This window comes from Netta rufina (genome assembly GCF_964035555.1).
Source record: "Netta rufina genome assembly, chromosome: 14".
Classification (NCBI taxonomy): Eukaryota; Metazoa; Chordata; class Aves; order Anseriformes; family Anatidae; genus Netta; species Netta rufina.
In genome coordinates this window covers 17,003,681-17,074,864 of record NC_140137.1, presented here as the reverse complement: position 1 = coordinate 17,074,864, position 71,184 = coordinate 17,003,681, and the positions used below count along the sequence as shown (strand labels likewise).

The window sequence follows — 71,184 nt, the reverse complement described above, 5'->3', positions numbered from 1 at the left end:
GCTGCCTGGTTCGTGGGCAGGCCTTGGGGCTAGCGATGATGCAGTGATGGTCTTTGTGTTTGGTACGTGGTCTGGCTTTGCTTGGATTGCTTCAGGGAGAACACCAGGCCTATGAATCTCAAAAGTATTTGCAGTAGGTAGAGGTGCAGATTCCTACCATGTACAAAGCTCTGAAAATCTCGCTGTTGGCTTTAGGTTTCTACAGCAGCTGGTGGGTGTTAGAAGTCATTCTACAGGCCCTTGGACTCCAGAGACAATCCTCCCTGTTAGGATTATCCTTTCAACCTTGTTTGTTCCTTTTTCACCCTCTACCACGACGCATCCCCTCTGGCAGTTCTCTCTCCCACACTACTCCTGCTCCATCCAGGCCCGTGTCCCTGCTCTGTCTCCCCTATAATTTCCTTGGGATCCCACATCCTGGGAAGCTGTCCCGGGGAGCCTTCCCATGAGCTCTGTTCTTAGAAGCCCTTTGTGCTTTGGTGTCTCCAGCTGATGCTTTGTGTTGGTGGAAACTCTGGACACAACCTAACTACCTGCTCCACCTTGGTTTCTCACCCTGATGCCCTCTGGAGGGGTGAACCCAGATCGAAGACAGAAGTTGAGCTGCTTTAGTTGATCAGCAGCATCTCTTGCTTCATTTTGGGAGCCTTTTCCCCCAGGGGTCCCTCTGCCCTCAGAGGCAGGGGGGAGATGTTTTTGCTCCCCTCCCAGGGGTGCACAGATGGAGGAAGCGAGAGGCGAGCAGCTGGGAGATGAGGAAACGAGGAGTGCTGAGGCGATGGGAATGTCCCACTCATCTGCCATCCTCTAAAGAGGGTTTTTCTTTTTTTTTTTGCAATGCTATGGGAGGTGGAAGTGAAAGGCAGAAGGAAGTTGCTGGGGGTGTGGAGGAACACAGCAGCTCTGGGGAAGTGCTGGATGAAGGCTACGGAGCTCCCCCAAGCCTGCCTGGGTGCTGCAGGGGGAGGTGGAGGCATGCCCCAGCCCTGGGGGCTATTTCTGCATGTGCCAGGGCAGGGATGCTCCTGGCAGCACCCTGGGCATCATTACCTGTGCTGCAGAGAAGCAGCAAGCAGTGTTTGGGATTGTCTTTTTCTTGGCAAAAACCCTTGGGGTATTTGGCACGTGGATGTACTGCATCAGCAATGTTGCTTTCTCTCAATTAGAGTATTTCCTCCCAAAACACAGAGCAGATGGGTTCATGTGGCCATTCAAAGCAGAGCTGTCCTCCACAGGAGCTCTTTTCAGGGCTGGGGAATCTCAGAAAAAAAATAAAAATAAAAAATGAGAGCAAGTATGAGCCTTCTCAAGGAGATTTAAGTCTAAAAGGGGGGAAAAAAATGAGTGTTTTCTTATTGAACATTTCTGGGAATGTGCAGACTCCCTTGTTTACTTTTTTTTTTTAATAATAATAACTTGTGCACTTTCAGTGGCTCCAGTTCAACAAAATAATTAAATGTATGCTGAAGTCCAGTAAGGAAAAGTACAGCTTTCAAGTGTGTGCTTTGTGTCCAAGGCCAGGCAGAGCGGGGCAGCAGCTCGAGCGCCGCTGAGGAGCTGCAGCCAGATGTGCTGCAGGATGACCCCTGAGGGCAGGGGGAAGCCACCCACACGCTGTTAGGGATGTGCTCCCTGCTCTGCTGCTGTATGGAAGTGCTCCCTGCTACACGGGGCTTGCTGAGAGCTATCACACCTGCTGGCTGCTGCCTCAGAGGGAGAGCAAAGGAAAAGGCTGGAGAAGGGTGGGCTCGAAGGAGCCATCGGGATCCCAGGCAGCCAGCTGCAGCTCAGGCAACACGTGTGGTTTTCCTTTGGAGTGTTTTTCGGTGACACGGTTAAGAGACATTGCAGAAATCTGTGAAATCCCTTGAAGAAAAATATCTGAGGGTAATTTCCTTCCAACCGCTAATGATGCCTCGGTGTTTTGTAATGTTTTTGAGTAAGTGCTTTGCAGAAGTTCAGCACTGTTCCCCAGAAAGGTCACCCGGTGTGAACACGGATTGGTAGCAGGTATCCAGTGAGCCTGCATGGCACAGGGACTTCCCCTGTGAAGGCAGCCCGGCCCCCCAAAGGATCCATTCCTTCCTCCTGGGAAGGAACGTGGCCGTTCAAGACACTGGAAGAGTTCTTACAGAGTTCACAAGTGAGCCCAGGCACGTCTCTTTCCTGGGGTGCTTACCCTTGATGTGCCTGTGGTTTTTCACAGGTTGGCTTCCTCCTAGGCTTCGAGTTTGCAGCCTGTCTCCTCTCTCTCTGTTCAGTTGGTTCTTTCCAGTGGGACTTTGCCCGACTTCTGTTTTTTCCATATACCACTTGTGCATCAAGCTCTGCTATTTGTGACAAATGCAAAGCTGGTTATATTTTGACCATTGCTTTTGGAGGAGAATCAAGATTGCTGGTTTGGAAAATAATTGTGCAGAACCTGGAGGCCCTCTGAGGGTGCTTGTTGAATTTGTGGTTTTGTGGAGGCATGGGGATGAACTCTGATTTCAGGACTTGCGTTGGTGATTCTGTGTAGCTCTTCTCACATTCTGCCTTTGGCTTAAAGGGGATAAGTGACCTATTTCAGTGACCATTAGGTGGAAAACTGTACACCCTGCAAGGATTGCAGCAGTATTCACATCCATACATCACTCCTAGAGCTGCTGGCCTCCACAAGGAGCCTGAGGATGGCTCTGCAGAGGGGTGAAGTGATGGTCACAGCAGTCCTGACCTTATAATGCAGGCTCATTTTATAACACGAGTCTGAGGATGCATCCAGCTGCTGTAAGCAGTAGGCTTCCTACTTTAAATACCCAACACTATGTGTATGCTCCTAGCAGTGCTGTCAGTAACATTCATTGCTTTGGGCACTAGTCGGGCTCACACAGTGGTGTGCTGTCCAGCTTGGGGCATCTGGGCACCCTGAGGCTATCCGAGACATCCCACCAACTTTGGTCCTACAACTGGACAGGGAACCTCAGCCTTCTCATCCTGCAGACCCCAGACTGCTTGGATAAATCACTTACAGATGGGTCCCTGACAGTGGTGCATCCATCCTCGCACTCAGAGGGACCCGATTTTGCAATTTTGGTTCCCGTGGATGACAGTGACACACCCCATTAATCACCCACACGGATGTGAACAGGCACCAGCGAGTAACGAAACGAGCACAAGTGGCTGGTTCCTTTCCTTAGCTTGTAACTAAAGAGCAGGAAGAAGTGGGATAAACAAAGCAAAGCCACAGAGCAGTCACGCAAGGCAAAGGGAACCGAGGAGCATCAGCAGAAAGTGCTCTGGGACAACACCAGCTGCGAGCACTTGAGGGTCAGGAAACGCTGCTCCTCACCCAGCTCACGGTGCGACCGGGTACGGCCGGAAACAGGCTGGGGGCGAGGCGCTGCTATGCCTTTCATTTGCTCAGCATATTTTTCTCTTTTTATGTAAAACCAGCAAATGGGGAACTTAGCTCCTTTTCTCGTAAGATATTTTGACTGCAGAGTTATTTGTTTTCTCGTTCTGGGCTGTTTTTACCTTCTGTTTTTGCTGTTGCCCTGAAATGTGGGGAAACGGTGATGAAACGGTGTGTGTCCCAAGCTTTTCTGACATCCCTGTGAAGCTACTGAGGCCTGAGTTGAGTTACAAAAGAGACTGAGCTGGGTTAACTTGGGGTCTCTGCAGCGAGGGGCTGTGTCAGAGCACCCAGGACCCCCAGGACTGGCAGCATTGCATCAGGGGCTTGCATGCAGGGTCTGGCAGGCTGCTGCATTGACATATACAGGAATGAACCCTTTCTTTAGGGGGTAAAAAAAAAAAAGTGTCTTCAGAGAGTCTCACAGAAGAGACAGGGCTAGATGAGGATCTCCACCCCACCTGTGTAGGGGTGACCCTGGGGTGATATTGCAGGACATTCTCGCTCACCCCCAGCAAGAAGCTGCTATAGCCTTGTCTCAGACCCGCTCACCTCGGGCAAGGCGTCAAAGCAGTGCCTGGCCAGGATGCTGTGTGCCCACTGTGTAAAGCCTTGCAGAAAGCAAGGTGATGCTGAGATGTCTGGGGGCTTTTTTTACTGAACAGAGCAGTCCAGATCATACTGGAGCCTTTAAAAAAAGCTAGAAAGAAACTGGCCATTGGTAGCCCTGAAGTGAGGTGGTGGCTGCCAGGGGAGAAATAGCAGGCCTTTGGTTCAGCAGGGGTGAAGACTTCAGAAAGCTGTGGGAGGACATGCCCAGGAAATCAAAGGGTTGCCTTAATTTGGACTCTTCCTACCGCCTTTTGTTCTTTGATGCTTTGTTTTAATATGATGCTTAGGTCCTTTTAATGAGAATTGGAGGAAACTGAGGCTGGGCATACCCAGGGAAAGCACAAAGTGCTGGGATGTGCAGGGCTGATGGGCAGGGAGGGATGCTGAGTGTGGGGATGTGTGTTTCTGCCCTGCACAACTTGGGGATGCTGCAGGGCACGGGGGAGCCAGGGAAATGCGATGAGTAACACTTGGAGTAGGTGGTCCCAGGCCTGCTGCCCAAATGTTCCTCCCAACCTACTATATCTGGACACCACAACCGAGTGACTTCACTCTCCTGGTTGAAAACAGACCCCCTAAAGCTTCAGCCCCGGCTGCTGATGCTCGCCCAGCAGCGACCCTCGCCTCCCGCGGCACGGGGGCTGCCCACAAGCTGGGGGCTGCAGAGCTGCGTCACTCCCCACCTAATTGTAACCAGATTCCCCTAGAAATGTCTGCTGAAATATTTATAAATACCATAGCCAGCAGCTGCTAATGCCAAACAGGAAATTTTAAGCTGAACAAACTTTTCCACGTTTCTAAGTGGGAAAAGTAAACTGTAGCTAAGATCTCTTTTTTTTCTAATCATAAAAAAAAGTCTAAATAGCAACAGGCTTCCACTGCACCATATCCCCAAAACAGTTCATGATTCTTGAAGTGTTCGTCCCTTCCAGGCAGCCCATTTTCTGTACACAATATGTCTGCACGGTGATATGGAAGGTGGCTATCTTAATTAAAATATATATATATGGAAAAAAAGCTGTTATGCCTTGATGTAAGCAGTTGTGCTATATGATGTGACAGGCTGAATAATGTTAGAATCTTTAAGTTAGGGCTCTTTGGGGCCAGAAAGTGGCTTTTGGAATGCTTTCAGTAATGGTATGTGTGTTGAACCTGCTCTCATGTTAGCTATCCATTGTGGGACTGGCATTTTCAAGCCCTTAACGTACTTTTGAGGGAAAACAATGTGGATCTTGAATGGAAAGCAATGAGTCAGGGATGAAGCCTGTGTAAGCAGCAGGCACCTGAGGGAAATGAACCCGTTGGGGTGTATATCTGGCTCTTCATGTTTGGGGCTTTTTTTCCCCTCAAACTTTTTATTTTCTAGGACTTTCTTGTTTCTGCTCATTCATTATTTGGTATTGAGACGATATTTTGGAGCTCTATGAAATGGAGAAAAAAATCTAACACCAAATTTTTGTGGAATTGTTTTAAACAGCTGCCATTTATGAAGTCACTAAATTCCATCTTCAGGCAAAAGGCATTATTAAGCTTTTAAAAACTGATTTATGTCACTTCATAGTCAAAGGTGTTGCTGTAGAGACGAAATGATTCCAGTGTCCTTTCTGTATATTTTGAAATCATACTCCTTAAATCAAGCATCTTCAAAATGAAGAGAACTACAGAGCTATAAACTGGAGTATTTATTGAAATAACTTCCTCCATCCCTGCTACAGCCTTCATATTTAGCTATTTCTAAGAGCTTCAGCAGTGAACTCTTATTATGGTGAAATAATGGAAAGAGAAGAGTTCTCTAAAATTTTGTTCTGACGCTGAGACTTCATTACTTTTAAACTCTCTTGGTAGCAAATCCTCATCCACTTCTATGATTTGAGTTAATTTTCTTTTGAATGAGTCAATGGTGGGCAGTGAGCTTGGCTGGAGGAGTGCACAGGCTGAGTTGCACTTCATTGTCTGGGTGGTTTTCAGTGAGCAGCGTGCCTGTTAAGAGGCCAAAAGATTGTAAAAGGAAATGAACTTTTAAGGATTCCTGTAAATTCCAGCAACGAACAGCAGTGGGATCTCAGGAAGGCTTTATTACAGTATAAAATATGGAGCTCAGCAGCAAATTTATTCATAGAGTGCACTGGAGTAGAAAAGCTATCTGGTTCAGTCCTGGGAGGAAAGCAGAGCACCCAGGTGGGCAATGCTGGGTGCACGAGGGAAGACATGCCTGTGTGGTTGCTTTTTCTTTACTTTTATGCTGTCACTGCAGATACTATACAGAAAACAACAAATTTTCAGCAGCTGGAAAGATACTGTAGGAGCCAGGCCCAAAGGTGGGGATGGTTGGACAGTATCTACAGAAATGTTCTCAGCATACCAGAGAAAAATATTTTGTGTCCGTCTCCTACTTAGCGTTTGGGCCCTAAGTGTCACCAGGTGAGGCCTGTGAAAGTGGTTAAGGCATTTCAGTGCTGCTGAGTGAGTCTTTGTGCTCTTTTCTCCCTTCAATAGAGACCCGCTGGTGTTATGCTAGGGTGCTCAGCCGGCTGCTGCTCCCCGCGTACCTCTCCTCCAGAGCTGTGGCTCTCCAGAAGCCTTAGCAATGGTTTTACCCAGTGGTAGGTCAAAACCTTGACATGGATCTTGCAGGCATGTGTAGATGAGGTGACTGAATGTCTGTTTCCCTGCTTTCGTGCATCAGTGCTGCCGGAACAGCCTCGTCCCTTCGTAGCACACTGTCCTGTCACCCGTGTTTGTGTGCGGATGTCATCGGGGGCAGCTCCTTCCCAGACCACAGGGATTCAGCAACACGCACATATAAAACGAAGCAATTCAGCTGAGGTCAGGCAGCAGGGCTGTGTCACGGAGGAGGTCCCTTTACTAGTTTTGAAAGTCCATCAATGAAATCCCTTTTCTGCATAATTTATGAGGAAAAATCTGGCTGCCTACATTAAGCTCTAGCAGCTTTACTTTTCCCAGAATGTGATGCTGTCTGGTTTGGGGCTGCAGACCGCTTTTAAGTCTCTGCCCATCAGCTTGAACGGGCATTGCCTGCTCATTCCCCATCTTTCTATTTATTTTAATGGAAATATCAGAATAATACTGTCATACTTTATTCTCTCAATCTTGCCATGATTACTAGGGAATGACAGGGATACAGTGAGGCTGAGAGCCCCTTCAGGTTATTTTGGGGGGGAAAAAATAACACATGGAAGTAGGTAACCACATCCCCAAAACCAAAGCTGACTTGCTCCAGACCATGACGAATACTGACTCATTAATACGTTGCCCCACACTGTCTGCTGCCAAACACAAGCTGGTTCAGTGTAAGGGATCACCATGACAGCTTGGAGAGCAAGACACAAAAAAAGGAATGAGCTACGGATCTAATATTACAGCTGTCCACTGCAGCTTGGGTTGTTTAAGGTAAAGGCAAACTGAAATGGCCATACGAGTAGGAAGAAAGCAGCTGGCCACAGCCCCGTGTGCCAGGTCCCTGCTGAGGTGGCATTGCTCCACCATGCCTTGGGCGCTGGACTTACAGCACTGGAGGAGCTGTCCTGGAATTTTTATGACGTTTAGGAGAGAATTAGATCTGCTTTAAGAATTTTTCCAGTGAAACCTTTCTTTGCTGAGAAATGTGGATTTGATGAAACCATAACTTTGTGAAAAGTCAAACGAGACAAGCGTTCTCATTGTGCCTAACAGCCCACCCATGGTACGAGGAATGGAGACCATCACAGCACAACTCCCACTGGAGTCTGAGCAACAGCTGCTGGTATTTCAGGCTGGATTTAGGCTTGAGGAGCTCACCCACACCTCAGGTGCAGATTAGTGATACATTTTGTCCTTCCAGCGAGAGATGCAGGAGGTGTCCCAGCTCTCTGCATGTGTTTGGGAAGCTCCAAGAACAGAACATTGGGGAGTATCAGTGTCTGTTGCTCACGAGGGATGGCAGCTGGTTAGAGAGGCATGGAGAAGAGGAATTACCAGCTCCTGGTTTGGGGGCTGCTCTGCAAAGGATGTTTTTTTCTACTCTGTGTTAGGGACTTTAGCTGAGTCAGTCTGTCCTGCTGCAAGTGGGATAGTGTCTTGAAATAGATTTTACCTTATAGGAGCCTTGACTAATTAATTAGACTCTCAGAATTGGGTCCATCAGAAAGAATAAGGCTCTGCTGCAGTTGCTCCTACTCACATCAGGACAGGAGGCTTGGAAACAAAAGCACAATGAGATTATTGTGGCCATCAGCCCAAGTTAGCAGCCTGAACACCCACATCCTGGTAATTCTGGGCTTGTCATCAATTATATGAATTGTGGTGTACGTACCTTGCTGGGCTGACACAGCCTTTTGGTTAATGCCTTTTGGTGACCTGTATGCGCCATAACAAAACAAAAAATATAAATATATAATACATAATATGTATTTATTAGTTCTGCTGTTACAAAAGAGATCCGCCCACCAGGTATCTATTCATAGATATGAATATGCTCCATGTACTTGAGTTATCTGCTCTTAGCCCACTCCTTCATGGAGAGAAATCTGTACCTCCTGTTTCCCTTGTTATTTTTGACCAGGACAGGAACTCGAGGATATGCGAGTGTGAGCTAGCCAACAGCACACCTGCCCACAGCCCCTCCAGTGACAGCAGTGGCCCTGCTTGCCTAGTGGCAGCTTCTGGCTTCCTCCCTCCCTCCCCATCCCAACCTCATTGAGCTCTGCTGCAGGCCTTAGCCTTGTGCTTGGCATGATGTTGAAGCTCAGCCACAAATGCCTTGGCTAACGTCAGCTATGCCTCTCCATTCGAGTAAACTGCCTATATCAATTTACATGTACTTTAACACACCTAATATAAGTACCTAAATAAATACATAATATGGTATTTTAGCATCAGTGTTACAACTACAGCAGATCCATTCAGATAATAAGTGTATGTTCAAGTCAGCGTGGCCTTTCAAACCGTGGCACAGGGTCCATTTGTGAATGATTACCTGTCTTTTTGCAACTGTGTACTTATGGGATGCAGACGTCTGTAAAGTTTTAGTCTCCCATGGCTGTAAGCACTGCTTGCTTAATACTGGCAAAGCCTCTGGAATTTGTTCTGTGCCTCATCTGCTGGATTTTAATGAGGGTTTTTTCTCCATCACTCTCCATTTTGCACATACAGATGCCTTGCATTTTATGAGTTTTATGTAGAAAATAAACCACCACTGTAAGGTAGTAGTATAATTCTGTCTACTCTAGACTCCATCCACATTTTTCTGGTTCTGGTAATCTGTTTCTGGAGATTAGACAGCCATGTTTCTGGCAGTCAAATATATCACAAGTGTCACACAATTACTGTAGGTACAGAGCTGCTGTCACTTGAAGCAAGCCTGTGATTTCATTTGCAAGAAGGTGCCTATAATTGGAACCACCTGCACTCTCTAAAGCCAGGAGCTTTTTGGCTTCAACACGGTTTTGCTGAGAACTCTAATGCAATTACTTATGTGAACTAATCTGTAAAGGATGTTTTTCTGTTGTCTGTGTTAATTGTTTCCAGCTCATGGCATGGAAAAGTTATTGTCCCTGCGAGGCCACAGGGAAAAGGGAAAGGAGGAATGTCAAAGCAAATGGAAGGTTTGGATGAATGTAGGAGGCACTTGGGTTTTTTCCTCTTACTCCTGCGTTTATGAAGTCATGGGAGCAAAGGTTAAAAAAAAATAAATAAAATAACTTAAGTCAAACCAAGTACAGCAGACTTTTGTCAGCCACAGGGCAGCTGCTAACTCTTCCGTTGCTGCAAAGCTTTTGTAAAATGGGTCATTGGGATCCCCAGGGATCTCTTGCTGCTTGGGAGCAGATCCTCAGTCTCCCTGGTGTGTCTGGTACAGACAATTGGCTGCGCTAATGGAGTTGGTGGCAATCCCCTTCCCAGAGATCCTGCAGACAGACTTGCTGCCACAGGGTGGCTGCTCTGGGATCCTGGGACGTCCCCACGCCATTTGGCTGCCCTCAGCAGCCACCAGCAACTTTCAGCCCAAATATTCAAACGTTGGGAGCCACGTGGAGTATCTTTGAACCTACTTCAGGCTGGCTTGTCCAGCCATGTAGTAGTGTGGGGAGGTTGGAGTGCAGCTGAGCTACTGGTGTTTGAGCCTCTGACTACAGAAAGAAGGCCAAGTCCTCAGCTTTGCTGAGCATCCACGGCACTGACTGCTCACACTCACTTTTTCCTTAAGCTTCAACATGGGAAATATCTGTGGATGCACTCATGGCACTTGAGCAAAAAGGTTCTGTACATGGAGCCTGATGCTTGGAGAACTCCCTGTTCTTGAGGAGTGTTGGAAGCCGTGCCCGAATTCCTTGTGTCTCTGAAGATTTCAACCAATTTCAACCGTGCATGTCAACACTGGGATCTGAAAGCAGCTGCACTGGAGAAATGTTCCCAGATAAAAATGACTCATTAGCAGGGCCTGGGTTGAAGCCATGATTATTTTGAATAGAGTGCCACTTGTCCCACCTCCAGCAGCTGGTCTGTTCCAGAGAGGCTACACGGGATGGATGACCTTTGTTCATTAACACATGGGCATCCCTCCCCAGTAGTAGCTTTCACATGCTGAAATTACTCACTTGACATCCAAATATTAATGGAAAATGTCTTTTTAATACTGAAAGCTATTCCATTCTCGTATTGATGTCCAAACCATAGCCTTTTGGATGTGCTTCTGACATGCTGCTGCTTTCTCCAAAGGAACTATCTCCTGCAAATTGTACACAGTTAATAGGAAAGGAATGCCTATCTCAAGCACTTAGATCATGAAGTTGCTTCATACAAAACTGCAAATTTTAACACCAAATAAACTAGAATTTCCTCTTGCTTCTTGGTATAGAAGAGCTTTGAGCAGATGTAAAGCTAGGGAATGAGGAGGCAGGGAGTGCACAGCCCAATTGATCGTAATGATTTCTGGCTTATTCCAGAGAGGCAATCTGAGAGTGAGATTGTATCTGTCTGTTCTTTCCGGGCATCGAGGCTTCTCCCATAGAAGCAGAGCAGGGAAGGTAGCTGTCACAGAGCCTTGCTTGTCAGAGTATTTTGCACGTTTTTGTGTGGTTTTCCTGGGAGGGTCTCTCCCACTGCCTGTTCCGCTTTTCTGTTCCATTTTGAAAACTTGTTGTGCCAACGCGCAGTGCCACAAGAAATGCCAGCTTGCTAGATCAAACGTAAGCATGTTTATTTGCCTGTTTGCATAAGGCTTCTTCGGGCATGTCAAGTATTTTAGCTGTGGAAAGAGCACAGTCACTTTAATATGGCCAGACTGTATGCAGACAGTCTAGAGATTTCAGAAATCATTTCCTTAAATTTATTGCTGTTTCAAGCTTTCATTTTGTCTGTAACATTGTGTGTCCTAGGTTTTCATTTGCAGCCTACTCACCATCTGCAAAGCAGTTTAAAATGTGCTACTGCGTTGTGATTTGTTTCCTCAATAACCAATGCTTCATAGGAAGTAGAAGAAATGCCTCTCCTTTGCCCTATAAAATCAGGGCTGATCCTCACTGGGCTTTGACCCAAGACCTCTCCTTCCTAGGCCGTCTTGCTCTTTTTGTGGGGGTGTTGGTGGCATCCAAACAGGTCACCTTCAAGAAGGAAGAGATCAACCTGGCCCCAGGCTGGGCTGTGATGAGCTCAGATTGTCTCACCTGGCCTTGCAGAGATGGTGGCCCCAGGGCTGGCTTTAAGGGTGGGAAATGGCTGGAGATTTCCTTTCCTGTTAACTTTCCAGAGGGTCCTGAACAGAGCACAGCATCTTGTATGGGTCCATCAGCAGCATCTTTCTTTCCACTCCTGTTGCCTTTGCTCCCTGTGGATCTTCATGCTGGGGCAGCTCTCCACAGCCTCCTGGAAAGAGTCCTAGGCTCTCCTATTGCAAAAGCCCATCTATCTCTTGCTGGCCCTTAGGGGCTGGAGACTGACGTATCTGGATGCTGAACACATGGATGGTAAAGCAGTGAGGTCATCAGAGTGACGTCAGACAAAAGCTTTCAAATGTGGTGTAATTGCAAAGATGTGGCTAATGGTTTGCATATGAACTTGATGTTTTTCTAGTTAATTTTGAATTAAAATAAAAAAGTGCTTCTGTGTTGAGATGAGGAGCAGTTACTCATGGTCAAACCCAAAGGGTTTGTACAATTGTTAGGATTCTTGACTATTGCTCTACCATGTGCTGTTTGAGGCCATACTATTTTTTTCTTTGCCTAGTTGTAGTCAAAAATACCTAAGCTTGGTCCTAAGGTCTTGAAGAAAGCATTTATCTCTGATCTTACTCAGAGACCTACTTAAAAATTAATCTAAATAAAGAAATGTCATGTTGATAGGATTTAAAAAGAAATATCTGATACCCCAGAGCTCTTGGTTGAATTCCTGGGGGCTGCACAAGGCAACTAGAGAATTAACAAGGAATTTAGACGCTGGCCTACAGGATGGATTTCTCTTTCGAAGGTCTATTAGCTTCTTCATTGGTTTGGCAAGCTACCTTCCAGACCTTTCTTACGCAGCAATAGTCTGCTCCAGCTGAAATAGGAGCCAATGCCTTCTGTAGGAGCTGAATGAAACTCAAAACAAGCTAATTTCTACATACCTGTGCTGGTCCAAATTCTGCTGAAATTAAGAGAGCTCCTGTTTCAGTATTTTGTCTCCAGAATTCTGCAGTTTCCTCTCCTGCCTTGCAGGAGGAATTACAGCTGTTGAAATACCACGGGGACCAAGATCCTCCAGCTTTCCCTCCTAGTAAAATGATCCCACCTTTTATGTGACATTTGAATTGTCCAACCTTTTCCTCTGATGCGAAAAACATGCTGACAGTAATGAAATCTGCTTAGTTTCTGCAGGAGTTATTGCTCTAGCCTGGTGCCACTGTAAATTCTGGCATGCTTTTACTGGGAAGACGTCTGGAGTTCAGTTTATAGAAGAAAATTAACAATAAGCATGGAAGGCTGATAAGAAAAGATCTGCTTGCTTTTGGGCCAAGCAATTAAAAAAGCAGAAAAATTCTAAGTGAAAGGAAATTTCCCTAGTTATCTAGATTTTAATTTTGTTGCAATAAATGAAGTTAATTAAATGGAATTTTGAAAAGTTGAAAATTACATTAGGGGAAGGAAGCAGCTGTAGCTCAGAGTTCTAGAGGTAACATTACATCAGTTTTTGGTTTAGTTTGTTTTAGTTAGGAGGGAAAACAGACCACAGAGACCATAAAATCTGTGCTCTCATCTTTCATGGTGAGGACAATTTAATTTCTAATACCAAGAAATGAGATGTAGAGCAAGGACACTGGGATGCGTTGGGAAGATGATCGTGGAAGGTAGCAGCAAGCCATTGTGTCCCATTTCTGTTGTGTGAAGCCGGCACTTTATGACCATCTCTGACCTTAATGCTAAGCTTCTGGCTGTGGACAACGTGAGAATTAAACACCTCCTAAGATTATTCTTGGCCAGCCACACCAAGTAATGTAGTGTGATGCAGTCAATGAAGCTTGGACAGGTCCTAATGGGAGGTGGCCATCTGAACCCAACTTTCCTGTCTCCAAAAGGAAAAATGTACATTAAGCAAGCGAAGTTCTTATTTTTTTTTTAATCTTTTTCCTCTTCAGAATGTGATTCTCTTATGCTGTCTCCAGGTGTCACTGGTCACCATCATGGTAGTATCCTGTCTTGCATAGGATCTGTGAGTCTTTGGGGTCATTGGCCCTACTAAGGCCCTGGGGAGGGGAGGGACGTGGCTGCTAAAAGCCTTGGTATGGTGTGGTTTAGGTTCTGGCTGCGAGACACCAGAAAGCCTGGTTTCTGGCAGAAAGTGTTGTTTATAGGGGGGCAGTCTGGGGACATGGACTTGGCTGCTTGTCCTCAGGTCCATCCTGTATATATCCGTCTTTATTTTAATTAGATAACTGTTGGCTCTGGGAATGTTTCCTTCTAGTAATTACAGCTTTTGTTTGTTCCTCTGTCTCAGACATGTGGTGTGAGGGAGTTTTCATTGCTTCTTAAAGCTTCTCTATCATTACTGCATTTCTTCTCTCTGCCAGTGTCTTCAGCAATCTCCTCTTAAAACACATCGGATGCTCCTAAATTCCCTGAAATGGACTTGTGGGGTATTTTGGTCAGGCAGATGAGGGTAGATCTGGAAGACTTCCCATGTCTGCTTGCTTTCCTGGTTGTTCTTGAAGAGCTCTTTTGGCCTTAATTTGCTTAAACCCTTTTAGCCGATAAGGCTGCTTGCTTCTCTTCAAACACTCTGAAGATCTCTAGCTACAGAAAGTACTGGCTAATGATGGTTAATGGCTTCCTGATGCATGGCTCTGCAAAGGCGCTGGTGTAGCCACTGCTCTCCTTGCTGCTCACCCAGGTGGCAGGTAATGGCTGTCACCGAGTGCTGCAGAACTGATGCTCGTCAGCAAACACCAACACGGAGGAAAATGCAAATCCATGCTGCAACAAAGTCAGGAGGTGAAGCTTTGTACTTGGCAGTCTGTGGTTGCCACCACATGCAGGAATCTGGGTTTATGGCATTAAAGGACAGAGGTAACAGGAGGACAGCGTTCCTCACATTAGTGCTGTTCATGAGACAAGATTCAGAGGAGAAAGGAGCTAGAATTGACTGTGTGTATATAGATGACTTGTACAGAAATCTCATCTATTCATAGGTTGTTTCCTGGAGAGCATCTGGTCCAGTTCCCCCTGGAGCCAGAGGAGAGAGTTACGGGAATTTCAGTGAGAGTTCAACTTGGCCATAGGGAATATTTTTCCCTCTGTAGCTCTTTTTTTTTTTTTTTTTTTAAACAAAAAATATTTCCACCACGGCTGCGGTGCATTAATCAGCAGCAGTGTGATGAGGCAGCTGTGTAACTTTTAGAGCATTGTAGCTCCTGCTAATGATGAAATGCTGTGCTGAGCCCTCATCTCAGGCCCTGAGAAAACAGGGGTAAAACAGATGTCGGTGAGGTGCTCTGTGGAGGCTGCTGCAAAAGCTCTGCTGTTGGAGAGGGACCCAGAGCCTGTGGATGGCACCAGGGAGAAGGAGCAAGAGTCTGGAACAAGTGACAAGGGCAGCTTGGGAAAGGATGGGGTCATAGTCAAGGCCATGGAGCTGCCCTTTGCCTGAGAGAAGGAAAAGTAAAAACCTAACAGCAAAAGGCTTTAGTGTCCTATGGAAGAAGGGCAGGGAACTGGCACGGGGCTGTGGCATTGGCGTGCGGGTTCCCAGAGGGCAGGAGAGGCCCTGGGGGCACTGTCAGCCCCTGCATGCACAAAGGCACACGGCTGGGGAGGCCAGTGTGGCTCAGCCCTGCACAATGGCAAAGGGGACGGCTCCCTTCCAAGTTCAGCAGTTAAAGGAAATGATCATATCAAGAAAGGAAACCCCCTTAACATCAATACGAGAATTAATCTGCACATAATTCAGAGCGCTGGTGATTTAGCTCGCAGGCATTGTTTCCCCGCTCGCTCTGGGCCTCGCTGCCTCTGGAAAAGAAGTGGGAGATGTTTGTGGAAGCTGCAGGAGGATTTTGAGGTTGGAATTTTATCATATAATTACTAAAGATTTCAGTTGTCAGCACGATGTTTAATAATAACCGGGTGGAGAGGTGCACGTGGATGGCTGCTTCCTTGGTGGGAGCCGGGGGTTAGACCAAGCTGAAGGCAGCACAGCACGATTGAAAACTACTCCACAATGAAATTGCTCATATAAAAATAAATATCAATAGCTGATTCATGGCGCTTTCAGAGCGTGTTTAAAGTGTGATGCGATCAGCTGTGTGCAAAAAAGCAACCGATGGAATCTATTTTAAAAAAGGGGGAATAGTTTTCCCAGGCATACAAGAACACCACCTAAACCAAGGCTTACCAGAGCAACAGGCATCATAATGTGTGCAGAAATGTATGAGAGGGTATGTGAAGCAAAAATAGGGTAGCTCAGTGTGTTATAGGATCAGGATTATAATGTTGGAACGAAGTATTTGTGGTGGCCTTAGATGTTTGGTTTTGCTCGCAGGAACATCTTTTCAGTGAAAATAAATGGAGAGAAATATATATAAGTCACAATAATAAGTCATATCTCCATATATATAAAAATATATAGAGATGTGACTTAAAAACTGAATTGGGTTGGATTTTCTATCTGATCTTTCAGAACAAGATGGTCTCTGCTTATGCAGTGCATGGACAAAAAGGAAAATGCAACTTTTGGGAAGGGCTTGTGGGGGGAGCAGCACTGGTCTGCAGCAGCACAGGGGGAGAGGAAAGGACTGGTGGGAGGTGTCTCTGAAAACAAAGTTCAGACACAGCAGAAGGGGATAAAAATGAAAAGTTAAAATGTGAATGGAAAGAAGAGGCTGGAAATGCAGGGGTAAATTGGGAGTGATGTACAGAAAGTGTCCACCCCACCTCTCAGGAGGCGTAGCAGGAGAGGCCGTGGGGCATGGCCGTGGGAGCAGGGGGTGGCTGCAGTCCAGCGGGCACGCGGGATGAACCTGCTTCAACAAAGGAACAAACTTTCAACACAGCCACACTCATTCCAAGCCTCAAAAATGCACTGGGTATCCTTGAAATTGCTGAAGTCAGTAGGATCTGTGTCCAAACTGTAGGAGGTTTTCTCACGGCTATCACCATGGTGTTGTGGTTCAAACAACAACACCAAAACCACCCCAAGAACGGAGCCTCTCCGCTTCCATTGCATACTCATAGGGAAAGTTCTTGCTCCTCATGGTGGTTTCATTCCCAAGGTTTTAGCATCTTTGATCTGAAAGAGTAAGTCATAAAACAAACAAACAAAAAAATAAAAGTAATAATAAAACCCTTATGCCCACGTTTTTGCTATTAAACTCTAAATTAATGCTCTGCACAAGACCTGAGTGCTGGCTAACCAGTTGGTTCCAGCTGAGGTGCCTTAGGGCGTGCTGGAGACCAGTGCTCCTGCCCTGGGCTAACAGCGTGAATCTGAGACTTTCCCAGAGGTAGGCAAAAAAATGGTTATGCAGCACGGACAGAGCTGCCTCTGCCCTTTCCATGGACCCAGAGAAGCAGTGGCTGCTCTGGGCACTGCTGGGCTGTGTCCTGCTGTTACGTGACCCGATGGGTTTTGTTTGTGGTGTTGGCTGGGGTCTGCTGCAGGTGTGTGCTGGCATGAACTGCCTACCAGGCAGCTCTGTATCCTCTCCCTGTTGTTCTTGCTGCTCTCTTGGGGCTTTGGGAGGCAATCTAACCTCTAATCTAATTGTTGTTGGACCTTATTTATACTCAGAGTCGTGCTAGAGAGAAATTAAAATCTCCCAGCAGAGCTGCTGCAATTCAGAACTACTTCCTTGGCAGGTTCCTCCTGCCCCCGGGCCCTATGCCAGCTGAAGATGCTGTTAGAAGAGCGAGGAGGAAATTATTCAGCCTCAAATAGCTGCTCTGATAAAGTCCAGTTGGGCTGTGCAGCCCCGGATCTGCCCACAGAGGGGCTGATGGCACGGGCAGGTACCTGCCTGTCCTTCCAGGTGTGTGTTGGGGAGTTTCCAGAACAAAATGGTTCAACCCGGAGACAGGGACCCCACTTTGTCAAACGCTTTTATACGCGTGTATTGATTTGATTTCATTCTCGGGGGAGATCCTCAAATTCAGAAGGAACTATTCCTACTCCAAAATGTTGCTGTGGGGGACGGGAGGTGCCCCCTGCCTGGCTGTAAACTGTGAATTCAAAGCGTGTTGTGCAGAGGGCAGAAGAGGAGCGCGATGCCCGGGGGTGGAGGCGCAGGAGCGCATCCCCTCCGCTGCGCCTCCACGTTGGGTTGGCGACGGAGGGGACCCTGCTTCGCCCCCTCGGCCCTGCCCCTTGTGCCGGGGGTCCCGGGGCTTTGCGGGGGTGCTGGGGCGTTGCTGGTTTCGGTCGTCCCAGCCCTGGCCGCGAGGTCCCTCTGGCGGCCCCTCCGCAGCCACAGCCTCGAGCAGCGCCCTCGCCGCCGGGCTGCAGGCGGGGGGACCAGGCAGGCGGACCCGCAGCACACCCGGGTAAAACACCGGGGGGCTCCGCCGGGCCCCTTCCTTTCTTTCCAGAAGGAAAGGAAGCCAGCCGCTAGGGAGAGCGGTTCGCTTTGTGTTTCCGAGAAGTAATTGCTGCTAGCGAAGCAAACTATTTCGTGGCAGAGGTCACAGGGGAAGTGGTGACCTTTTCTCCGCACTTGCAAGAGGATGGGGAATGCAGCACCTCTCTCCTCGCCTTTGGGCTTCAAGCCTTGAGTGTGGAAGCGTGGAGCCTCCCCTCGCCTTGTTTATGGTGCCTGCCACGTCCCCACCCTGCACCCAAGGGTTTGGCAGCTTTGGGGAGGGAAGGCGGCCGCGGGCGGCTGGGTGGGAATGCCGCGGGACAATGCGAGCCCGGGGTATCCAAGGGCTCGAGCTGGGCCAAGGTCAGCTATTGTTCCAGGGAATATAAATAGCCCTGCTGGTAACAACGCAAACCCAAGCCGTGCGATGAAAGCTTCGCTTCGCGTTTCGCGCCGAGGTGGGGAAAGTGCAAGAAGTCACCGGGCGGCACCGGGGGAAAGGAGGCTCTCCGGGAGCCACCCCACCCGCACACCGGGCTTACAGGAACCTGGCTGCAGAGCTGTGCCCAGGCTCGGGGTTTGCACCAACAAAGGCTTTTCTTTCTTCCTTTCTTGCAAATAAAAATGGGTAAATCTGCTCAGAGGAGAAACGTAAAATAAGTGTTTTCCCCTTCCCTAAACAAATGTTACGTTTGTACCTGGGTGTATGTGGCAAAGTCAAAATAGGCATTACATTATAGTAGTGGGAGATGGAAAACTTCTGCTTACATAATGCTCCTGAAAAATCAGGTTTAGAAAAATAAATCTGAGGCTTGCCTGACAAATTTTCGGATGCAAGAACTAGGTAGAGATTTTTTTTTTCTTTTATTTTTCAATAATATAGTCAAAACCCCTCCTAGGGGGGAGGAAAAAAAGTAGTCTTCCTTTGGGTGAAAGCATTAGTTTTGATTCTTCAGGGAGGGCCTGGCTGAGTTGGGGTCAGGCTATTGTCTTGTGCAGCACAAGTTGAAGGGCAGCCTGGGTGGCTAAAAGTGAAAACAGTTATTGTTCAGCGACTGCTGGTGCTGGCTTGCAGCATATTTGACGTGGCCTGTGGTTGCAGCCTCATCGTGCCTGACCTTGGCTGCAAGGGTTAGCAGCTCACTAAACAAGCAGCCGTGCTGTTCGACTCCTGACAGGCTGTCCACATCACTGCTCTGGGGTGGCTTTGGGGTGCTGGAGGGCTGGGATGGCTCTTTGTGGTAGTGAGGCTTTCCTTTCGATGGAGGGACAGAGAGCAAGCTAATATGGGGAGACTTGTAAGCTGTTGTCTCCTCTGCAGCCAGAGGACATCAGCATCTCAGGAGTGCTGTAGAGAGAAAGTGGAGTCCAACAGGTAGGATGCTGCCTGGGCCATGGGAAAGCTGGGCTGCATTGCAGGCTCACCGTGGGACCTATGCTAAGATATCTGGGGTCTCTGGCACGTGTCCTGAAATATATTTCATTGAAACTGGATGAAAAAAAATAGTTGTGAATTCAGTCCCTCCTCCAACCTCTATTTCTCCATTGAGAGTTTCACTTCAATAAGCTGAAAGTAATTATCACTGTACAACTCATCCATGCTTTGTAAATTATGTGCTTCGAAGCAAAAAGACACCACAGGTTAATTTTCAATTAGCTAAAGAGAAGGAGTGTGTGTGCAGATCCTCAACTGACTGAGAAAAGGTGATTTGGGAGAAGCTGCATAAAAGGAATGTCTGTTCTTGTGACGGTGTGAAGCAGTTTCAGACCTCAGAGCCATTACCTACGTTCATTGTGCTGTTTTCTTCTGTTAAAGCATTTATTTCTAGAAATGGAATGAAAGTCTAAGCTGCATCCCAGGCCCTTTTTGTGAGCCAGGAATCGTCACAGGTATTTAATTGCTTGTGTCTGTTTAACCGGATTGCGGAGAGATGAGACAGTCCGTGCCAATTAACAACGACGCTGCTGAGCTCGTGTGTAAGCAAAGGGATAACTGTGTGCTTAGGCATCGAAACTCTGATTATGAGAAAAGCACTCTGAAAGCTTTGATTGTATTAATTACAGCATTGCTTCACATTATAGCTTCGGTGCATGTGCTCGTTTATGTCTTGTCTTCCTCTGTCTTGCAAGCCCCGAAGAGATATAATTACAGCACATCTTTCCTCTTTGAGTTTCCTGCTGGGTTATTTTCTGCTTGAAATCAATGCCTGCCAGTGTGCCTGTGAAATTTCCTGAGGAAGTCGTTTAAATGGTGCTGTAAAAACTGTGACTGTTTTAGTAAGTGGGAGCAATCCAGCGTTGTTTCCAGAAACCTGCAGTATGGAGGGCTGGGGAGCTCGTGCCCATCAGCTCCTGCTGTCCCCTCCCCGCTGGTGGCACTGCTCTGCCAACACCTCTGTGGAAATGAAGAGAAGTGGGGGAAAAAGGGGCATGAATACTGAGCAGTGTGGACGCAGGGCATCAGGAAGGATTGTCCTCTTCAGCATTGAATAAGAAAGTCTGAAATGGGGGACATGGTGTTATTGCTTCCAGCTGCTGTACAGGTGGCCTCATCTCTTCGTTCACATTATGGGAAATAGCAGAATAACCCCCTTCTTATCTCTTCCAACTTCTCATCATCTTACATTACAATGCACGTGAGAGGCTCTGTTTGAAATCCCAATCTTTGCTGCCAGCTGGACAGTGAACAGAGGCCAGCTGGTGAGAGCTCCCCAGTGCTAGCTCCCATAGCCGTGAAGCTGGTCAAGATCTACTTCTTACTGCCCTGTCACCCCTCTGGCCCTCATGTGCCCAGAAACATTCCTGTGGAAGATGCGTCTCTTCCAAAGTCTGACGATTACACTGTTATTTGCAGGCATTTCCAGATCTGGTTCCATTTGGGCAATTTCTTGCAATTCCTTTTCTATGCACTCACACCACTCTGATAAGAGCATCTCAGTATTTTTGTAGCCTGGCAGGTTTTCCACAGCCTCCCAAACAATGGAGCAATTTTCTGTATCCCAGCGAAGATGTATTGACAGGCAACTTGTAGCTATTCCTACTCCTTTCTCACTCGGAGAGATGGGCAATTTCTTTGCTATTTCTGCGCAAGATATGTCTTCAGAGAGAATGTGCTGTCCACGCTGTTAGAAAGGTTTTGCTATAGAGAAGCAGTGTTGGCATAAAGATTTCAGGAACTAGATATAGAGGGATTTATTTAGGTGAATCACTGCTGTTGTTGAAGAAGACAGACGTGTTGGGTGCAAGCATTTGCTCCCAGCTGTAATGCTACGAAAGGAGCTGTGAGACCTGAGGTGGATGCTGGTAGCAAAGGGCCAGCTTCCTGGGCTCTTGCTTCTAAAATTCTGGCTGTGTCTTACATCAGATCGCCATCAGATGGAGCAGTTTTGGAAGTAAAGACCAGAGTTGTTCCTCTTCCACTCAGGCAGCGTCCTGCAGCATCGGGCTCTGGGTGTCAGTGAATCTTCAGTCATTTGGGGCACATGCAGAAGTTTTAAGGGCTCCATGGCATCCCAGTGCTTCCTAGGTGAGGGAGCAGGGAAGTTGGGGCTTCCAGGGTTGTGGTTTCGGTCTGAAATGCCAGGAGCAGATGGGCTCTGGGCTGTCTCTGGCACAGCAGGAGACTTGACCAAGTCTGCTACTCCTTGCTTCACACACAGACCTGTCCTGTATGTGGAGGAGGAAAAAAAAATAAAAAATAAAAGACTGAAAGCTCCTTTGCCTCTGGGAGAGAGGAAAGTATTTATTTTTTGTTGTTTTTCTTCAGTTCCAGAAAGGCACAGGGTGAATGACTGCACGCTGTCTCCATTAGCATCTCGTGTGCTCCAGAGCAATACACCTGCTGATTCCCCTGAATAATATGGCTTAAATGAGGTATATTAAACGTGCATTTCCTTGTCGTGAATTTCCAGGAGCTCAATAATGCTGTTTTGGCAGGTTAATTCAGCACTCCTCGCAGTCATGTCTTTAAAGGTTCATTAAAACCCTTCAATGAACTCTTACTTTTTTTTCTATGTAAAAGACTGAAATGAAGATTTTTGTGAGTAAAAGGACGTGAAATCCGTCTCACCATGCTGTGGGCCCTGGGGGGAGGGGGGATGTGGTCTGTCTGTCCCTGCCCATGGTCACCGGGCAGCCCAGCCCTGACCCCTGCCTTGCTGCTGCTTTGCTTTGGAAATGGAAGCCAAGCTTGGCCCAAAGCTCAGGGCCTGGCTGTGTGGGAGAGTTTGTACGCTACAAAAGAGGCTGTTTTGTTTGGGAGGCTTTTGGTTGGGTGCCTCCCCTCACCCCCCAGCAATTCCCTTTAGGTTTCGCAGATGCTACGAAGCCAACACCGTCCGTGCCAACAAATTGTGATTCTAATCCCGCTTCCTGAGCTTTGCGATCCTCCCCGTTTGGCTGGGGGAGTGATTTGTGTCAGCTGGCCCTGGCCTGGCCTCCAAACCACCACAGGCCTTGCCCAAGGCCTGGGCCCTTGTGGCCTGCTCCCAGCTGGGATCCTGCCCTCCCTTGGGGCCTCCTGCCTTAGAAATCACCCCAAAGTGGTGATTTCTTTACCCCACTCAGACCCACTGCCACCATCTGCTGTGGGATGAAGGCTCCTGAGGCACTGACAGTAGTGCCGGGAAGAGCCTGGCTCAGCATGCAGGGAAAATCCGTGAAAGTCCCTGCACACGACAACTGGTTAATTTTTGAACAGCCTTGTAGCTATTTTAGTTGCAGTCTCTTTTAAGGAGATCAACACTGAGGGCAAATTCCTTCCCAGATAAATCATGCTCATTCCACATGCACAAGAAAGTGGGGAATTTTGTTTTTCAAGTGGCTGCTTCACGTGTTTCTCTGGCGGGCAGCTCACACGTCACGCCAGCGCTGTTAACTGTGTGAACGGTGCTTGTCAGCGTGTTTTCACACTGGGGTTTTGGCCTCATCTGATGCCTATAGGATAATTAACTCCCCCTGACATATTACTTTAAAATACCAGATGGTTCAAAACCAAAAAACTTTTAGACAAAGTGTCAGCCCCAACATTTTAATCGTCTGCTTTTCTGTTTTATGTGGGGGGGCTGTTTTTGTTGTTGATTTCTATTTTTTTTTTTTTCCTTCTTTAAGAGGAAGGAAGGGTGAGAATAGACACAGGGCACAAGCTGCTTTTCCTTCACCTTGACAGGCACAGTGTGCATCCTAAAAGCGAGGCAGCTGCGGCCTTTGCGCTGCAGCTGCCCTGCAGCAGGGCCCGTGGCCAACAGCAACATCATCGGCACAGTCACCTCCCTTCCGTAGGAACCAGCTGTTTCTGTTGTCACTTTTGGCTTGAGTTTTGCCATTGTTCACCTGATGTTGACATGGCACTGCGGTGTCTCTGGAAGAGCCTGGTGGACGTGCCTGGAGGGCCACGGGTGTAGTGTGCCATGTATTGAGCTGGGACTCCAAGCATCACCTTCTCGTGCTTGGTGATGACAGTTGAGGAAATGTGGTGGCCTTTGTGGTCTTCTTAGAATGGAGGAGTTGAAATCTGGCTAACAGACCTTATGGAGGTAGTTGTGGTTGAACATGGAGGTTTCTTTTTCTCCCATTTTTTGTAGACTGTGCGCACAGAAAATGGTGAATGCCCAACTGCACACACACCTGAAGCTCTGCACCCTGCTCCAGGAATACCCCATGTGAACACCCCAAATATTTGTCCATTTTATCTAATATGATTTCTCTGCCACTTCATGCCTGAGCCAGAAAGTGTGTCTTAGTTCTGAAAAAAAATGCAAGGGTTAAACTCAATACATTTCTGAAGGATTCAAAATTGCAGTTTAGGGGGCAGGGGAGTGCTCTCCCCTGTGTCTCAGGGACCCTCCTGCCTTGCAGCACTCTTTCTCATTCCATGAACAAGCACCATCTGAAGTTTTCTAGTCCTTGCTGTGGATAACAGGGTCCCTTAAGAGGAAATGCTGGAGAACCATTCCTGTGATTTTTCAGTAGCTCTTGACCTTAAGGCCGGAATCACTTCTGTAGTTTGTTCCTGTCTTCAGGAGAAGTGAATGAAAGGGCTCACTCAGCCAGCCCCAGTGATCCTACAGCCCCTGCCCCGAATTCTGCCTCTTGAGTCTCTCCTTCATTAGGTTCATCGATGCTATCTGGAAATGAGCTTGAAATGAGCTCTTCTTAGCTCACATGAAAGCACTATGATTTCCTGATATGTGCTGTGCATGTTAAACATCTCCAGCATATTCTTCTTTGGGCAGCATCTGCTTTTCCCAATTTTAGTCCCGATGCAGCCCTGGTATTGTTTTACGAGAATCTGAAGGCCATGTGTGTTTGTCTCTTCCATGGATAATGTAGTTTCTGTTCAGAATAATCACGTGATTTTTGTTTTGATCCTTTTCCCATGTGCTTGGGGTCATCTTTGCTGCAAGCTGCAGATCACGTACAGGGCAGTGAATATTTATTTGCTGGACTGATGAGAAAGGTGTTGACTGCAGTCGCAATGTGTTATTGCTGTGCATTAGTGGAGTTTACAACAGTTTTCTTTGCAAATGCTTATTGGATTTGCTTCCTCCAAAGTGATAAGAACTTTAGAAATAAATATAGGGCTTCTGTCTTATTTAGGCAATTCTGAAAATTGTATTTTCACATACTAATAGCTAGTTCTTTTCTTCTCTTTTTTATCCTTTTTTTTTTTCTTTTCTTTCCTTTTTTTCTTTTTTTTTTTTTTTTTTGTTCTTTTTGAGTTTGTCTGGAAGTTTCTCTTTACTCGCATTTCAAATACCAGCACGAATTTGAGACCCTGCTTGGGACTGGCAATACTGCTCCTTTCCCATACAAATTTTGTCAAAGATAAGGCTTTACAATATGTTCTTCACCACTGTGCGTAGATGGGGAGGCACAGACTAAATCTTTGTGAACTACCACGAACACTGGAGTGGGCTGGTTACAGGGAGCTGGGTTTGGGGAAATGATGCTTCATCCTTCCCCCAGCCCATCAGTGAGCCAGTGGGAGGATGCGCTGCACGAAAAGTCCCCAGCAACAGGTCACACATGACCAGACATTTAACTGGTGTCAGCTGATCTCTTTCAAGTCAGAAATGCTATCGGGATATCAAATATACTCTACACTTGACTAATATCTTCTTTGTCAGAGTTTTTGATAGAAATCACCACTGTGGTGACGTTTTCCTCAACAAATTGCTGCATAAGGTGTGTAGGAGGCAACTCCGAGGGTGATGCTTTCAACAAGTGTTTCTGAAAGCCTTCTAAACCCCATCTACTGCTAGTGATGTTTTTAAAGCTCTTAAAAAATATATAAAATCAAACCCTTGAACCCCAGTTCTCCTTGTTATCTGAACTCTTCTCCACCCTTGAAAATCTTCCTTGGTCTTTGAGCCAAATGCTCCAGCGGAGTATTCATCTGCTTGAGATTTAGTTCAAAGGGGGTGGAAAGAATTCCTGGTATTGCAAAACAGGCAGTGCTGGAGCCCAATGGCTGTCCTGCCTGCTCGAGAGGGCCGGGGCGTACGCTGCACATGACTGGCCTGACTCCAAGGATGGCAAATTGGTGACTCAAGGCATTGGTTAGTCACTGCTGGATGGGTAATCCAATAAGATGTCTTGGAGGATTTCACTAGATATGATGTTCTCCAAACATGGCAAGGAAAGAGTAGCTAAAACGACTGAGAATTCAATGCAAGCCTTAATTTAAGCATGCCTTAATCTTCGTGGCAATGTATTACCATGACAACTTCCTCCTTATTTCAAGAACAATCGCTTTCAACCATTAAACTATCAACTATGCACTCAGTGTAGCAAAATAATTCATAAACCAATGAACTAAGTGCCAGGAAAAGACGTGATCAAGCAGTCTTATGATACTCAGGAGAAATACCATACTTCTCCAATGTGCTTTTGAGTTTATTTTTTTGTTAAAAATAGATGGAGATGAACATAAACTGAACAACACAGTGAAGGCTTGAGATAGCTGGATACAATAGCTGAGAGACAATAAATGCTGGAGGTGTTGAAATTGTAGCATCAAAGGAAAAACATTCCAAGATCTTGCAGGGTTTGGTAATAAGATACTCTTTCTCTTGTGGATTGCTGAGCTCTTGAAGGTTAAACTCAAGCATTATTCTAGGTTTTAGGAAACTGCTACTCTATATATTTCAGTGACTTGCACCTATATGAGATGTCTGTCCCATTGCTTTCACAGCAGGAAGATGCTAGGACACTGCTTGGCGATTTGCATTTGCAAATTCTACCTTGAAACAGAAAGCAGCTTCACCCCGATCTGTGTGCACCACACGTGCAGAGGTCCAGATACCAACATCTGGGTGAGCTCTGTGTATCCAGAACAAGCCATACTCGCGGTTTCCTCATATTTGCAAATTTGGGCTTTGCTGGAGCAGAATAAAGCAGTAATGTCTGTGGCCCCTTAAAGCAGGACCTACAAGGGGCAAAGTGGTTTGCAGCTGGCTTCCCAGAAACGCACACTTTTTATATGAACATTGGCAGCCTGTGCCCAGAAAGCTTGGGACCGCTGAGTTAGGGCACGTAGGTTACTGTAATTCTGTGATTGCCGTTTGTTAGTGTGTGTACTTTTTTATTTTTTTTTATGCTTAATTGAGGGTAAATATAATTTCTGAGGGACTTCACAAACACTTCCTTTGTAGTCCTCACTTGAGCTTACTGCGTGATTTTTTCAGGGTGCGTTTTTCCTCCTCTGTGCCAGGTTTTCTCATTCCTGGGAGCCCGGTTGGGCAGGAGGATCTGCCTGCAGGACCCCAAAGGAAAGAGGTCCCGGGGCAGCACGCCCCAGGCCCTGCTGGCCACCAGCTTCCCGGCCGGGGCAGGCGGCCCAGCCCCACCGCCGCGGCCGTGCATTCCTGCCTGTGATCCAGAGCAGGACCGAGCACCAGATGTCTGACCTCCTCACCCTCCTGGCAGCGCTGAGCGGCCTTTCCTGTAAACTTCTGTGGCGTCTTATTTTCCTTTCTTTTCCCAGCCTCCAACTGCTGGTTATTATCATTATTAGGCATAAATGGCCTCTTTCACACTCAGCAAGGCGAGTGCTCCCATGAATGAGGCCTAACTACCATGAAAGGGCTCGCATGAGGTTCAGAGAGTGTCATGCAACTCGACTAATAAGAAAAGGGAACATTATGAACCCATCTCACTTTGCAGGCTCGGGAATATTTCCACAGGCCTAGACGAAAAGCGTATGTCAGACTTGTGCAAAGGAAAAAGAGGACGGGTTGAGATCTTTCCTTAGGGGAAGGAAGCTGGTCGAAGCACAGCAATTTCAAAAATCGAGCAGCGGGAAAGGATTAAGATCGCGGTTCAACTCATGTTATTCTTCTGCAGCAGTGAGTGCAACTGCCTAAAAAGAAATCTGACAGAGGGCGCTTATCTCCAGCACCTGGTGAGAAAAAAAAAAAAAAAAAGGAAAGAAAAAAACAATAAACTTGACATGGAAAAGATAGGTATTCCCCTTACGCTGTAGTTTTAACTTATCACATCTGCACATCTATGCACTAAAGGCAATCTGGATGCAAATGTTGCTTCTATTTGCATTGAGGGTTGAAAACAGCTGAATACGGGTTACAGTTACGGGCATGCGGATATCAAAAAGCCTCTAACCACATCCTGTTACAATTAATGGGCTGTGTTCACACCGCTTCATGCTGGGATGCCCTCAACTATGACAAACTAAGCGGGGCCGAGCAGGATTGCCGGGAGGGAAGGAGAGCGCCAAAGGATCCTCCTGCCTTGCGCTGACCCCAGCACAGCCACAGGACGCAGGCTGTGGGTATTTCTGGAAAATACACGAACTGAAACTGAAATACAGCCCTCTGATTTTTATTTTTTTCTTATTCTTAATAAGAGGGGGAATTTTTGCCTTTTCCCTTAACCACGTTTTGGTGCACAGCTCCTGCGTCTCGCTGGTATTTCCCCCCAAAGGCTGTGCTGATGCGTTGTTACACAGAAACTGTGTGGAGTTTCTCCGTGCTGGGGAAAAGCCTCTTTGGTCCTCTCTAGAGGGAGCTCTCTATAGGTTTAAATGCAACTTCAATGGAGATGTGAGCTGTGACACCCTCAGGTGAAGGGCAAAGAGCACGCAGTGTTGTACGAGGAAGAAAACTGATGCACTTTTTTTTAAAGAGGATTGTGAATTGTGTGTCCTGTTTTGGAAAAGACATCCCATCAACATGTCAAATATAGCTTTTGATAACCAAGAGGAGGTTCTTCCCAGCCTCACAGATCCTTGATGTTGACAAGGCTCTGATCCAGAAAAGCCACCGTGCCCCCAGCCTGAGCGGCTGCACAGCTGAGTGTGGCGATTTCCTTGATTGCCAAAAGTCCCCGTTTCTGAGCGTGTTTTTCCCCATTTCCAAACTGTTTTGCAGAGGTATCGAACATGTTTAATACTTGAGAAAAATGTGAGCGTCGTGGTCATTGAGCAAGACTCACCCCTCTTCCCCTTCCTTTTGTTAGAGCAGAATGAGTCTGGATGGACTCTTGTTTACAGTCTCTTTACAGTGGGCTCTTTTTGCTGCCAATGCCACAAATGATGTCATTTGTTTAGCGGGAGACTGACTATTAGAAATGCCAAATGTAATTAGGATCTTTACTTTCAATTGCATTTCCCAAACACTCATGGTGAGAAATGGCTGCTACCTTTTGAACTCTCAGACTAGCAGTGGGAGCTTTCCCCTGCAAGGGCTGTTGGCAAAGGCTCCAAGCTAGGGCGAGAGGAGATTTCACACGGCATTTGCAATTCTCCTCTGCGTTTGGAAAGCTCATAAGCTTTCAGCCAGAGGGGCAGTGATGTCACTGAAAATAACCCCTCTCCTGGTGGGGAAAAAATAAAAAAAAAAAAAAAAAAAAGAGGGAAAAAAAAAAAAGAAGAAAAAGTAAAAAACATTTACCCCCAGAGACTGCAGAGCTGAGGCTCTGCCTGCTCTAGGTCCTCCAAGCCTGGGAGGAATGGGGCCGAGGCCGGCCAGATGCTGCCAGCTGGTTTGGAGCCAGCGTACTGGGATCCTACTCCACCCATGACACTTAGAGAGAAACAAAGGGTGTAAAGGGTGTGTTAGGGACAGGAAGAGGCGTGAGGCTTGTGACTGTACTCCAGCTATTCTCCACTGTCAGGAGCCCCCTGAGGGAGGAGGTGGGAGGAGGCGAGGGGAGGAAGGCCAGTAGCAGATGGCATTAATTTAGCACAGCCCAAGGCTGCTGCACAGTGTGCTGCTGCTTGGTCTGTGTTTGGAACCAGCCTAAAACCTGTGGCCCCCTGCTTGCAGGCTGCCCTTGAACCCATAGCACAGGGCGAGGGAGCAGGAGCATCCGAACCACTCCTGAAATTCACCCTGCAGAGCCCCAGCTGACTACAGGCAAGATGTTGTTAGCATGCAGCGAAGCTCTGGGGGCCCATCCCAGCGCTCGCTGACGTCAATGGAAACCTTTCTGTTGACTTCAATAGACTCTGGATCAGGCCCCCGGCTTCTAATTGTAAGCATACATGGCTTCTCTCCTTCCTTCTTCTGATCAGGGATGGTCAAATAGTGAACGTGACATCTGCTCTTCTACAGCCCTGGCTATCCAGGCACCTTGATGGAGGCAGCACGTAACTAGAGCAATGTGCATGCGGATGGTCTTAGGCTTCTGGAGTCTATTTTGTTCTGATTTAGTGCATTAGGCACATGTTTGGCATTAGGAACACCGCTCTTCGTGGTGTCTGCAACCACTGTGCATGGTGGCACGCAGCCCTGCCCTCTGTTCTCCCCTTCTCCAGCAAGGGCCCACGTTTCAACCTGCTTTCCAGCCACTGCCTGCAAAATTCTGGGCCAACCAGACCCGAAGGGTGTATTTTGTTCCTCCTGTATTCACAAACCACCATAATTGTCAAGTGTGTAGCTCATGGGGCCTACCTGCTCTTCTGAGAAAATGGCAGGTAACCCATCAGAGAGCCCAGCCTGTGCCCTCATAGCTTTGGGTCACTGAGAAGCTCAGCGCAGCCCCTCCTGCTGCCTCCGATCCTTTGGTGCCTGCAGAGCCAGCTCCATGCCCTCCTCAGATCATTTCCTGCATCCCCTACAATCCTCCCTCCACCACCTCTTCCAGGGATTTCACTGCAGGTTATTTGAGGATACGGCCACGCAAGTGAAAATATGACGATGAAGCACCTGTGTTTTGACTATACGCTGCCTTCTCCTGCTGGTTTTAATGTTCTCTGCATTCCCGTGTGATTACTTTTTCTGTGCTGCCTCTCTTTTATTGAGCTTGTGAATGCAAATCACTTCTGGGATGTTATTAATTTTCTTCCAGCTGATAAAACGTCTGTGAGGCAGGAGGGAGCACGAAGTCTGCTTTGTGTCCTTTGAGTTCTTTGAGCCAGCAGTTTTACCCTGCAGTTTACAGTTATTCCTGCAATAAATGGGTCCATAAAAGAGTTGCTGATTTATATTTTAAAAATAGGGGAAAAAATCTCAAAATTCTGAGCAAATTGATAAACGGAAGTGTTTTTTTTTTTTTTTTCTTCCCAAGACCACATAACTGCTGAAAGTACAAGAAGCTGTTGGCTTTGGGCTGCTAAATTTACTGAATCACTTCTGCAAAACCCAAGCACTACATGGTATCCTTAAAAGGCCAGTCTACATTCATGATGCAGAGCTTTCCAATTTTTTTTTTTTTCAAATTTGCTATCATGTCATAGAAACCTTGTTATAGCTCACTATGGATTTAAGCAGAAGGTTCCTTTCAATGCATCCCATTATAGTAAATCAATGAAAATTGAACATAAGGACAGAGCCAAAATATTTTACTGCTTACTTAAAATATCTTGCTATAATTTTGGTGCAATTGCTTTAGTGTATGCAGCTCGTTCCACAGCTGAATCCATACAGCCATCTATTTTAACTGATCCCATTTTTTTTTTTTTTTTTTCTGCTGGGTCAATAGGAAAAAATTGTGTTACCATTCTTAGGATATATTCTTAGCTAATGGTGAAAAAATATTTCCAACCCAGGTCAAGTCATAAGGGAAATGCTGTTAATGAACTTTGTCTCTAAGACTTGTAAATCAACAGAGGGCTACAGAGGTTTAGAGAGAGGGTTCTCATCTTTCCCTTTACTGTGGGCTGTCTTAGTCCCGTTCACTCCCATATTTTTCAAAGTGCAATGGACTGATTAAAGTATTTTTTTTTCTCTGCATTTTAGTTTAGGAACAGGGGATGGGATTTGAAGCTTGACTTTGCCGTGCACATAAGTCCCTTGGTATCTGTTGTACGAGCCAGAGTGCAGCTGACATGGTGCATGGGCTGGGAAGCAGGGCTTTGGTTTCAGCACAGGGACGCGAGTCTGCCGATCCCGGGAGGAGCATCATGGGGTGGGCACAGCCTGGGACTTCTGGCAAGGCACAAGCCAGCACACTGCTCCAGTCTCTGTACTTCATGTCCCGTCTTTTACAACACAGCCATGTTCTGCTCAGCATCCTGCTGCTGTGGGTGCTGAGTGAAATGAAGGGTCAGGCACAGAGTGCTTGAACCTGACCAGGTCTGGCTTTGCTGAGCAGCCCCTGGACGTGCTGTTCTGTTCACACCAGGGGTAGCATCAAAGTGAGCAGTGGCAGCCGGGCAGCTCCGGCCTTTCCTTGGATGTCAGCAGGAACTGATGGGACTGCGGGCGCAGTGAACTCCTTTCCTTTGCAGGAGGTGAGCCCAAGATGCTGCGGTGGGGCCGCCCTTTGTTCCAGGCAGAAAGCTGGTGTAGGACCCGCTTCCTGGAGACAGGGAGGAAGGAAACCCTAAGGAAGGAAGATTAACAACGCTCTGAGTCACGACCTGATTCTCAGCCTGCCTCTGGCGGCATGTGTCCTGCTCACCATCAGTGGGGTTTAGGGCAAAGCTACAGCAGATGCCCCTGACTGGGCCCTTAGAAGTACTGCAAAGAAATTGCTTCTATGTTTTCAACTTAATGTTCTAGAATATAGCGTGTAAGCTGTTTTTAAAGGTAGTCCTATAGGGAGCGTATATTGTCATGGCCGATTCAAAAAATTTTACCGATGAGCATGGGTCAGCACATGGGGGAACACAACAAAGGCTACTGTTGATACATCATCCCAGTTTGATGTACCATCTGGCTTGGTAGCTTTGGCCAGCCCCAGAGAGATCCCAAAAGTAAACCAAATGAGAGCTGTGGTGAGTCAGAAGGACACTGCTGGACTGAGAAGATACTGCAGAGTTTTTGTGCCTTGCGTTCATCTTGTGAGTACAGAAAATCCTTCTATCACTGACGTTCTTGTTTTTAAAAGCTGAGGAACAGTTGGGAATACTCAGTGACTTCTAGCTTGAACTGCACTGTGAGGAGCAATGTGAGTAGGGAAATGCCCTTTCCTCTTCTCCCATGCTGATGCTACATCCTTGACCTCGGTCACAGTCCCTTCCAAGCAGCACTCCTCGCTGCGGCTAAACGACCTTCACACATTTGATACTGGAAAAGATGTTTTGGGTGTTTCATGAAAATGAACTCATCAGAGATGTGCTTAACCAGGGGCTTGGTGAGGTTATTCAGCTGAATGTGGGAATGAGTTGAGTTCTAGCAACACAACAAAAAAGCAAACCTGACATTCCGTGGTGTTGGAAAAGCAGTTGCTGTTGACAAGGCTCTGAAGGCAACTATCTGGGAAAAGAGGCAAATGAACACAAACTCTGTGGGCTTTGACCCTGGTTCTCCTTTTGCTCTGCCTATGTAAATTCTGACAGATTCAGTCTTCAGATAAATCATGGAAGAGACAAAATTGTCAAAGTTTGAGAACAAGGGCAGCAAACCACTGAATGAAGGTAAAAACTTTTTTTTTTTTTTTCCTGAGATTTGTCTCTCCAGCCTCAGATCCATGGACTGAGTTTGATAACTTAATACAGAGATGTTCTTGTTTGTTACTTCTTTCCAATCTTTCATGGTCATTCGAAAATTAAAACAGATCCTCCTCCTCCAGACAGTCAAGTACAGTGAAAGCAGCTTGTTACAAAACACGGCTAAGAATGTTTAAATAAAAATATGTAGAATAAAGAAGGAACTATTCATGATGCATCACTACTCTGACAGGCTGTGAAGTTATTTCACCCTTCAACACAAGTGCTAAAACATAATGGAATCCCTACTGAGTGTTTTCATGCCTACCAGAACATAAAAAAAGGCATAACAAAATGCCCAGTATGCCCCTAACTATTAGCTTGGCTGAGTAAGGAGGCCAATAGAAAACACTGGCACTGTGGGAAATATTTGTGGTGAGGGAAGGAAACAATAACTGAAAGTGATAAAAATGTATGATTCTCGCACAACCATGCATCGGCCAGGGAAACACATTGTGCCCCTTGCTATGAAAGACAACCTGCAGACACAGCATCAGTATAGGCTGTGCTTTTTTCTCTCTGCTGCCAGAAAGAAATGTAAAAGCCGGATTTTAAAAAGGCCTCCAGTTGGGAAAGGAAGCTGCTTCTGGTCCTTTTGGTTACAAAAAGGTCCATTCAGCTTGCAAGCAAAGCTATGAGAGAGATACTTGGAATGCACCATTTCAATCTGTTCTTTTTGCTTCCAGTTTAACTGAGAACGTGAAACAGGCACAGATGTAGCATTCCAGTGTGTGAAAGTGGGGCACTGAATGGTGCATTAACGTGAAGCTGGATTCTGCTGTCATTAATCAGGCCCTGTTCAGAAAGAACAAACAAGACTTCAGCCAAAAAATAAATAAATAATATATATATATATGTATACTTGGCCTTTAATATATAAGAATGTTAGTCAAATAACACTGAATCCACTGAACTTGATGAACTTGAGGTGATTGTTCAGGTTCACATCAGTGCTGAGCTAGCTGTAAATGACAATTTGTTCCAAAGAAGCTATTAACTTTTACTGCCTTTTTCTCTGATTTGCAGTACAGATAGAAAACACCTCTGAGGCTGTGCATCCTATTTGATGTTTAAATGTGAAGACCCAAGGAAGAACTATCCTGAATTATTGTTGCTTACAACGAGGAAGTGAACTTCTATGAAGGTCCAAAAGCCCTTCTGTACTCAGAGGCTGGGATGGTTTCACTTTGTTCTCCCCTAGCCCTGATGTAGCTTCATAACCACCTGGTGGGAAGCGATGCTTACAGTGTTGTAAAACTGGTGGAAATAACAGGATTATCTTTGCCTAACCACAGGGTTTTCCACGTCAGGAATTCGAACATCCTGAAATCATTCTGCCCCCAGACATTTTTTTTTTTCCTTTTCGAAGAAAGGACTAAAATAATACGTTTCAGGCCTATGCATGGCCTTATGCTCTTCTCAGTGTGAAGCCTGCAAAAGGAAGAGGAAAGGAAAAAAGACAGGCTGAGGAACCTGTCAGCCAGAAGCCAGGCCTCCACCAACCCAAACCAGTATTTCTTCAACTTAAAAAAAGGTGTTTGTCAGTCAGGTGAAGGGCAGGGCCTGGAAAAGCCATTCTATTCAACGTTTGTACTGTCTGTAAGTCCTGAGCAACCAGGAACAGCACAGACATTTTGTAATTTGAGGGAAAACCCTGAATGCTTGTTGAAAGCTGTGGCTATTCTCCTTTCACGACCACTGCTCCATACTTCCTGCAGCAGTGAGGGTTGCAGGAGAGGAAGGTCGGGTTCCCCACTGCCCCCGGCCGACCTGGCCTGTGGGCCTGTGGTACAAGATGGTGCCTATGGTACAAGATGGCGCCTGTGGTACAAAATGGCACCCATGGCCCGGCCTGCCCTGCTGGGCCTGCTCCTGGCTGCGTGTGGCACCCACAGCACCCGCTGATATCCACGGCCACCTTCAGCTCTTGTAAACATGAGCTGAGGCAGCTTCTCAGATCTCCAAATTGGTCGTGAAAGACTTAAAGCGTTTGTCTAAACTTTTGGTTTTGGTGGTATCAGGCCTCCTTAAAGTTCTCCAAATAGCCTTTCAGCATTGTTGTTCTTCTGCTAAGAATATTTTTTTCTTGTATATGAAAATAATTGCAGTAGTGCTCGAAAGATAAAAATGTAAGTATGCTACATAAATTCAACATATTTTTTTATACCAAGCTTCCTTTAATATCGCTTTTTGTAGTCGTGACTGTGTGGAAAGCAGACACTTCAATTCTGCTGGATTTGCTTTCGGTCTGATTCCATAAACACTAAAAGTGTTAGCAAAACCTGAAAATCTTTTATTTCAGCTTAATTGAAGTAACTGATACAACATAATATAATTTATTTCCTTTCAAATTGAATGGTGGAAAATTGGCATTATTTTATGCCAGTTCTCAATTTGTGTCAGGAATATTCTAGCCAGTGGTGTAAGTTGGTTTATGTTCAAATTTTGCAATTATTCTTTCACTTCTTTTTAAAATGGTCACTTTGCTGGTGAACAGATCATATGTTAATGAAGTTTGAAAGGTCTTTTTTGAGCAACGTAAGACTTAATAAAACCATAATTTTGCATTTTACTGCTTCGGTGGGGAAAAGGTGTTAATTAAGAGTACCATGGCAAAGAAAACTGCTTTTGGCTCTGCCTACAAACTGGCTTATTCTTCTTATAAATAATCAGTCCCACTTAATTACCAGACCATATTGTATTTACTAGCTACAGTCAAGCATTCCCAGACCTCATGGTTTTAAGTCTGTGAAACACTTGAATATTATGATCTCACCTCATGATACAGAATCTCTCTATTCAAGTTTATACATGACGTGGAAAGTCTCCGGGATGTACTCTGAGGTGTAAAATTAGTGTAATTCCACTGGAATGAAAGAGACGTGCCAATTTATATCAAGTGAAGCTATGGCCCACAATGTCTCAAAGACATTTGCTTTTGTCTAGCAAACAAGCAAACAACATTCTTCATTTTAATGGAAAATAATGGTTAAGTCTGCCCTTGCTAATGTACAGAAGCAGATCAAAGATGGTACAACCTCAGCTTGCAAGGCAGTATTTCGCTAGCAGACAATTAATATGATAGTATCAGGGAAATGAAAATCTATTCCATGCCTAGGTGTTTCCCCTCATGGACTGTAAAACTACTGGGTTTATCATTTTCTGTCTTTAGGCAAAAAAGGTAACTCTTATTTGCATATTTGTCAGTTTGCGCTTGAGAGTACGAGATTTACTTAAAAACAAGCTCGGCGAGCTAAATGAAATGCCAATGGTCTTATTATCTTGAGAGAGCAAAGCACTTAAGTCCATGATTAAAATGAAGGTAATTGAATTTAAGTGTGCAGTAAAGTAAAGCATAGAAATAAATACTTTGCTGAATAAAAAAGAGATTATTCTCACACTTAAATGTAAGCACTAATAACTATTTTGCTAAAATTGAGGTTTGTAGCTTTCTCTCTGCTGTTCCAACTATGCCATTAATAAAAACTGGCACTAATTTCAGAGCTTTTCTAGGAAATTTGTATCACAGAATGAAGATCAAGGTGTTGCTTATACAATAAATTGGCAGAGTAGATTTGCAAGAGGAACACATTAAAATCTGGGCGTGATTATGTATGTATCAGAAAGGCAGGAAAGAGCTTAATTCATGTTGAATTGTGTGGCTTTCTCAGAAACATGTCCTTAGTAACAGAGAATTATAACACCTACTTGTTCTGTGGAACTCCAGAAGGTCAGTGTTCAGGGGAACTTCAGTGTAACTGCAGCTGCTGTGTTTTTACACCCGAGAACCTCTGTACCAAACATCAGTTGGTGCAAATCCAACACTGGATTTTTTTTTTTTTTTTTGTTATTTTTTATTTATTTATTTATTTTTTTTCACTGCAAGTTTAGGGAAGAAGAATGGACGAATGGAAAAGTTCAGCTGCAATCCCATCTCTCCACTGTCACAACAAAATATTTGGATATGACTTTTCCATTAAACGTTCCTCATTTGTCCTCTGATTTTAAAAAACATAATACACTTTGTTGTACATAACATTATAGGCTGTATTGCTGGGCTGAGGTGAATTGGTTTAACAAGGCCCAGTGCTGGGTCCTGCACTTTGGCCACAATAACCCCATGGAATAGGCTTGGGGCAGACTGACTAGAAGACTGTGAAGAGGAAAGGGACCTGGGAGTGTTGATTGATGCTCGGCTGAACGTGAGCCAGCTGAGTGCCCAGGTGGCCAAGAAGGCCAACGGCATCCTGGCCTGTATGAGGAATAGTGTAGCAGGAGCAGGGAGGTGATCGTCCCCCTGTACTCGGCTCTGGTGAGGCCGCATCTCAAGTACTGTGTTCAGCTTTGGGCCCCTCACTTTCAAGCAACAGAGGATGCCCAGAGGAAGACTGTAAGGACAGGGCAGGCAGGAATGTCACAGAATACTCTCCTAGCACTTAGGGACCTAGGAACTTAGCAACCTAGGAACTTACAGAGCCAGAGCTTGGTGTCTTGTTTTTATTTTTATTTTTATTTTTTTTTTAATTTTAATTTTTTTTTCCCAACAACTTTGTTATCCACAGATTGCCTTACTCCCTTCCCAAGCTCACTCAGGAATAGGTTGAGCTGGACCAGTATGTGCACTTGTGGCTGTGAAACTCCACCTCCCTCTGCTGTCAACAGTAACCAGGTATGAGCTTCTTTTTCTTTCAGTAGTTATACCTTCTTGGGGGATTATTGCCTCCTTTCCCCTGACATATTTTCTTCCCTGAGAAAGGTGGGAGACACTGTCAAGGGTCTTTTAGAAATCCAAGTAGAATGCAAGGAAATATCTGCTGGCTAAATCCTTCAAAGAACTCCAGCAGTGATCTGCAAGGTCTAACTTTCTTTTGCCATGCTCATCCTTCTCCGTGAATGCATTACGGGCTCCTGGCTCCAATGTTGGCAGATAACTGGAGCTCTGCAAGGGAACAAAACCCATGGGAGGGAAACACAAAGTTTTTTAGGAAACAGTTTGAGAGGACTGAGCTGATAATTTAGACGCAACCCCAGTTATTTCATGAAGATCAATGGCTAACAATTAGACAAAATGGCTAATGATTAGGTATAATCATAATAATCTCATTAAATAAATAATACATGCTTTGAGTCTGCAAGCACCTAATCACAGGAATTTTATCTTCTGCTTTCCGTGATTCTTCTCGGATGTGCAGCTGTCAGACTGTTCCTGTTAGCTGGACTTTGAAACCTCTAAGTGCTCTGCTGTCAACACGACTTCTGTTGTGTCTGTAAGTTCACGGAGCGACCGATCTTTCACAGACTTATATTTTAAAATATTTCTCATTCTGCTTTTGCCATCTTTATGTATACATGCTAAGTGGTAAAATGCAAATTTAGAAGGCCTGGTATGAGGATCATTCATGCCTGGTGTAATGGTATTTTTTACATGGAAAGGGCCATTATCCTAATTAAGCTGGCCCATTTTGAGGGGCGGGTGTATTCACATGTGCATACGCATACAATCGAATGCATTAAATGCACACAGATCTATTCATATGTATTACACACACATATCTACATTTACTGCGTCCAGACTGTGTGTATATCATACTTTCTGTGCAGAGCGACCTAACGCAAAGGGTCAGCACACTGCGATGGCTATCGCTCCCCTTTTGCACACAGAGAAGACTGCGCTGGATAAATTATTCACCAAAAAGCATCAGCCAGCCTCGCCACGGGCACGATTTACACCGGCAAAGCGCTTTTGATACGGATCGCGTGAGAGACACGGCACAAAAGATGGCTGCATTGCAGCGGACCGAGGAGCATTACTCCAGGATGAAGGCAGGAAGCAAAAATAGCCTTGCCACGCCGCTATCGCAGAAAGTTTCTAAAGCGGGAATGTGAATTCCCTGCCCTGCATGCACGCAGCCTGCGGCCGCTCAGCTCCACGCCCCAGCTCAGCTCAGCACCAGCTCAGCACCAGCCCCAGCTCAGCCCCTGCCCAGCGCCGCCCCTCTCCTCGCTGCTGCCAGGATGAGCGCACGGCAGAGGGCTGGCCGTCGCTTGCAAGGGAGCTGGAGCGAAAGGGAAGGGGCAGAAAATGGAGCGGCAGTAATGTCCTGAAGGTAAAGCTATGCTCAGTCGTTGTTGTCTTTTTTTTTTTTTTTTTTTTTTTCCTCTCCTCCCCGAGCCTGCCTCTCGCTTGTTTTTTTTTTTCGAGCAGAGGGAAGGAGACTCACTGAGATGGCGTCACTTTTTAAAAGTTTGCAGATTTTGCTGATTTTTTTTGTTTGTTTTTCCTTTTTTTTTTTTTTTCTTCTTTAAGGGAGGGTTGTACTATTTGTAATGCAACTGTGCGATGTGGCCAAGATCTAAATATACGGCTGCGAAAACAACCCCTGAGATAGCGACACCGATAGCAGAGGCTATTGTTTAACTTTCGGGATTCCGATTAAATCCTGAAATGTTAAATATTTATTTAATGCGTACGGAGATTGGGAATTCTCGCTAGCTACACTAATGGAGTCAGAGCAGGCAGTGAGTTTTTTCGCCTACCCCCCTCCCAAATCTAAATGGGGACTTCCAGATCTACGAGCAGGGACTCTGTGCCAATGCACAGACTGGAATATGAACATTAAAGGACAAAACAGTTTAGCTTTGTTTTAGGAGTTTGATTTCAGTTAGTTAAGCAAACTATCGCATTTTTTCCCGTTTCTCCAGCTCAATCCAAACATAACATTCCACAGGCTAAAATCTGGTACAAAATAAAACCCACTTAGTAGCAGCTGGAGTTACATTCACAGTCTAAAAATGATCTGAAAGCGCCTCGAGAATCCTAAATGTCAGGACTGCTAACGCTCCCACCATGGCCTATGTACCGCTGCAATCCTCTGAAGTGGTTACCTGGCCAAGAGTCGGGAACAGACGATAAGAAGCCAGCAGACAGAGAGTCAAGGAGACACTAAAAGCTAAAGAACACGGTTCTTCATGATGTTACATTGCAGCAGTTAGCTTTCTTAAATGTTAATACATTCTCCCTAGGAGATGCTTCTTGGCTCAGTGTTTGTTGTTTGTTTTTTTATCTGTACTATTTTGTACGTTGTCACGAGTACATAAGATCAGTTTGGAGTATGAAGGCTCTCTAAATTTTGGCTGGAGTTTCAATGAACTCACAGGGAAGGCGGGTGTGGGGTGATAAACTTCAGGCTCTGCAAGTTCACATCTCACTCAAGCATTTCACTCAAAAAGAACACTGTCCTGGAGTCAAAGTATAGTTAAAGTTATAGTTTGTCCAGAGAAGGGCAACAAAGCTGGTGGATTCACCACCCCTGGACGTCTTTAAAAGACGTTTAGATGCAGAGCTTAGTGATATGGTTCAGTGGAGGACTTGTTAGTGTTAGGCCTGAGGTTGGACTAGGTGATCTTGGAGGTCTCTTCCAACCTAGATGATTCTGTGGTTCTGTCGTTCCCAAGCTGTGGTGAATTGTAAAACTATTTTAGTGGCAGTGCCTCACATGGGGCCTATCTCAGCAGTTGGAGCAAAAGGTTTATGACCTTCTAATTTTTCCTTTACCATGTGAAGGTGTTTGGATAATAACCGTAATGCCAACATTTCAGATTTGCAAAAAAATGTAAGCAAGATTGAAAATAAATCCTTTGCCTTTTGATTTTCCTCCTTGTATTTCCTTTCCAAACATATGTCAAAGGGCAGTGCTGAAAGAGTGGAAGAAAACCCAGCAGTGATAAAAGCCTGAATGAAAAATAACACTTGACTATTACTATGAGAAACTAGAGATTTCCTCATCTTATTGGCTTCTCCCACAAGCTTTAATTTCTGTTTCGGAAAATGATCCAGTTCCCCTTCCTCTTTTTTTTTTTTTTTTTTTGACTTCTGTGGGAATAGCTTCATTGTGAACAGAAGCAAATAACCTGCAACACGCTGTCCCAAACTGCACCATACTACGCCCCATAACACTTTTATTTTATGATAGGTATTATTATGCTTGTATATGCAGATCTTGATACTGCAGAGGAAATTATTAAAGCCAACTATTTGGTCATGAGGGTTGAAAAAAAAAGTTGTTTCCCAAAGTGTGCCACAAAATTTAAATACGAGTTGTAAAGGCCCGGTGTGGTGTAACTTGAGGACTTCGGTGGAAGTACACCTAATGCACCCAGGAGAAGGTCAAGTCCTGTCAGCTCCGCCATGGGAAAGCTTTGGTAGTCTGTATTGCCGTCACTAATTGGTCTGTGTTGTGAAATCCTCGGGTGATAACGTGCTGTTAGAAAGTTGTCTTATGAGTAATTAAGCTTAGGTCTAGCTATTATAACCTGATTTGTTACTCATGCACTAGAGTCATCGGCGGTGTTTTCTCTCAAGATGCAGATAAAGCTCAATGTCCTCTGCGCTGGTCTAAGCCAAAAGTGCCTGCATAATGACTGGAGAGATTTTAGCTATAGGTAGGTTCAGGCACATGCGGCGGGAAGCATTATCTTTAATACAAGAGGTACAATTATTGTAGCAGATCACTTGTATTTCAAATTGTTCCTTTTTCCTTTCCTTTCTTTTATGAAGAGGGAGTGATGTGGGATGTGTACCTTTCTTCAATTAAAGTTGAAAATACTGATTTTACTCTTTTTTTTTTTTTTTTTAAATCTCTCTTTGAGAGTGTTTCTGTTTATTGTATCCAAGCTTCTCCATAGAGTGGGTGTAACCAGGAGAAGAATTTGGCCCATAATGCGAGCTAAATTTTCAGCGCTTCCACTATTTAGAGCTCTGCTGTGTTAAAAATAGCTTCCCTGTGGTTTTGGCCATGAAGCCACAAATACAACTTTTCAGTGCAGAGTTATTGTGGATGTTGGTCCCAACTATTGCTACAAGAAATGGAATTCCAGCTCACGACTGTGTCAACAGATGGTTGTATTGAATGTGAGGTTGTGTGTTAGATCTCGCTGTCCCAAACAGAGAATGCGGCCCACCCAAATGCCAATCACGTTCAAAGGGAGAATGTTTCCAAGGATTTGGCCTTGGGAGTGAAAAGCCCTGGGAAAAACTGCGTCCATGCTGGCAATAAATGGGAAGAACGTGCACAGAAGGCTCCAAGGGTGGTTACTGGTATAGGATGTTAAACAGGTGCTGGGGAAGTGAGTAAATCTTTAAGAAGAAAACAACACAACTTTGTTCGTGAGTAATTTTGAGCGTAGTTTATACAAAAGAAAAAAGCTCATAGTAACCTGTGACGTATCTTCCTGCTGCCTGCAGGTTTTGGATGTGGTTGCTACAGCCAGCTTTCAGGAGGTGGGAGCTACCTTCCCTCTGAGTTTAGCAGTGGGTGACAGACTCCAGAAAGTGTTCTTGTAATGGGAGGTCATGTTCTGGAAATGGTTGAAAATCACCGATTTAGAAGAATGCCAGTGAGAGTACTGTACGGCCATACAGTGCTGTAGCAATATCGAATGCAAGCCGGGAGGTAGTCTAGAAAACTAGCACCAGTGGAGGAATATTCAAAGGAGCTATGCCATTTAAAATTCTTTTATTTATTGTTTCCTCCGTGAAGCAGTGTATTACTTCACGTTAATCAGCTGGGATTTTTTTTTTTCCATTCCTCCAGGAAGGTTCCACCTCCCGTTCTGCGAAGCAGATCCAATTTAGCAGTACTTTGCCCTGACCAGATGCTATGCACAAGTTTCAGTGGTCGAGGGTTCACACTCTGATATGGACTTTGCAATAGGCCCCAGAGTTCTCTTCTCCTATTCATTACTTATGCGTTTACTCTTCCTGCATTGTCCTCTCACCCTTCTTAGGACTTTGTCTTTTTTGTCTGTTCTTTTGACATTTACTGGTTGGATTGTGTGTTTGGTTTTGCACCTTTAGTTGACTCTCAAATCTGTTAAACGAGATATACCACCCCTAATATATTTACATTTTTCTTCTCTGGAGTGTGAAAAGACAATGGTGATTTAAACTAATAAAGCCTTTACACAACGTCTTTAGTTCAAACATCTTTGTAGATGTAGCAGCACTCAGCTGTTTATCTCATTTATTCTTTAAGTCTAGTAAAAAAAAAAAACAAAAAAAAACAGCAGCTTTAAGTTTTCTTGGAAGTATACCTTTAGCTTGTCTTTCCCTCCCCTGACCTACAACTTCATCTTGAGGTCCTATATCTGTATCTTCAGGAAACAAGAGTAATCCTTCTCTCCCCTTCTCTGTGTGAGTTGGGCAATGTAAGATTTCCAGAAGTGTGGCTGTAACAATAACAGGGAACTCAATGGCTGGGAGCCAGCGAGGGTAAGTTCACAGTAGTCCACACCACCAAAGGCCTTGCAGATAAACACTTCTAATACATTTCCTCCAGACACTAAGCAATTTTTTTCATTTGGATTTAACTTTCTTGCACGTGTGATACCATGTACACAACATTTGTGTTGCTTTCTTGTTGTGAGGCAGCCGCTTACCATCTATTGTGCCTGTTCTCAGCGTGCTGTAAATTGCGGGGCTATTTAAGAGGACCAAATGGCCTCCCTTTCCACTGGCTGAACTCTGCTCAGACATAACCCTCTTTTTCTGCCTCAAAAATATACGTAAAGGTATGTATAGTATGTTAGCCCCTCCTTAGCCTTTCCCACCCAGAAAATTTTTGAATAGGGATGGCATGTTCCCCTGTCCAAAAAAAAAAAAAATTCCTTTCACAGTATTTCCCCCTTCCCCCATTTCTTCTCAGCTGACAGCTGTGAGAGTCTAACTTTCAGGAGCTATCCTATCTGTTTTCCCTGATTCTGTTTTGAAGCTGGATTTTGTTTAAATATCCAAGTCATCTTTCACACTACAGGATTTTTTTTTTTTGACATAATTTTAAAGTGGCCTTGAAAATACTTTATGTGGGTAGAGACGTGGTAACTCTCTCTCTCTCTCTCTATATATATATATACATATATATATCCTTTTTATCCTATTATTTTGCCTTTTTTATCTTTTTTATTATTATTTTTTAACAAAAACCTCCCCCAGCAATTTAGAAAGTTGATAGGGAATTAAGTTGAACAATGTAGTAATTTTAGAAGTCACAGGAAGGCCAAAGTTTAATAATAAAGCTTTTTTTTTTTTTTTTTTAAACTATTTCCTTATAATTCAAAAAATCTAATTTTCACACCATTCATTTCTAACCAAACAAGAAATCTCAGTAAGAAATGTAGAGATCATATTCAAAATCTAGCGAGAAAATCAAAATAACGTAATTTAAGATACTTGTTGAACTTCATAGTTGCTTCTCAACCATGCAAGGCCTGATACAAAGCGGTAATTTTTCTGTTGATCGTTTTGTACTTTGATCAGACTGTAAGGTTATAGCTAGTCCAACATAAACATGCACAGCAGCTCAGGTTTTATGAGAAGACAATCTTCTGTCTTTGCTGGTATTAGACTGCGTGCAAAGGAATGTGAAACAGGTAGTTGTACTTTACTTGACTTTACAAGGCCAGAGCAAACGTATGAATGCGTGCAATTGTCTCTGCAGAATCTGAGCACACTATTATAATTGAAATGTTTAAGTAGAAAGTTAGCTAGTTGTTTTTCCTTAGATTATCAGAGTTACATGTCTGTATTTTGAAAAATGTACATTTGCCAATGCTAAAAGAGGACGGATGGATTCACGAGTAATGAAATGAATGACTTTCCCAAATTCATGTAGTCACATGATTTCCAGAAACTATGTGCCGGATGCCTCAAGTCTACTTGCTGCAACCCATTTTTGAGCTTTGTATGCTATTAGAGTACACCAACTTCTGTTGACTATATACAACTTTGTATGTAGTCGACAGAAGCGTACGTGGTGCTAATTTTATTGTGACTTTAAGCACAAACAGACTTGAATCATGAGATAGCAAATGTAATTTACTTTATCCTTTACTCTGTCCCATTGACTAGAAGCAGGTAACTTGTCTTTTGCAGTTGGTCATTGGCCATTTAACATCAGACAAAGAATTAGTCTGTGACAAAATGACAAAACAGAGGAAAACTATTTTTCAGCTGGTAGATTATTATTACTCTACTCCAAAATAGTCTGTATATTGTGCTTAAGAATCACTGCTTTCTGAGGAGTGGTGTGTTGTGAGCAGACATGCCTAGCTTGCCTTTATTTTTAAACTGGGAACTTTGTACAACTTGTTGGAAAACTTGGAGTTTTCCCATAAGCTTGCATGCACACCTGCAGAGCTCCTCATAAAACTATAAAACCTCTGCAGGAGGAAGCACATCAGAGCTGTCTCGTAGCTTCACTTGACAACATACAACTGTTTTGTAACTTCTTATTAAGAGAACATTTTGTTTTGTAGAGACATGATGGCTGGCACATGAACAACACCTCAAACGCTGCTGCCAATTTGTTGTTTGTTACTTGGTTTATTAATTAAGTTACACAAAAGATTTGGAAAAAGACCAACAGCCTTTTTTTTTTTTTTTTTTTGGTCCCATATTTTGGACTGCCTGGCCAAAGTAGAACAATTGCTGGTGCAGAGATACACAGAAGTCCCTAAAGGCAGTTAGGGCGGTTAGCTCTGTTCTTGACTGAATTATACCAAAGCCATGCACCTTCACTGTTTGTCATGAACTTTAGTAGGGATATCCTTCCTGTTGGTCTATTAATTGACCTCTGTATAGATCTGATCAGAGTACACTGGTGCTAAAAACTTCTGTTTATATCAAAAGTCATGTGGTTTTCAGCCAGAAAAAAAAAAAAATCTTCAAAGTTCAAATTTATTTCAAATTGAATCCAGTTTGTCTCACTGGATATTTGCCCTACTTCTATAAACTTTACCTCACTTTTTTTTTTTTTTTCTGTGCAGTTAATTTACACAAAGAAGGCGTTTCATGTTCTTTCTTTCTGGCTTAATTATATAAAATATAATGTGTATATACATATATGTATATAAAATTCCTTTACATTTGCTTGTTTATAGGTTTTTTTTTTTTTTTTTTTTTTTTCCGGAAGGAAGAATTTTAATAGCAAGATTCAGTAGGCATAATAGAAGCCATGGCTACACCAGGTTTTCAATGGCTCAGAACTGGTGTAGTTACACGTCATGAAACAGAAATATAGATTTGTATGCAAAGAATGGTTTTGCCAAGTATATCCTTCCCATATGCTGTTTTTGCCAGAGGAAGTAACTTTTCTCTAGAACTTTCTGTAGTGGATCAGGCAACCATTCAGCTAAGTTCAGCAGTGTGTCTGAAGAGGCCTCAGGTAGGCCTCAGGCACCTTTGGGTTATGAAGTGTCTTCCTGTAGGAAAAAGTTTCCTCTTAAAATCATTTTGAGAACTAAGTGTGAAATATTTTCCCCTCATTGTGGATATTTTCATTAAGAATATAAAGCTAAGTTTCTCCGTGCCATCAGTTTGGGCCTCGCCAGTGCTTAGTTGTGAGCAGTGCCACCCGCTCAGGAGCTGGGCCAGCAGCACCAGGCTTGGTTAGGCCTTCATGGAGGCCTCTCAAGTTTCTCATCTCTCACAAGGGAAACAAGACTTTGCCAGTTCTTCCTTATAATGAGAGACTTTAACAACTCCTTTTTATTGTTGAATTTAATGGAAGTATGCGAGTTCTTCAGATATGGCTGAAATGTTGGCTTTTGGAGTTGCTGATGTCCGTTGCCAGTTGAGGGGAATTTCAAACATGGAAATGTAGTAACTTCAAGTCATGGTGCTGAACACGATTCTTCATTAATTTACCTTCGTATTCACTGATTTACATAGTTAATAATGACAAGAACAATTAGGCTGTAGCGTGCTTGATGAAGGTCAGGCATTGTTGTGGCTTCTTGGAGGTGGTATTGGCCAAGCACCTCTCTGAAATGAGCTTCTCTGCCTTCCAACAAGTGGCCGTGAGGAAGTGGTGGTCATTTCCATTTATTTCCATGTCACGCAGAGAGGATGGTTGTGTGAAAAGTAGGTGTTTGTCCTGCACAGGTGTTACACCCAGCATGAAGATTCTCATGCATATGGGCCCTTGCAGAATTTTCCTAATATCGCTGTCCCTGAGGGTGTTTGAAGAAAGGTTGGTGACATTGGTAATAGGGTGAAGGCTGGACCGGATGATCTTGAAGGTCTTCAAGGTCTTTTACAACCTTAATGATTCTGTGATTGTAATATTGTTAACATTTTCCTGAAACTTCAGTCGTTTTTTTGGTGATCTGCGATCTAGCCGCCTGAAGGACCTCAGCACTGGGCATAAAACCTAGTGCCAGAAAACGTCTGCCAAATGGCGGGCTGGCAGCAGGAGGCAGGCAGGGCCGGTGGCTGTCCCACAGCTGGGACTGAGCAGGCTGGGCACTACGTGGCTGTGCCTGGTGGAAGCCATGGGCACGTCCCAGCGCGGTGAGGTAGCGCGGGCCAACATGGAGCTCGAGCAGAGCTTTTTATGCCTCCATCTTGTGGCAGGCTACGTTTGAGTCGAGACACACAGCCATCTCTTTTCTTCTTCTTTTTTAAACTTTTGGGCTCCGTTTCGTTTTTATTTCTGTTTTTAAAGCGACTACCCCGAGCCACGCCACCCTCCGAGCTCCCTTTCCGCCGCTCTCCCCTCAGCGCTCCCGCCCCTGCCCCTTCCCGCCGCTTCCTCCCGGCAGCGCGCACGCGCGGCCACCGCCAGCCCGCGCGCTCCCGCCCCCTTCTCCCCCCCCCCCTTCCCCTCCCCGCGGGGCTCCCCCCGCCCCTCCGCGCACATCCGGGTCCCGGCGCTGGCCCCGCCGGCCCCGCCGCCGCCGCCGTCCCCTCGCGTCGTGGTGGGAGCTCGGGCGGCCCAAGGCCCAGGCCCAGCCACCGCCACCGCCGCCGCCTGCCCTCAGGGGGACGCCCGCCGCGGCCGGGAGGCCGCCCGAGCTCCGTGCCGGGTGGGTGAGGGCGGCCCGGGGGCCAGGGGAGGCGCCATCGGGGGGTTGGGGGGGTGTGAGGCGGCGGAGGAGAGGGGGGGGCTGGAAGGAGGGGGGGTAGGGGGGTGAGAGCCGCGGGCCCGAAGTTTGTGCCCTCCTTTTGGGAAGTTTTTGTCCCCTTTTGGGAAGTTTGTGCGCTTCTCTGAGAGGTTTTGCCCCTCTCGGAAAGTTTGTGCCCCGTTGGTTGAGGACGGGACCCTCCCCACAGGGCCGCCGGGGGGTGTAGGGGGGTGAAGGAGCAGCCCCAGTAACCCCGCTCACCCCCCGACCCACGCTTCGTGCTGTGCACGGAGCTGCCTCGGTGCTAATAAAAGGATCGCTTTTTCCCCCCTTTTTTGAAGCTGAGCAACTCCGCTCTTACATTGTCAAAGGCCTGAGCAAGGGAAGGAGGAGAGGGATAACTGCCCGTGTCCCCAGCGCTGGTGAAGCGGCGCCTTCTGGCTCGGGCTCCCTCACCCTCCTTGGCCTCGGCAGCCTTCCCCCGGCACTGACAGCTGCCTGACAACAGATGGGCCGCGGAATTGATTCCGAGGGGCAATTTTTGTTTTCTGTGGGTTGTAAACTTAATAGAGGAAATATGGTCTTGCGGTTAAAGCACAAGACTGGGGATCAAGTGATCCGCGTTCTCTTCCAGAAGTGTAGTTTTTGATGTGACTTGAAGCAAACTAAGCGAAGGTGTTTCTTAGGAAAATGAGGAAGAACTGATTTCCCAAAGGTTCAGTAACAGGCCTTGAAGCTTGTGGTGGAATCTATGGGTTTACAGGATTTATTCAGTGAGTGACATGGGCTCCCTGCTTTAACGCAGCCTCTGAGGAATAACTGTCAAAGTTTGCATTAGCCTGTGAGTTTTGTCTCGTCATGGGAAATTAGATTGTCAGTGTGTGATGGCTTTAGATGAAATCTCTTGCTGGTTTTCATTCCTTCGTTAATTTCAGGTAATTTATCTGTCATGTGTGGCTTTAAAATCCTGACGACTGAAGCAGGTGTTGTGCAGTGCATGTCCCGATTATGCACGGATTATCTGCCCGATATTCTGATTCCTGATATTCTGAGAGAATCCCAGTGAAGAGAAGGGGAAAAAAATGGTACATACATTTCTCAGTCACGTGCCTGTGCTCTTCAAAAGCTGTAATGCTTTACGAAATTGGCAGCTGGTGGTAGTGGAAGTTAATAGAAGAAGCAAATAACTTAATTGAAGATGTTTCATAATTAGTATGTTGTAACTTCTGAGTGCTGTGTCTGCGTAGGGTGTTGCTGAATTTAATGTCTTAATCCCTGCTGCATGATAGTGGTTCAGTCTAACATCTGATATAAAATTTTGTTCATTTGGCCTTGAAATTGACAGTAAGTGTTTAACGGCATTTATTTTGGAAAACAAAGCTATAGCAAACCTCGTGCTTGCTGGGGTACCTGCCATTGTTAAACTTCTCTTTTCTTTTCATATACGGAGAAAATACACTTGAGGGGGGAATTTTCTTCCTAAAGAAAACTTTCCTAGTGGAAGCCCAGGAAGAAGGGCAGTTGGGGTAGTGATGAGAACTAAAAGAAGAGGATGAGAGGCTTTCCTTGCATTTCTCTGTCTTGATGACAGAAGATCACAGCAAAAGGGTGTGCAGCGTACAGCTGTAGTGGGTGGTTTTCCTTTGAGGTTTAGAGTTTTAACCTGGGGTGGAACCTGAAGGAATGGTAGCTGTGGACCCTGTACTTGGTTCTTGTTACTAAGTCAGATTCTTCATGTCACAGCTTGAGCAGGTGATCTCCTTTGCCGTTTCCAGGATGACAGAATGGTATCTGAGTTGGAAGAAATTCCAGCTCTCAAGGTAGAATGTGAATGCTCTGGTAAATGTTGTATTTCGGTATTTGGTCAAACGGCCTTTGCAAATTATGTTGTGATCTTTAATCTTCCAGAGGACGCTTTTTAATGTCAGGAAGATGTTCTATTATATTCTCTTTATAGTTCTCTAAAGAAAGCTCTGAGAACACCTCTGTTGCCCTTAGCTAAATTATGTACCTGCAGACATTCTGCTGGGGCAATTCTTTGCAAGACCGTAGTCCTTCCTTTGCTGCCAGTTAAATGCTTCGTGCCGTTTAAAATGCAGGTTTCTTCTAATGTCTATGATAGCTTTGTTAAAATTATTTTTAATGTGTTAATATGCCTTGAAAGATCCCTAGGTCATTTTATATAGCAACAGGTTTAGTCCGTTCAAGTAAGGAGAGCAGTTCATGCTCAGAATTAAAAGGTGCTTGTGTTAGCTGAGAGCACTTCAGATGTTTCATGGCTAACATTGATAAACAGCGCATTAAAAGCAAGTTGAGCAGTAATTCAAGACTTTTGCAGTTATCATTAGTCTCGGTGCAAGTTCCTGCGCTGTTCTCTGGAAGCCTTCTCAGCTGTGCTCCTGTGACCACGTCGAAAAGTTTGGCTGGCGCTTCAGCCCGCTTGACCAGGGTGGGTTGGCAAGGTGCAGGACGCTGCCTGCCAAGTCCGTATCCCTCCTGACCTACCACCAAGGTTGCGCCCGCCAGGACTGTCATCCTTGACAGAGGATCTTTGTCAGGACGCTGCTACTGATCCACCAACTATGAGGTAGTGTCTCTGAATTCTGGGTCAGTGCGTGTCACAAACTGACAAATTTAGAATACTTCGCCATTCATTCATTCTGTGCAAGGGGGAAAAAAGGCTTGCTGAATTACTATTGTCAGTGTTCCCTCCAAATCCTGTAGCCTTTGTAAACTTGTCACAGTCTTAATGCAATTCAGTTGGAGTGGAAGCGAATACACACACGCATATACATCTTTATTTTTCTTCCCCTCTTTTAAAGCTTTATGAAAGTCTGCGGTCCCTGCTTTCAAGTTACATTTTTTGTTGCCAATTCACGTTTTTAGTGGCAGTATTTTGGGTGTTATTCTTTAATGAAGGTTTTGTGTGTGAGCAGCGAAATTTTTGGAAGGCTTTGTCGAACTTTTTAATTTCTTAATGTATTTTAGGGCTTGTGGAAAGTATAAGCATGTTGTCTTTTTTTCCTTTTTTTTTTTTTTTTTTTTCTTTAGGTGGTATTGAGTCCATTTTAAATGCTCTTTTGCTTGGCCATGTCCACCAGCCTACCAGTGGATGCATAAGCTTTTGCTTTCACATTTAGTGAAATTTAGTGATGTCCTTGTATGTGATTTTAATCAAGAAATGGCAGCCAACTTGTAGGTATCAGCTGTGGTTAGAGTAGATCCTGAATAACCTTAAAAATATGAGGCAGTTTTAGGGCTGACTTTCAGAAGTGCTGACTGCAGTTGATGATGGCATTTCTTAGTGTAATGCTTCTGTTGGAAAATGCCAGTTAGGTGAAATAGGAGTGTGAGAAAATGCACGGTTCTGGTAAAATACTTAAAAGAGAGATTTGGGTTCTAAGGTGGAATTTGCAAGTTTTGGGACTTCTACAAAGCTGAGTAATTAGAGCAGTTGTGGAAACCAGGGCCATGTGAGCACAGGATTTTTCTGTTTTAAGTGGATGCCTTAAGAAATAGATATATTTTTCAGGCCTGGGAAGGTTTTGCTTTTTTTCCCCTCTGTCTCTCTTCCACAGTATCACACCTAAATATGAGTTGTACCGTGATGCAAAGCACATTCAAAACTTTCTGTTCTCAGGTCACACTTCTTCCTGAGGTTTTCTTGGCATCAGTTGCCATTTTGAAATGCAGTGAAGTTCTAGTGAACTCCTTCTGGCCGTACCTCATTGGAGATACAGATCATTATCACTTGTATTATTTTCTTGCAGCAAATTTTTAGAAAACTAAATAAAAACAGGCAACAGGCATCACCTTTGCGGTCTGAGCTATACATACGCCTTTCATGGTACCAGTTCTCCCATGTCCCATTCATTACTTGCATCTTGTGTTTGGCCTCACAGTTTTTGTCGTTTCTTTTACCAGTGCTAGTTAAATACTTCTCAGCTGACAGAGTTATATGCTTCAGGTTTTTTTAAAGCTGTGTTAGATGATGTACAGATGTGGAAATGAAAAGAAGTAGTATTGTGTGAGAAAGCCATGTCTGAAGCTGTTAATACAGTTTTTGTTGGGAGAGCAGTCACAGTTAATAAATTTTTGAAGATACCAGACAATTCTTTTCTGTTCTTGTTTACATGTATTATTAATTAGAAAATACTGCCTTACAAGGCATGTTTGAAGCAAAGAACTCTAGTGCAAGTATAAAAGCAGTTATGTTTCACTCAATTAGATGCCTCTTTAGATATGCAAGCCCAGTTCTGATGGAAATACCACAAGTTCCATGTTAGAATCCTTCCTAAAATCTCCTTTCATCTTTTCCTTACCCCTGAGGGGAGGGGGGAGAAGAATTAACCAAATGATGGGTGATACTTTTCATTTTTTGTGATAGCTTTTCTGCACAGGAGAATTGAAGAAAAATCTTTTCTGTTCCAAAGCTGTGGCGATGGCAGGGAGTGCATAGGCTCTTGAAGTTTGTTGCCCAAATGTGACTTTAGGATTCATTTTAACTTTGATGTGCATGGAAAAAGTATGGAACTCTAATGTGTCTTCTGCATTTGTCCTCAAGAAAAGACTAATGAATGCCATTGCATGGGACCATATGCTGGGACACAGTGTAAGATGTAAGCTTTGGAAAATTTCCTACATGGAAAATGTAGGCTTTGCAAAACCAAGCACAATCCAGCACAATTCCTGTTCAAGACATTTATAAGGAGAAAAGGATCTTACTAAAACAAAGTGAAATTGATGAGAATCCAAGTGAATAGAAGTTGTAGTTTTAGATAGTTTTAAAAATATGTTGATAGCTGAGCACAATAAACTTATTATAATGTAAGTGGGCTTGGGAGCTTTCTGTACAAACACACAAACTGTTTTAACGTGTCCGTGGAGGCAAAGTACTGAAGCATTTCTAAGTTTGAAGGGGCAGTAAGGTTAGGCACCAGAGCTGACTGCTAAACAGTTTTAACTGGCAAGTCTGAGGCAGCTCTAACGACCTACCAATTGTGTAGCTAGTTATAAGGGGTGGTTTGTTTATATTGTGAAACTGAGTCTCAAAGCAGCTTCTAATCAGGAGCACTTCTGATTGGATCGGGTGCTGCAGGAGGCTTCATTTGCAAACTAGTAAATGAAGCAGCAAAGAACAGCATTTGTACACTTGGAATGCAAGTTCAGTGCTGACAGTAGGAAAGGATGAGGATGGTGTAGCTACTTATTTTATGCTTTTTATTCCTATAGGGTGATGGGCTATTTGGTGAACGGGACTTAAAGTTCACATTTTACCGGTGGAAAATTTGTAGTTTGGAATCAGTAGCAGTAGACTAGGAAAATCTCAGCAGAGGAAGCAAAGCGTAGTTCTGCTGCTTCATGTTTATGATGGTAGGTGAGCGACAGTCTATTTTTCCCCTCTTCACAAATGAAAAGTAATTTGTGCATTGTGCTGTTTGTTACCAAAATTTGTTTGTATTTAGCTGGCTTGATGAGGTATTAAGAAGGGGTTCAAACAATGGACTTGTTCACAGGACTAGTTTCCTTCCATTTCTGTAGTCATCAGTAAGAACTCTAAAAGTTCAGATGTCTGCCCCAAAATCTAATTTTGGCGCAGCAATTACTTCTTTCTGTGTTCACCCATTGAAAGCCCCCTCATTTCACCTCGTGCAATGCATCGCTTTTAGTCTATAAAGACTATAGATGTTTTTCTCTGAGGGTGATGCACTGGTGTACTGAAGTCTTGCCTTGTTACGTGCACGTGTGAGCCTTTGAAAGAAATTGGTTTTAAATATAGTTGATCTGGTGAAGCGGTTCCTAGCAGATGCCACGATTAGTTAGAAGCCTTTCAATAATTAGGTGTTGGAATTACATCAAATGCAAGTAAATGTTCTAAATGTATTCTCAACTCATTCAGAAATTTTAAAGTCCTAGAAGAGCTGTAGTTTCCACGTGAAAATGTTCTGTTTCTGTGCACGAATTCCTGAACCTACTGCTTTGTGACCTTAAATGGCTTCAAAGAAGGAAATGCTTTTACTCTACAAATAATTTATGAAGCTTCTTAATGCTAGTTTGTTTTCATAATAAAAAGCTGTAAACCTTCAGTATTTTTTGTTCTGGAATGAACTTCCAGAAGGCCTACAATAAGGTTCAGTCAGTGTCTCTTCCACTTCTGAAAGCCTATTGGTATAGGAGTCTGTTGTAGGATTTCTTTTTTGCTTCCACCGCTCTTGAACAGGTAAAAACACACTTGAGCAAAAGAGTCTAGAAAGCCTCATGGGCTGACAGAACGGATTTACTGTAAATGATATTAATGTTTTTGACTTCAGCAGTCTCATTTTTCATAGTACAAGCATGTATGTGGAAACAGTTTTCTGCTGAAGATGAAACAAATCAGATCAAATTGTTAGGATGCTTCAGGGATACTCGTTTTACTAGGTTTTGCTTTTGTTGACAGGGATTCAGACTTACGTAAAGTTTTGAGAGCTAATTATATTACTTCAAAAAGACTTTTTCTGAAATCATTGTTTATGAGACAGTCATTTATCAAAATTCTCTTGACTTGCCCTACAAATACCAGTTATTGTAACGGATTGCTTTAGTAGAACTGTTCCAGCTTTCTTTGCTTGTAGTTGCTTGTTTATTCTAAGAGAATAGTTGTGGGTAAATGTGGGTAAATGACGTTGAAATGATAGACAACCAGTAAAATTTTGTTCCTTGTTGTTCCACGTTACTGTTGTGTTTGAAATACTACAAAAAAACCCAAAACACAACCATAGAATAGAATCAAACATCAGTAAATCTGATTGCATAGTGTAGATGGAGCAGCTGTCATGGAATAGACCACTAGCAGGAGACGAGCATTTCTTGAAATCTATTTTGAGCTTAACTGTAGGAATTTTTAGTGTATGCTCTGCCTTGATGATGCTTAAGATTCTTTGAAAGCATAGCTGAGAAACAGAAATAGAAGTTTTTAATTGTCTTCTCGCTGGTCTTAAGATTGTAGGTGGGTTCATTTCCTTTTTTAGGGGTGTGAGCAGCTGTTGAAATCGTCCAACTATTGAATGTACCCAGGGCTTGGAAGTAAGTTAATTGTCACCATAAACAGCTTTTACTTTTTAGAACACTAAACTTCTAATCTCAGTAAAAGAATAAATTCAGTCTGTGTTCTTGGCCAAGTTTCTTCCTTTATGTATTTCCTGTTACTTTGAAGGGTGCAGAGGTTCTCGTGTGTAATTGTTCTAGGGAATGAAATTTCTACTGAAGATGCTGCCACATCCTTATGTTGCTTCAGAAAGTTGGTGATATCTTACTGCTTTTTTTCTTTCCTTTTTGCAGTACCTTCGCCTAAGGACTGCTGAGACAGTGAGAGACATCTGTCTTTTAAATTTCATTTTGTTTTTGTTCATTTTTTTCCCCATTTTTTTCGTAGTATTGAAGAAAAGCTGAAGAATCAAAGCACCACCAGTGGAGTTAAGCTACTGGCTGAAATAAGTGGATTATTTTTCCTGCAAAAATCATTTATAAGATTTTAAACTTTTCATGATAGCCAAGTGTCCTTGGGTCTGTTCCCTGCTTTCCTCACTTTTTGACCTCCCCAGTAGAAAACCTAGAACAATTACACGTGGGGCAGTACAAATGTGTTGCCAGGGGGTGCTTGCTGTACCTTTGGCTGGTGATGCTTACTGCTTGCTTCAGCACTTGTCTTGTGGTTGCAATAAAAAAATGCAATAAGTTGCTAGGGTTATTGAAAGGCATTTTTTGGTCCTTAATTCTGCTAAAAGAAAGTACCCATCTGTGTCTTTAAACGTGTTTTTAAATTTGTCTAAACGTGTAGGAAAGCCTTATCAGATAACGTTTAATTAATCAAAGATGGGAGGAGAAAAGATCCACTTGATTAAATGTAGGACTCTAAGAGAACCAACATAGAGGTTCTTAAATCTTCTTCTTGTCCCCTTTTTCTCTTAGGTGCAGGTTTGGTGTCCTGAGGTATGTTAGGTGTTTTAATTCACCATGGTTTATCAAAAGTTGAGAGACAATGTTGTTTGGCAGTCTCTGTAGCAAGAAAGGAAACATCTTTTGTTATTGACATCCTTTCTCTTAGCTCTGCTCTTGCTTTTTGCCAGCTGCTCATTGTCTATACTTGCTTATTTAGTATTCACCAGAGATTTTACAAGTTCTTATCAGTTCTTTGCCACGGCACATCATTTCCTCTTGTCATCCTTACTCCTTAATTTGGGAGGGGAGGCGGTGTTTTAAGGATTTGCATGAGAGCTGGTGAGTGGTAGAAAACCCCGCCATTCATGAGCACCGCGTGAGTTGCACAGCATTGTTCTGCTCCTTCTCCCCTTTCTGGGGCACTTGGTAGTAAAGGTTACGTTTCTAGGACTTACTGCCATGCCTTCCCCCCTCCTCTTTTCTGGGGAACGGAAAAGATTTCTTTATTTCTTGCCAACAGCTAAAAATATCCAGTGCTTCAAATATTCTTCTTAGAAGATAGAAGGAAGTGCAACATAAAAATAGCCATAGCTGCAAAGATTGCCCACCTTTCTGAATGGCTCATGAGGGATGGGTTTGGGGATGTCTTAATACTCTTTAAAAAACATGGAGCACCTAATCAGAGCTCAAGAACTAGTAGATGCTTTAGTATTTTCTCCTTTTGATAAATGAAGATCCGTTTGAGAAGCTGATTATTTCTCTGGAGTAATGGGTGTGGAGCTGCTGCTTCCACCGTGCCTCTTCCTTGTTTCTTGGTAGCGAGTTTGTCTTCTTGTGAAGCACCGTGACAGGGATGTAACACAAGTTTTAAAGCATGTTTCCCAAATTTGTTTTTGGGAAGAAGCTCATGGATTTAAGGAATGGTTTGAAAATATTGCTGACAGAAACCGTGCTGCCTCTTTGGTCCTCTAACTGTCCTTTTTCCCACTAATCAGAAATGCAGCAGCTGGGGATTTGATCACGTTTTACTTTATTCAGCTGTAGGCAGAGATTCTGATAGTTTTCGGGTTTTGTTCTGAAACAAAATCAGATGCAATGGCTGGGGTTGAAATAGGAATTATTTTAATATCTGCTTTTTTGTTTTGCCTTATTCTTTACTAATTGCCTGTTTACTCATCTTCTTAATAGTGCTAAATTGGAAGAATTGATCGTTATTTCTGATGTGAAGACTTCATCACTGGCATCTATGTTCGTTTGTCAGCGTCCAAGAAAGAGCACAGTTCATCAGTGGCAGTAACTGCTTTCAGTTACACTGACATTTGTTTGAAAACAAGAGGAAAAACAACCAAAAAAAGCCCAACAACAACAACAAAAAAAACAACAGACAAAACCCAACAAACCTTTTGAAGACTTGTGTCAAATGACGTCAATGGCCAGTTTGTTCTCCTTTACTAGCCCAGCTGTAAAGCGTCTGTTGGGCTGGAAACAAGGAGATGAAGAAGAAAAATGGGCAGAAAAAGCTGTTGATGCCTTGGTAAAAAAGCTGAAAAAGAAAAAGGGTGCTATGGAAGAACTGGAGAAAGCCTTGAGCAGTCCAGGACAGCCCAGCAAGTGTGTTACCATCCCCCGTTCTTTAGATGGACGACTTCAAGTTTCTCACAGAAAAGGCCTTCCCCATGTAATTTACTGTCGTGTTTGGCGTTGGCCTGATCTCCAAAGCCATCATGAGCTGAAGCCATTGGATATTTGTGAATTTCCTTTTGGATCTAAACAGAAGGAAGTCTGCATCAATCCATACCACTATAAGAGGGTGGAGAGCCCAGGTATGTTTGAGCATGGCTATCTGAAAGCTGGACAAAATCTCCAGGAGCCACTTGTTCTTGGCTTCAGTACTATACAATGAATTAAATCTGGTGTAAGAGGGAGTTTGGAAGAATAATGTTCAAAAGTATAATTTTCCTGTAGGGTTATGGTGAGGTGTGTTGTCCATTCTGTACTGGTTTTCTTGGTGGCAAATCATGCTTTTCCCCCAGCCTGCTACCTTAAATGTTAGTGGTGAAGTCCTTATTTACCATCAAGTAGGAAGGCAGTAATTGACAGACCTTGTTCTCTTTGAGACATATGTTTACAAACTTCAGTCTTTGCAAGGAGATTGGTAGCATTCTTTCAGGGCTTTAATATTCATTAGTGAGTGACAAGAACCGAGGGGATTAAAAAAATTCTGGGATTTGGTGCTCCCCACTTGACTCCCACCAGTGAGCAGCAAAGTTGAACAGAACTAGGAATGATCGCTTAGATCGAGGTAGGTACCACGTTTGTGGCAGGTTGCAAGTCTGCTGTTAAGACACATTGCCTTGGGAGAAGGTGAGGAGGGAGGACTGTGGTTACGAGTGGGAGAGAAGAATTAGGTTGCTCTGGAAGGTGTGGTGAAAATGCCTTCCGTTGTTCCACGAAATGGTTGCATCTCTGCTGCAACTGATTGTTGTGCTCAAGGGCTCTACTCTAGCCCTTGAATTCCAGACTTCAGTCAGCACTCTTGAATTTAAAAGTTCAAACTCCAATTTAGCAATAGTTGTCTACTGTATTACAGATTGTCTTCAGCGAAAAGGTCTAAATGTAGCTATATAGTTCGACTGTAGTAATATTGTCTGGATTTCTGTCTGTACTGCTTTGATTGTGCACAGATATAGTGGGTTTTGCACTTCCAAATCAGTACTTCGTTACACGCTGCATGTGAACTCTTTTTAATAATAATAAAACAAATGGCTTCTTGTTGCATGAAATATAAGTGTACTTCAGCTCTGTCTTCTGCAAGGGTAAAGTTTTAGGCCGTGATAAAGTGTAATTTAAAAATGAAGGAGAGAGGATGGGGTGTTGTCATGACAGATGAATCCTCTTCTCTCCACACGTACCGGTATTGAAATTTTCATGGCGAGCACATGGTTTATATCCTTTTCCTTCTAATTCAGTTTTTAATCGAAGTTTCTCTGTGTTTTGTTTGCTTGCTTTTTCAGTTCTACCTCCAGTGTTAGTGCCTAGACATAGTGAATTCAATCCACAGCACAGCCTACTAGTTCAGTTCAGGAACCTAAGCCACAACGAACCACATATGCCACACAATGCGACATTTCCAGACTCTTTCCAGCAACCCAACAGCACTCCATTTTCCATTTCGCCAAACAGTCCCTATCCACCTTCTCCAGCCAGCAGCACTTACCCAAGCTCCCCAGCTAGCTCTGGACCATCTAGTCCGTTTCAGCTACCAGGTAAGTACACGTAAGCATAAATGTGAACTTAATAAAAGTAATGGAAAGGTTTTATTGCAGTGCTAAGACCTGTTGTGACTTAACTCAGGAATTTGTGGTACTTACAATAAATTGCTTTGTTGCTTGCTTGTTAAGGAGTTTTAATCTTGGATTCGTTGCTGATTAGAGTTAATTGTTTTATCTTTCCAAATATTCTTTGTCACAGATACTGTAGTAGTGAGTTATTTTGCACAGCTTCAATGTAGAATAACTGACACGCTTTAGAAGAATGTCAAGCATTGAAAAGAAAGCTGATGCCACAGGCTTATCAAAAAGGTGTTTTCAATGTCTTTCTGTGAATGAGAACACTTAAGTGTGGTATTTAACTGGAAAAAAATGGAACAAATTCTCAATGGGACAAGCTTAACTGATTTGGGTGAAAACGAGGGGAAAGCCTGACTGAAAGGGGCAAAGGGAAGAAGCCATGTTGAATCTGTCTGATTATTGGTGTGATTTAGAAAGCTGCGGAGGTAAAGAATTACAGAATTCATCTTTCCAGGAGCTCAGTGACCTCATCTTGTTTCTCTCTGACTGCCCATTGCTGCAAAAAGAGTGTCCAGTCAGCACGATATCCCTCTTGAGTGGGGAGTGACCGAGATCAGTAGTAAGGATGATATCCAGAGTGAATTTCTGAAATAAGGGGTAACTGTGTTAGTAGACTAACTGCTGCTGAATGGAGGGAGCAATGCAGAGATGCACGCTTGTGCAATGAACTCAGCCTACACAAGCAGTGAAAAAATAACTGTCTGGTATAGGCCTTCATCAGGCTATAGCAAATAACATTAGTATTTCTACCTCTTCCTCGTTTCTTTCTGAGCAGAGAGAAGCAGTGGGTACAAAAGCTAGTGTTTGTGGTACTAAAAGTGGGAGCTGTAGTCGTTTTGTCCAGCTGCAGAAGTGCAGTTATAAAAAACAAACAAAGAAAAAGGTGCATATCTTAGTTTTTCTCATGTCTAGCCTTGTCTCTTCTAAACTAAGAATGTAGCTGCTGAAGAAGTTTGCTGTAAAGACAGCTGGCTGTATTGTCTTCATGTTACTTTGAAAACTGGTCCAAATGTTTTAATATCTCCTATTAAAGAATATTTTAATGCGTTTACAACTGTAAAGTGAATAAATAAATAATTTTAAATGGTTGAGGTTTATTCAGTCTTTTTTTTTTGTTTGTAGCTGATACTCCACCTCCTGCATATATGCCCCCTGATGATCAGATGGGGCAGGATAACTCGCAGTCTATGGACACAAGCAATACAATGATCCCTCAAATTATGCCAAATATATCTACCAGAGGTAAGTTGTATAGTATGTAAAAGTAACATTGTTTGGTTTCTTAGTACTCACAACCAAGTTGAATGAATAGCTTCAAATGATGCAATAAATCTGTGTTGATAAGTGGAAGTAGTCCAAGAAAAACTGGAGTTGTAACAGTAAGAACTACGAAGCAAAACTTGCCTTGCTCATTTGCCTCTCTTGCTTTTAATGCCTCAGATAAGTAGTATGGTTTACGATGAATTGAACTTTTTCGTTCTCAGAATTAGGGTTTTTCCTGCTACTTTTGCTTGCTGTCAGAATTCTATATTCACAAAGGCTCTGAAAATTGCCAAAATAGCAATAATTAAAAAAAAAAAAAAAGTGGAAGGTTTCACCGGGTATTAGTCATTTGTGTCTTTTGTGTGTTTTTCTTCTTGATATCAGACTTAAAATAGGAAAGTGATTAAAATCAACAGACAGCTGAAATGCGTGAAAATAATTAAGACTAATCAGGACTGTTCTTGCTCATCATAAAAGTTGGCTAAGGTGTTGATTATTGATATCTTGGAAGACTTACTTTGCAGTTTTAGTTTTGATATTTTGACAGTTATGTAAACTGTTATTTCCATTTTGCTTATTTTCAGATGTTCAGCCTGTTGCCTATGAAGAACCCAAACATTGGTGTTCGATCGTGTATTACGAATTAAATAATCGTGTTGGAGAGGCTTTTCATGCATCTTCTACAAGTGTCTTAGTAGATGGGTTTACAGATCCCTCCAATAATAAAAACAGGTTCTGCTTAGGTTTGCTCTCGAATGTTAATCGCAACTCAACAATTGAGAACACTAGACGACATATTGGGAAAGGTAAAGCTTTGTCATATTATACATGATTAGGAAGCTAAAGTCTTGTTTTTTTACTTCTTCTGTTCTTGTTTGTGAGTAGTCATTGTTGCAGCACAGAGAAGCTGAAGTATTCTGTGGTTTATTATCTACTTCTCCAGTATCTGAAGACAAGTTACTTAGGCATGGTTTGTTTCTAATTGGTTTAGAAATGGCATACATTTTTCTTTATTACTAATTTAAAAATTTAACTCATTCTTACCAATCTATAGTGTCATAGGGGCTTTTCGTTATGGTTAATGATATTCTGTATGTAGAAATTTTTATTTCAGCACCAAGAAACACACTGCAGGACTTCTGAAGTTTTATATCTGCTTCGTAAATCGAATTCTTCATACCACTTTACAGTATATCAAAGATACGCTTTTTATTTTTGTTGTTCATGCAGGGTATTACACTGCTGTCTACAGTATGTTCAAATATCTTGCATAAGTTGGCAGCAGGACTTTGAAGTGCTAATGTAAAACTGCAAGGGCTCATTTGTCTGAGTGAATCCATGGGTGTGTATGTGTGTGGGAGGGATTCCTGGAGACAGCAGGTTTTGCAAGATCTTCTAGTTTTCCCGTAATGTTTGGCTGATAGCATGTATAGATGCGCAGTGTTCATCCTTGATGGAATGTGCTTGGATTATCTTAAAATGTAGTGCTCCCTTTCTGAGCATGCCCTTTTTTGTAATTAACTGGTGAAGTCCTGAGAAGAGAACCTGATTTCTATTGCACCGATCCAGAGGCCTTTTTAGCACCTAAAATTGTTTGATATGGTCAGGCTTCAGCTTTCCAGATGCAAGTCACTGTTGCTGATAGTGCATCTTCAAGGCCTGTCCTGTCCCTTATGAGGCTTTTAATTAGAAACTACTATAAGCATGGCAACACTTTTCAGTTGTTTTGGAAACTGCCAGATGTATATTAATACTTTTTAGAAATTTATCTCTGCAATTCTGTTGTCTAAGAAGGATTAATATAAATGAAAAACAACTCATTTTTTCTGAGGTAGATGGGAGTAGGGGAAAATTACTGTCAGATTTTTTTGCTTTGACCACTTTTGATGGTACTGGCAGAGAAATGTTATATTTAAAATGGATCCAAGATCACATAGAGTAGTAGAAACTACAAGTAAATCTGGAGCTTTAAAATGCTGTGTGTCTAGTACTAGTTACTAAGCTAAAACTGCTTTATAGTAGCATTCCTGAGAAAAATTCAGATTGGTTTGGGATAAAAGATAATGTGTGGCTTTTGTTTGGAAGGTCTTGGAGTTTTTTGCCTCACAAAAAGTACCCGATTCTATCTGCTGAACTTCTTGTGTAGACATACTGTATTGCAAGCACAAATGATTTCTAATTGTGCATTTTTGTTTTGACATATCAGTGTTCTTCTGAGACTGTTATATTATACAGCTCCCTTCTTTTTATATCTCTCAGTAGGCCTTTACCAAAAATAATTTTGCTAGCAAGTGGTGGTGGTCTCTGTGCCATAAATAGGGTTGTGTAGTGAAGATGTATTCTTGCTCACCCAGATTTTCTGCCAGCTGTTTATAGTTGATCAAGCCAAGGGTTCCTCTGTGTAAACTTCATTCAGCCGTAGTCCTAAATGGATCTAGCAATGTTCACAACAGTTGTTGCTGCCTGAAAGATCAGCTTGCATTTGTTGGCTTGCTACAGCCTCACCTGGTAAACGATGGCATAGTCAGCAGTTGATTCTCAGAGCCTTTCAAGAAAGACTTAACCAAACTGAACTAAAACACAACTGTATGGCAGTGGTGGGTGGGGGAAAGGGTGAAGATGTGGTGGAAAAGTGGCAGTGAGCATCCGCGGTCAGGCACTGAAAGGATTAGTGGCTTTTATGTTTAAATTTTGAGTCAGATGTTGTATGTAGTAGGAGCTTCAGAATATAAAGAGAGGGAATTATTTATGTGCATAGCTGAAACCAGGCAGTTATAATAAGTCTAGGGTCTACCTTGATTTTTAAAGTCCGTAAAACCTGATGTTATTTAATTTGTACAGATAATGGGACTCACATCTGCCTTTGCTTGAAAAAATAGGCTGAAAATCCGAGCAGACTAGGGATGTACTTTCTCATTCATGTCTATCGCTACCCCTGCACCGAAGACTCTTTTATTTTCTTTGGAATTCCCATGGGTGGAAGCCAACAGTTTTTTAACACTGCAGTTTTAGAATCTGCATAAGTTCTCTAGGAAACTAGCTTGAAATAGCTGTTGACATGGGAGGTAGTTTTTTCATTCTGTTCTGTAGTTGACGAGAGAAGGACATCTAGTGGTTGATGCATAATGAAGCCTGTTGTATTTTGGAATGGAAATGTGTTACGCTGTGGGCATAAGACGGTTGGGACAAAACAGCTTTTTCAAAAAGCTTGTTAAACAGAAAATTTACCTAGTTGTCTCTGATTTCAAGGGGGTTAAGCACTCTATTTTTTTATTTTGAAAAAGAAAAATTGAAACATTTTTCTCTTTTTTTTCAAGGTGTTCATCTCTACTATGTTGGTGGGGAAGTCTATGCTGAGTGTTTAAGCGATAGCAGCATATTTGTACAGAGCAGGAACTGCAACTACCACCACGGCTTTCATCCAACAACTGTGTGCAAGATTCCTAGTGGATGCAGTCTGAAAATTTTTAACAATCAGGAATTTGCTCAGCTTTTAGCTCAGTCTGTCAACCACGGATTTGAAGCAGTATATGAACTCACCAAAATGTGCACCATTCGAATGAGTTTTGTGAAGGTAAAGAAATTATTTTGGGGGCATTTAAACTTATTGTGGATTTGGGTACTCAGCAGTAATTTACAATAGCACCATAGCGATGTAGCAAAGCAGTTCTGAACCTGATTTGCTTATTTTCAATTTTAAAATACGTTGAAAATGCTGACTTAGGAGGGAGAAATGAAGGAAATTAGGGTATTGGTGCCTGAAAAGAAAAAGCACAGTTTGCCTGTTGAACATTGGCTATGTATTCAGTTACTCTAAGTATTCTGGACAAGGTTTTAATCATTGTAGTTACTCTAAAGTTACTAAAGGAGATTTGAGCTAGTGCTCTGAATCTGAGCAAAATAAACTACAAGAGCATTACAAGAATGTGAGTAGAGAGGAGCGTAAGTGATTGAATAAAATTGTGCAACTCCTTCAAATAGTTTAAAAATTTAACAAACAATTATATAACTGTATTTAATATGGAAATTAAATAATTTAAATCCAAGAAATCAAACTGTCCTGTTATTCTCACAGTAGTGTTTCCTCAAAATTGATTGTCCCTCCAGTTTTTGTCACATTGTGTCCAAAAAGAAAGCTTGATATGAAGTATTCAAGGTTAAAATGAAATGAAGCAGGAAATCTTTGTTCCATTTATAAATTGACATGTTAAAACCAATGGAATTCTGTGGATCTTGCCTCAAGGATCTTTTTGTACCCATTGCACTTGCTATTTGGCCTGAGTTAGTAAATATGGTAGGGCTCCTGGTTCATTCAGGTTAACCAGATATACCATTATATACGTTATACCTTGTCCTGCTCTTTAGATACATGTCATAGTGCTGCCTACAAACCCAAATGAACTCCAGGTAGTTAAATACTGCATAAGCACAGGATGAGACACGTTTCTCAAAATCTTACAATTGTTTGTTTTGCCAGTGGTGATGAACAGTGTTCAGTTTGAGAGTGTGGAGGACAGGGAGCAGGAGGGAGAAACAGAAAAGAGATGCAGTTATAGCTAGGAGTCCCTCTGGAGCTCACGTAATGTCTCTAGATCTAGCAGAGGAGACTTGATTATGGCTTCTGAGCACAGCCTCCCTACCACTCCTTACAAACCTGAGTTTTTTTTCTTATCTATAGATGATAAGATTTGTTGCTAGATTGTGAGTTACCTTCAGATATATATCATAGGTTACTTTCTAGTGCTTGTTAGTACAGTTATTTCAAAATGTGAGTATATTCTCAACTTGATTTATAATATTTTGTTCATTTTTATAGGGCTGGGGAGCTGAATATCATCGACAAGATGTCACGAGCACCCCATGCTGGATAGAAATTCATCTTCATGGGCCCCTCCAGTGGCTGGATAAAGTACTTACACAAATGGGTTCTCCTCTTAATCCCATCTCATCTGTTTCATAGTGCTGAAATTCTATCTTCAGCATTATTTTTAGTGAACTTGCTCCAACTCTAGAGAAACTTCCAGTATGGATACTGTGAGCTGTATGGAGAATGGATCTTATGGTTTAACTTTTTTTTTTTTTTAAATCCCGTTGTGACCAATTCAATTGTGTATAGCTGATCAGTTTTACATTTCAATTTGTTCTTGTGATGCTTAAGTGACAGTTGAGCCCTAAGGGAAAAAAGTCTATTGAAAAATTCAGAACACTTTTCCCCTACTTGGAGTAGAACTTAAACAGGCATATGTCTTAACTGGAAATTTTTTTTCTTTTTGTCCTGTAGGGACAAGAATTATGAAGACTGACTTCAGAAAAATAAATACATATCATAGTTTGGGATTTTTTTTAAACGTTTATAAAACTGTTTGAACATGTGCAGCTCCAGCTTGCAAGCTGTATTTTTAGTTTAGTTGCTTAACAAATTAAGGTTGACATCTGTCATAAGCAAAATTAGACTATTATGGCTAATTTGCCTCAGATTGAACAATGATTTTTTTTTAAGTGTACACATGAAATATACTTTTTACAAATATTGGAGTGGTGTAAAAACACTTGTCTATTGGAAAATGCTGTCGTAAACACACTGTATATTAATGCAGAGTAGCAGTTCTTAGCCTTTTCCCACTTCAGTTTTGTAATATTGCTTTTAACCACCATTTTAAATAGTAATTGATACAAGATAAACATCTTGCACGTTTCTGGAGTAGTAATTCTTGTTTTGCTTTGATTTACACTCATGCCGTTTGGATGTGGTTGCCAAGGCCTATTTCTTTTTAGGTACCTTTCTCTATTTTAACATAAACACTACAATTTGTAAATGCTTACTACTTTTTCGAAGGAATAAGTTTTTTGTTTTCTTTTCGGTGTTCTAGCTGTTTATTTTACCTGTCTGGAATTGATCTGTGTTAAGCTTTTTAATCTCTCAGTAGACATTATGCAGTATTAGTGATTACACTATTTAATTCACTTTCAGTATGAGTTTGAGTCTCTTTGAAGACTGTGAGTGGCTTAGCAAATTAGTAACTGAATGCAGAAGCTTTTACTTCCAGATCATGTAATTTAATACAGACCTGTTGGTAATGACCAAAAGTAATCACTTCTTTGTAGCCTACATGAAAAGTGGTCTTGAGCCTGACCTTAAAGGCAGGTGTTCAGTCAGAAGACTCAAAACTGTAATTGGCAGCTTTATGGAATTCAAGGACTGCATTAATACGATGATGAAATTTCTCTGTCATGTAAGGAATCCTGTTGCCTGTACTGTTGTATTACTCAATTTAAACACTGTACTAAACACTAAAAGAAATCAGTTAAGTAACACATGCATAGTTTTCCCCTTTTAAATAATTAAAAAAAAATATGAGGTTGAAAGAAACATTCTGAGAATTAGAAGTTAATTATGTACAAAGTGCCTTTGCATGCAGAACTCATTTTCTTTTTTACTCTTTCCCTAACTCCACTTCAGGAGAGAGTTCAGTATTTGGGGGAGAGACTAAAAACTTAAAAAATGCAAATACTCACTAAAAGGTGCATTGCAGTTAACTACTGCAATCCTGAGACATCAATTGCTTACACAAGTTCTTTTGTCTTCTGTTGAATGACAGTTTCTGCTCAAATGTGGAAATCATGCATCATATGGTACCTAAGTAACAGATCATCTTAAAGGAATAAAGTTGTTTACGTGTCATTAAAATGTTTCTTATGAAATGCCTTAAAGGAATAAAGATAAACTGTAACACTTCTGCAGAACCCTAATGTTCTCTTGTACAGGAATTTCTATATTACTTGGTGTTTTGCTCTTTTTTTTTTTTTTTTTTAAACCAGTTTCTCCAGTGTGTTTAAAAACAAACAAGTGCATCTTCAGGAGAAGGGGAAAAAAAATCAATGTTTGCCACTCATCTTTGGGGCCTTCTCTTTCATTCTTCGGGATTGCAACCCACAGATGGTTCTGCTGATTGAATAAGATGCAAAGTCAGTTGGCCACAGGATCATACTTGCATTTTCCACTCCCCAGACCCGGCTTTTGTCAAGTTGCTGAATATGTATATTTGACACTACAGATTTATTTTTTTTTCTGGATTAGCTTTTATAATAAATGTCATGGCACGTTGGATTAAGGAAAGATCTCAGTTGTAGGTACAAGATCTTGCTTTATCCATAATGTTTTTCACCTGGCTTCATCTCTGTTCACTTGTTTGGATGTGGCCAACTAAATGACTCAAGAATGGGTGCTGAAGTGGGAGTTGGTGAGTCAGAGCTGCTGCTTAGTGCTAGTGTTGTGGTTAGATTGGCTACCCATGCAGTGAACCATAATTTCTGCAATACTCTCTAGTTAACCCACTTCTAATGCTGTCATTAAGTGCTAAAGTACTCTGGCATTTCTGTGCTTGTGTACATATTCTTGATCTGTAATATATGCAGTGCTGGGGATATCCTTGTGGCTGCTGATTTTGCTGGGGCAGGCTTGCAAGAGCAGACCAAGTAAGATTTGCCTATATTCTGCTTCTCTGTTCCTTTTAAGTAGGACTTTTTTGACAGCTTCTTAGCAAATCGTGTGCACTACTGGTTCATGGTGGTCCTAATCCTGCTTAGTTTATCTGTGCTGCTGATACAAAATTCAGGTGTCAGTGCATGGATGGGTTGGATGAGAACTGTGTGACACTAATTATGTTTCAAGTGTCGTGGTAGCAGAGTTGCTGCTTCTGTTGCAGCGTGCTTGTGTATAAGTCACTTATCCTAGATGGAGGGATGGAGAAATCGAATCAGCCAGTAGTGTGGTAGTGGAAGATGGAGCCTTTCCAGTATAGCCCAGCTTAGACTGAACGTTACTCTTCAGTGAAAACTGTTTTGGCTTTTGTAAGTGTAAGTATTTTCTCCTTTTGGGGCATGTTTCTACTTTACAACCAACCACAGCATTAATTAACAGCTTTGGCAATACCAGTAAAGAGCCTGAACCAGGCATATGCTGAGGTCTTCTGGGTTTGCTTTTATAGTCACTAAGATAAGATAGTAGCTTGGATATTCCTTCTCTAAGAACATCAGTCTTGCTGGCAGTCAATCCAGCACCTTGTGTAAGTATTACGTTCATTTAATTGCGTTAGGCATGACGTAGTTATACACGAAAAGTTGACATTGGGTTATAAAATCTATAGGACCAAAGGAAACCAAAATAAAACTTCGAGTATGGCTGACCGATGAGAGACAAGCCTAACAAAACAGCCCGTTAGTCAAAACAGTGATGAAACAGCCTACACATCACGATGCAGTGTGGAACTGTTTAAAATATTGGAATTCTTCTGGTTTTTGCCTGAAGCTATGACTTTTTTTTTTTTCCCCACAGTATTACAGTGTGAAAGTTGTCAGTTCTTGGACAGCTACTCTTGTAGTGGAAGTCTAGACAAACACTGAAATGTGTCAAGCTTTTTCCTTAGTTTAAAATATTTTTTTTTTTCCAGTGTATTGTTTGAGTTGCCCAAAGTGTTGCTAGTGATGGTCTTTAGAGAAGCCAACAAAACATTTGCTAAATGTTTTGCTTCAAAAGACAAAAATGTGACTAACTTCTTGTAGTTGTGAAGTTTCTGTTTAGGAAGGAAACCCATTCTGAATTGAAATCAATAGACCAAACCATCAGATTACAACATAAATTTGCTTTATTGTGCTGCTCCATAAACCTGCTTCTGTGTTTGTTGCAAGCATAACCTTTATGCTTTTGTTTACATTGTAGGAAACACAGTTCTAGCAATGAGTTTTTCATTTAACTCTAAACATCTTTTTATTTTGTTAATTTTAAAATTACTAGTTTTTGCTATGTTATGTTTTAAAGATATTTTTTTGCATACTGCTGCTCATATTTCAATAAACAAACGAAAAAAATCTGCAGATTTTTCTGATTTCCTTTATCTGTATCTCAGTATGGGTTGAAATACTTATTTACAATGGTTGCTTTATATTGAGTTCTTGCAACTCACTGCTGATGCCTTACCATGTACCTGTTCCTCCTCATACAAATGTGATGTTGTAATTATAAAAATGTTTTTCTATAGCTTTTTGCTGCACTTCTCTCAGAAACATCAGCCAGCCAAAAATTCTGATTGCAGGAATTATATTCACTTGCTGATACTTATAAAAAATAGTTGCATCAGTAGTACAATGATGTGTATCTGTAAGTAACGTTCTGATTAGTGTGTTTTGGGGGTGGATAATTTCTTTTTTTCTACCACCGTGGCTGGCCATAACCTTTTTAAACAGCCACTCATCATGTCTGAGTTGCTTTAGACTGATGACCAATAGTAATTGAAAAGTAAGCTGTGTGAGTATCTCCTGAAATTCAAGTCCTATTCCAATAAAACAGAAATTTAGGAGCATTTTAGCAAACTTTATGTTACTGTGTATTAGACTAACTTTTAAAGACTGAGGAGAAGAAAATATTTCTCTTGTTTATCAAGATACTACAGAAACAGAGGATGAAATAGTAATTGAGGGCGTGTGTGAATCAAAAGAAGTCCCCTTTTTAGTAGAAAGAGTGCAAAAATACTGAACCCCAATTCCACAGGAATCCGCCACTCCATGTAAGATCTACAGAAAGGATACTCAAAACCAGTACTGATTCTTTTTGCTAGCAGACCACCACCTTCCAGATACACTACACAAAGTCCTCAGTATTCTCAATAAAAGTTTGGTTTATTTTGGTTTGGTTCTCCTGTGAATGTGCAATTGCAGCGTACTAAGAAGCACCCAATCAGGTAGAAAAGACTCGCACTGAGATTGGGAGATGCAAGGGAGAAAGGGGAATTTTTTTTTTTCCCTCCTCATACTGCTTTGATGTTCTTCCAAGAGAATAATGGCCATGAAAAGTTGACAAAAGATTTACGGTGATAGTACTGCCCAGATGATAGAGGCTTTTTTGCAGGTTAGTAACTTCTTGAATTACACATTGCAGTGGCTTGTTGGTTTTCCAGAAACTTGACGTTGATCTGTATTAATAGCTTTCTATAAAGTAAGAAAAGAAAAAAAAAAGGCTATTAATAGCTTTAAAACATTATTTAATAGAATTTAAGAGGTTAAGTTAATCCTATTACTCTGGGAAATTTAGAAGTATTTTAACAGTTGATGGTTATATCCTTGTGAGGAGCTAGCCAAAGTAATCTCAGAAACCGATTATTGTTTTCTTTGGGTGTTTTTTAAATTATTTTTTAGAAAAGAAAAAGCTTTGGGCAAATGCCACCTCACCCACCCCACCCCAACCTGCGGTGTGTGTTAAGTGAGTCAGAGGCCGCTTCTGTTCACTGTGTGCAGAGCAAAGCAAACATGCAACTGGCGTTTACAGTAATGAGATGTCGGGTGGCCTATGTGTTGTGCCAGGAGAGATCTGCCTGCCTCGTCTAGTGCAGTGCTCCCTGCCTTTCCTGAATCCATCCCAAGAAATTCTACTTACAGAGAAAAGCTGTTCCAAGGAATTTAGGAAAAATTGGGAAATGAGATATTCTAGGATTGGTCCTGTCTGTGCGTGGATCCACCCAGCAGGATGCTGGTGATGGTCTGGAGTCAGTGCACAGAACGGGGAGGATGTTCCAGGCGGCTTTCCTGAAAAGCCAGGCGGCTTTTCCACTTGGCATTGTGGAAATGCTGATTCCGATGACTTCCAAATTCAGGATTGCCTATGCAATTTTGAGCTCAATTGACAAATACTTACAGAATATTTACTTTCCTCCTGCTCGATCAGCATTCAGAAAGTTTTACACCGAAGCTAAATAACAGGAAATCAATGAATTTTGCCTAGGGAGCTCACCTCTTTGATTCCATGCCTGGGTCACTGAATTTT

General features: G+C 43.2%; 1 protein-coding gene across 3 annotated transcripts; it reads left to right on the top strand.

Moving 5' to 3' along the window:
• Positions 1-38,933: 38,933 nt before the first annotated feature.
• SMAD5 (SMAD family member 5) lies at positions 38,934-69,226 on the top strand. 3 transcript variants are annotated; one of them, XM_084295054.1, is made up of 8 exons: positions 47,645-47,796; positions 48,771-48,920; positions 56,944-57,578; positions 58,770-59,021; positions 60,228-60,347; positions 60,953-61,174; positions 63,686-63,942; positions 65,185-69,226. In XM_084295054.1, the coding sequence occupies exons 3-8, from the start codon at positions 57,176-57,178 to the stop codon at positions 65,326-65,328; spliced, it is 1,398 nt and encodes a 465-aa protein (XP_084151180.1). In that variant the 5' UTR covers positions 47,645-47,796; positions 48,771-48,920; positions 56,944-57,175; the 3' UTR covers positions 65,329-69,226. The 3 variants fall into 3 exon arrangements, with proteins under 3 accessions (XP_084151181.1, XP_084151180.1, XP_084151179.1); XM_084295055.1 differs by lacking the exons at positions 47,645-47,796; positions 48,771-48,920 and adding an exon at positions 38,934-39,041; XM_084295053.1 differs by lacking the exon at positions 48,771-48,920.
• Positions 69,227-71,184: the final 1,958 nt, after the last annotated feature.

Excerpts from the sequence above, each read along its gene's own strand:
- SMAD5 (XM_084295055.1), top strand. The coding sequence starts at position 57,176 with ATGACGTCAATGGCCAGTTTGTTCTCCTTTACTAGCCCAGCTGTAAAG. Across the intron at positions 57,579-58,769 it reads TAAGAGGGTGGAGAGCCCAG|TTCTACCTCCAGTGTTAGTG; the intron begins GTATGTTTGAGC and ends TTGCTTTTTCAG. Across the intron at positions 59,022-60,227 it reads TAGTCCGTTTCAGCTACCAG|CTGATACTCCACCTCCTGCA; the intron begins GTAAGTACACGT and ends TTTTGTTTGTAG.